This window comes from Pteropus alecto, unplaced genomic scaffold (genome assembly GCF_000325575.1).
Source record: "Pteropus alecto unplaced genomic scaffold, ASM32557v1 scaffold3, whole genome shotgun sequence".
NCBI lineage: Eukaryota > Metazoa > Chordata > Mammalia > Chiroptera > Pteropodidae > Pteropus > Pteropus alecto.
Window position 1 is genome coordinate 22,612,486 of NW_006442484.1, and position 71,826 is coordinate 22,684,311.

General features: G+C 33.5%; 1 pseudogene; it reads left to right on the top strand.

Moving 5' to 3' along the window:
* Positions 1–9,533: 9,533 nt before the first annotated feature.
* LOC112470247 lies at positions 9,534–36,342 on the top strand (annotated as a pseudogene).
* The last annotated feature ends 35,484 nt before the right edge of the window (positions 36,343–71,826 follow it).

Consider the following 71,826-nt stretch of genomic DNA (forward strand, 5'->3'; position numbering starts at 1 on the left):
GAAGGAAGGAAGGAAGGAAGGAAGGAAGGAAGGAAGGAAGGAAGGAAGGAAGGAAAACAAAAGGAAGAAACATATTGGACTCAAATGAATGAAGTTACAATATAGGGGATCATTTCTTGCCTTGCTGTAAATCAGTGGTAGAAATCTGTCTGATTAGAAACATTTCAATGGAAAATAAAGCAGCAGGTTTCTGGAAATAAATCCATAATACCTGTTGCTCGGTGGGTAACGTAGTAACTGTGTTGGGTGAGGATATTAGAAGGTGTACGTGTGTCTGCAAGAAGTTGGGTAATTCTTTCCAATTCTTACAGACAGATTGGCTTCACTACATTTTTGCGGTTTGAATAATTTTTTCAAGGTAAGACTCCACCACAGTCTAATATCTTTTTTGGCAGTCAGCGATGCATATCTTTTCAATAGCTTTGGAGTCAGCCTTGTTGTTGTATTTTATAAGTTGTATTAACGTGAAGGACACGAATTGGGGGGAACTAGGAAATATATTTTGTAATATTTCACAGGATCTTCTGGAAGCCTAAGAAGGTTAATAAAATATTCGTGTAAAACTTGTCTCCCTGACTCCAAACTTCCTATTTTGATCTCAGTTAGTTAAACCATAGATTCTGAACTAAGCCTGAGGTTTATCATTTTACTTTCAGCTTTTAAGATTTGCGTAGTAGAAGCTCTGATTCGAACAACAAAAGAATAGAATGTAAGCTTATTTAAAGAAAATGTGCTCTGGGTTTATTTCTTTGTTTGTTTGCTAGATTTATATGGCACCTTTAACCTAAGGTCTAGGGGACTTTCTTAGGTCAGCTCCTTCCCCACCTTTTTAAAATTGATCACTTGAGATGTAATCTGTGAATCACCCCAGTGACTCCCTCTATGCTCCCACTGGCATCACACACTGGCTGCTCATGTCAGAACTGCAGAAAACTACAGCATGTCAGATATATGCAGCGGCAGCTCTCCACAGAGAGACATTCGTCAATGTCTTATTGCAACTGATGCCCTCTTTGGGAAAATTTTTGTTGTAAAATTGTGGCCATGAGAGTAATAATAAAAAACAAACAAACAAAAAAAACTGCACATATACAAAAGGTGCAGTTGGTTGTTACTCTTGCCCCTTTTTATTCTCATCGAAGAATACATATCTTAACAGAAAAATGTACATTGTTTTACTTCCCTAATGCTAGTGCTAATAGACAAACAAATCTTCAAGGAGACAGCTGAATTGGTGGTGGAAATCAAGTGAGAAGAGACATATCAGGGGTCTGGGAAGAGGAGAGTAATGGTAAAGCCAGCACAGGTCTACTTCTCAGGGCAAAGCTACTTTTCTGATGAGTAAGCTCTTCTCCAAAGCTACTCAGTTTAAAAAGGGGAAGGATGATGAAAACTGCTTTGGTTAATTGTCAGTTCACACCTTTCTTTAATGAGTTTCCTAGAAGTTTATGGTTAAGTTACCCTGGTGACTCAGGTAGGGTTTCCGTCAACTCCAGCTGAGGCTGTCAGAATAGGAAAATGGGGGTCCATTTTCTGATTAATGAAAATAATAATTATGTACAGATGAAAGCAAAGAGAGAAAGCAAAGAGCTTCCATGTTACTTTAAACAAAGAAGAGTTAAGGCCTTATCTTAACTATGCATTGGCACCGCAATGCGAAATGGTCATGCAAAATTAATTTTTAATGTGTTCAATTTATATTAAAAATTTCTGCAAGTGTGTGAATTTTTTTTCCAAGGCTGGAGTGCTACTTCATTTACAATATTCCCTGAAGGTGTTTTTTTTTTAAAGAGACTCTTAAACTGAAGCCATTTTAAGGGTTTTATGAGACATTATGTGAGCTTTCATATGCAAGTTAGTCGTTAAGTACCAGATATTATATTCTGTAATATGCTTAAGTGATATTAGAGGCTGTATATAGCCTGCAGTAATGGCTATTGCTGCTTTTTTAATTTATCAAGAAAATGTTGCTTAAATAAGGAGCAAATCAATGCTGGGTTGTACAAAACATAAATGTAAGGAAGTAACAGTATTTTTTATATACTTGCATCTTCCAACTTCACTGAAAGGGAAAAATACAACCCACTTTAAGGGCTTATATTGGCAGAAATTGTCAAAAAAATAAAATAAAATAGCGTATTTAGAAAGAGAGAGCTCCTAAGAATACACAGAATGACATTGAACAATGGATACTCACTGCTACTCAGTGCTTCATGATAGATATAAAGACAAATTTTATACCCTTGATAATTGTTTTTTGTATGCTTTCTGGCATTCAGAGAAAGTAAAATCCCTTACTGGATTTAAACCAGTTAAGCTTTTGACTATTCTGCCTACAAAGGGAAATATTTGTATTAAGCTGGATTCATTGGTCAAGCTTTGAAAAGCATGGATAAAGGCCCCACGTGGTGAGTGAAATTGACTTAAAAAAATTAAAGACAGATTCCTGTGCAAGGCTCCTCCCACTCTGTAACCTAACCACCATCACCAGTGTCTATTTCAGAATGTCGATAATTCTGTGTATGTTTAAACAGTCTTTTAATATGGTTCTAAAATGATTTTTTTTTAATTTGGCAGAAATAAGTCATGACCAGTTACAGACAAGCTGTGTATTGTATCCAGGGGTTTATCATTATGGAACTAGGAGTTAGAACTAAAAATAAATCATGTCTTAGTAAAAACATATCTAAAATTAGTGAATAATCCAAAGCAAAATGAAGATGCCCTCAATTTGGCAGTATAAAATTTATTTTATGCTTTCATTTTCATATCAAAAGCAAATAATTCCTTAGTTAAGATTATTCCCTTGAACATTTTTCACCATTACATATATTATCAACATATACTTCCACATATATATTTAACTTTCATAAATAGTATCTTAAATATCATCAGTGTGCTGTGGAAGTTTCACACATGGAATTCACATTATGCACAATGCAAAAATAGAAAGTTCAGTTGAGTTTTCCTTGACAGTGTTTTGGGAGACAACAAAATAATAACCCAATGTACGAAACAGCTTTCAGAGGATATTATAGACTAAGCACATATTTAGTCCTCCATATCTAAAATATAAGTTAGTGATTGTTTATTTATTAATTTTTGTTTTTATTCCACGAATATTACCAAGCCCAACTATACTCCTGGAATAAAGCTTCGAGGTTCAGAGATCTCTTAAATTGCCTTCAAAATCACCAACAAAAAATTATATTATATTCACTATATTTTTAATGGTCTGTGCACTTTTGGTTTCTTAATTCTTAAAAAAAATGATAACAAAAATCTTTTACATGTGGGATAACTATCAGATAATCAATATTTATTTTTATTAGAACACTATATAGTTGATGCTTCCCAGAGTACTCGATCTTGGGATGAATCTTATTATATTTACTAACTATCCTCATTGTCACTTTTATTTTTAATGTCAACATGGGCAAACAGAGTATTCAAGGTGTAGGATCTTTCTATATATTCGCAAGTTTTTTGGTCCCCCAGTCCTAGTAAACCCAAAGCTGTGTATTTAAAAGGAAGACAATATTCCAGCTTAGCTCCCCGCCTTCCTTGGCCCAGCTGCAGATCTCTCTTTTTCGTTCTCCACTTTGAATTGCGATTAAATACATTTAAAATCAAAATCATCTTTTCCATTTGCCTTGCCTCTCCCAGCTGCTGATTCCCACCCAATCCGTCTTTGGAGTCAGAATTAATACGAATATTTAAAATCAAAATCATCTTCTGTTTCCTGGCCGTAGCCTAGCAGCTGCAGATTTCTACTCCCGGTACTGTTTTCAGGCTGCAGTTCACCAAAATGTTTTTTAGAAAAAATAATATTAAGTTGGTTTTTCCTTCCCAAACTGCTAGTGCTTTCATGGCCCTCATTTTAACCTGTTATACACACACACACACACACACACATACAGACCGTGAATGTGATTTTGCCAGAAGTTAAGTGTGTTGAATTGTTGGTGTGTGTCAGGGTGTAAGCTTGCTTTATATTAATTAATATTGGTATTAGATGGCATGTGGGGGCTGTCTGTGCCATTTATTCTTATGGAAACTATTCAAACATGTATGTACATACTCTATATTTTTGACCAATACAGGCAAATAAAACTGAATAGAGCTCACTCTATCAGATCTTAAAATAAACGTTCAGAAGAAATAAGGAGAAATAAGCAAATAAAGTTTTTTGGCAGAGAGTTTATTTATTTAGCAACAGCAATGCAGTTGCTTACACTTTCTACAAATGTTTTATCTCTTTTTCTGTAGCACCTGTCCCTGAGTGAATAGAACCACATCTGTCTCATCTTGGCATAACAAGTACACATCTACATCTGTGAATGATGATTCCATTTTTAAAGGAAACAGTGTATACTTTTGCATTCCTGTAGTCTGGAAAAAAAAATATTGCACAATGGATTTTGTGTCTTGCAGGAAGGCTTCTAAATAGTGAATAAAAAGTTTGGAACTGGTACAAAAATATTGAATTTGCAATTTGGGAAAGCTATAAATTTTACCTATATCTGTATATGCATATCGTATATGTAAATTTATACATTATTCAATTACATAAAATATCAGATAGAGAATTCACTTAGTAGAAGTATAATTTAGAAAAAAAAAATGTTTCAGTAAACACTTCAGTATTTTACAAGAGTAATGGTTTTCTTGTTGCTTCAAAATATTTTCTAAAAGAAAAAGATTAATTTTACATAAGAAAGAATTGGGAGTCTTAATCAATACCAATTAGAGTCACTGACTGTGATAATGTAGGGCATTTTGTATTTTGCACACTTCAATTTTAATACAAATAACCAATCTCCATGTAGAATCCTCTGATAATTAATGAAAGAGTTGAGGGCATGTAGGGGATCCTAGGAGTAGTAACTTCAAAAAGATCCAAAGCAGAAGCTGCAGTTTAGAAGATAAACAATTTTCTTTCCCCCAGAAGACACTTAATTGCTGTGGCCTTTGTTTGAAACCACAAATGTAGCCATTACCCTCTCTCTGTTTTTGACTGTTTTCTCTACAAACATTCCAATCTCCTAGTTCTAGTTCATTTTACTCCATTCTTCTACTATCTTGTTGCAATTTACCATCATCTCTTTTCCGGATTTTGCAAAAACCTCCAAACCCATCTCCCAGCCTCAAGAGTTCTCTCCAGTCTCTGTTCCCACTGCACCAGAAAGAGCATTTCTGAACTCATCTCTAATCTCAGATTTCCCTATTTAAAATCTTTCAGTGGTGCTCTATTGCCCTCAAGGGAAAGCCCAAACCCCAGCCCTCATCTTGTTAAGAAGGGCTTCGAGAATGATCTTTATGAGGCTAGAGCAATCTCAACTATTTCTATCTGCCTCTGTCTCTCCCCATTCCTACTACCTGCAGCCTTCGTGAATTATTTTCAGTTCTTCAAACTCTCCCATGTTCTCCTCTCTCCTCCTCCCTTCTTCTATTCACCTTTGAGCTTTTTCATGTGTTATTTCTTGTACCTGCAACAATTTCTTCTTTTTCCTTTTCCCTGCCAGCCCTCCACATGACTTTATTGCGCAGCAGCAAATGAGAATGGGTGGAGCTATGTAACAGGTGTGAAGTCAGTGGGTCCAGGAATCATGAACTCAAAGAACTTCTCCTTCTCCTCCCCCCTCCTCCTTCTCCTCCTCCTCCCATCCCCCCGTCCTTCTTCTTCTTTTTGTCTATTTACTTTGTGCAGAACACTGACTTAAGCCCTGCGAGGAGATTTTTGAAATGCTTCTGATCTGCCATTACCTCACATTCATTTTTTTTTCCACAAAGAAAATAGCCAGGTTTTTTATAATGGTGATGTAAGATGTGAGGATATCATAAACAATACTTTAGGTGATTCTGTAATCTCCTTTGTTACGATTTCCCAGAGTTTCACAGGTCTTGTATTTCTGAATCTCAGCTTTATTCCTCCTGCTTCTCTGGAAGTCTTTATTTTTTCTTGATCACTCCATGGTGAGAAGCACGAACAGCTGCTCTCCACTGCTGTGTCTGTTCACGTCGCTAAAGCGTCCTGTATCTCACCTATCTTTCAAACAGCATTAGGTTCTTGAAGGAAAAACTGTGTATGCGACCCGAACTGGGTTTTGTTTTTATTTCAAGGACACTGCTTGTCCCAGGGTGGTTGCTGCACCTTATATTACCATCTCCTAAGTTCTCTCGAGAATGCTCCAACTACTCTCATGTCTCCCATACTTCGCTTTGTACCTTGAGTTGAAACTACCTCAGTGTGGCTGCAGTGCTGCCCATTGGCACACACCTTCCTAAGTACTTTTTTTTTTCATCCGAAGGCGAGAAAAGCAAGCTGCATAATTTACCAGCACTTCCTGGGTGGCCACACCTTCCTTTTTTCTCCTCTCTGGCCTAACCCGGCTGCCATCTGTTCTCTTAAGCACCCAGGCCCTCCTGTGCTTGACAATACACTGTAGTGTTACATGCAGAAAAATGAGCTGTTATAGAAATCTGAAATTCTTTTTCCATCTATAGTGTGTCCAAGTTCCTGTGTTTTGTTGGTTTGTATATGTTTACTTGTAAGTTTCCTTTTGCTTAATTTTAAAAAGCAACTGGGGGGTTATAAAATGTGTATTATTTATTGATATTACTCTGGACCATTAGATACACATATAGGCAGGCAGTTTATAAAAACATATTAGACACCCAAGAGAATAAAAGTTGTTACAGTCTAGTGAGGAAATTATATATGTAGAAAATTTTTCAAAATATGTTACTCCATCAGTTTTACTGGTCAATTGAGTCTGAATTTAGATGTTTTAAAAACACACATTAAAAAGAACATAGATAAGAAAGCTCTTATCTGTTGGATATGTTCTTTTCCCCCTAATTTTAAACATACCTATGATTTACAAATTCCTCAGATTTTTCAGCTGATCCCTGCTGTAATGTTTGGAGTTAACATTACTATCTAGGAAAAAAAAAAAAAAAAGCCTTAAAATGCCTAATAATGAACAATGACTGTTTACAAGTTGCAGTAGAGTCTTTGGGTTAATTCTATAATAGTTAACATAATTTTATGTCTGAGAGGAGAAGTCTTAGTGCCAATAAGCACTACATCTACATATACCATAGTAGTAATTTTTACCTCAAATACATTGATTTCAATTACTTTAATTCGAAATTACTATATATATATATATGTGTGTGTGTATATATATATATGCGCGCGTGCGCATGCGTGCGTGTGCACGTGTACGCAGAAAATGAACTGAGCTATCAAATTTTACTTAAAAATCTTATGTTTAATAAATATTTTATTTTTTTTTCTTTTTGACAATTTGAATAAGCAATAAAAATTTAGAATGATTGACATTCAAGTTCTGGATTCGGGAATATAAAAAAGAAATAATCTTAGGCCCACTCTATTTTTTGTTTTTCAGTGATGCTAAGTTGCACTTTTGAAACTTTGATTTATATTTACTTCAGTTGTCTCTAACTTAGGGAAGGAATACGATGAGGAATAGAAAAAATTAAAACCTGAACTAGATTGATAAAAGCTGGAAATATCGTGTTCTAAAAAGAAAATAAAGTAAAATATTTCTATTCACTTGTGATTATGAAATAGTCTTCAACTGCCATTATATATGTCAGTAAGATAGGTGGAAATAACATACATCTGTTAATATATCCATGAGGCTTTTATAAACTAGTTGACATTACGGTGGCATTTCTAATTGTAGTTAAGTATATAGGGTTTACTAGAAATGCTCTATAATCTCCTGTTTACATTTATTCTCAGATTTAACTGTAACCAATTTATTCTTGCTAGTGACTACATGGTTAACCAAAGTCCTCTGCCACTTAATAGGTATATAACTCGGCTTATTTACTTAACTTCTCTAAATCTCAATTTCTTCCTCTGTAAATGGAAATGACACAATTTCTATTTTGATCAAATCAGGAGTCAGCAAACTATAGCCTGCAGCCCAAATCTGATTTGCAACGTATTTGGGGGAAGGCCAGGATGGTGTTTTTATTTGTGATGGGTTGTAAAAAACAAAACAATACAAGACAACAAAAGCAAAGAAGGCTATGTAACACAGATTCTATGTGACCTGCAAAGCCTAAAATATTCATTATCTGGCTTATACAGATAAGTTTTCCAACTCTTCAATTATTTTAAAGTTATTTTAAAGATTAAATGAAATAATGAACAAAAAGAGCTTGGCAGGATGCTAGATATGCAGAAGGGGTTTAAAAAATGTTACTTGTTATTGTTTCTCATAACACCAGTAAAAAAAATACTAAGATTCTTAACAGGTCCACCAATTGGACAAGACCCATTTTATCTGTGTCATATAATTCTCTGTCTTATTGTAAACGCCATCTTGTGCTAAACAAAACTAAAGTCATTCTTTATTGGGAGGATGTAATAGATTCTACTTTTTAAAGAACACTTAACAGTGTGCATTTTTGACTTATTTTTATTAGCTAATTGATTAATATTTTTATCTTTTACTGCAACTCAGACATGAGAAGCTGTATCTTGGGAGAAAAGTCTGGAGATAGGTTCAAAGGTCACTGGAAAGGAAATCATTTTTTTTTCTTTGTGTGTGTATTATTTTTATTTCTCTTGCAAAAGAAATAATGTTAGTCACTTGATTTCTCCTTTTCTGAAGAGAGGCTTCCTTTTGGAAAAATTGATGTTTTCCCAAGGGAGGGAGAGTTGGAAGGGAAGATATAAAAGGGAAATAAGTTTATTGTTTTGTTTTGTTTTACCTTCAGAGAATGCAAGGCATTTAATCTCATGCTTTCTGAATGCCCTGTGAATCTTACCTAAGCCCACCACAAACAAAGGTTAATACAGGTAAACATCTCTCCATTCCTTAAGCATTAGATTAAAACACATTAAAAAAAATAAGCCTTTGCCAGTAATTCTGTTAGTGGAATGCTATGGATCCCAGCCTGTGGTGCTTGGGAGTGCCATCATGAGGGGACCTCATCAGCTGAGGAACAGAGCAACAAATACGCTCAGAGCAGTCTTGTTTGGACTCAAGCTGGAGTCCAGCTAAATACGTGAGAAAAAAAATTAGGATCTCCTCTACCAAAATAAATAAATAAATAAAATAGGAAAACCAGTAGGAGTTCAAGTTAAAAGGAACAACCTTATAAACAGATCTGATACGATCAGGCAGTATTCATAAGGGCCATGGCTGGGTGGAAATGAAATAGTCCATAAATCCCCCATTAAATTCCTGTATAGATAGGATGTCAGCATTATTCTTATAAGGGCTTTTCTTATTTCTCTGAATCTTGATAGCCACGTCACAGGATTCTAGAGCCCTCACTTAAAAGAATGATTACAAACCTATGAACATGTTGGACCCATTCTTAATATTAAAAGGCACCCATTGGGCTCCCTATTAAAGCACAAATGCATAAAAATTTCATTACACACAGAAGGAAATAAAAACGATGATGGATTGTCTAAGTTTTTAACAAGATGGAAAAAATCATTTCCTCTTCTCATGATATGGGTGTTGCGGCCAGTTCTGGAAATGTACCTTGGCCAGTCTCTTCGAAGTGAAGTTGAAGAGAAACAAGATGATTTTGGAGGAAGCCACACAGGGAGAGATCAAGTCCCAAAAGAAGTGAAGCAGACAGAAGAAGAAGGCAGTCTTGGGAGCTCATTTGGAGTGCCCACCAGAAGGACTGAAGGAAGGACCTGTGTTAAAAGCCCTGCTAGAGGAGGTGAGTCCCATTTGTGGAACCTGACTTTGAAGTGAAAAACTGAAATTCGTCAAATTGCTGCTGAATATATCTCATTCAACTGTGCTGTAGATATGAGTTTCCTAAATTTAAGAACAAAGGCATGTTTCTGATGATTCAGGACTTTTCTGTATTGTACTGTACTATGTATCAGAATTTCATTACTTTTTGAGGCTGAATAATATTTCATTGTATGTATGTATCACATTTTGTTTATCTAGTCATTTGTCCAAGAACATATAGGTTGTTTCTACCTTTTCGTTGTTGTGAAAATGCTGCTATGAATATTGGTATACAGACATCTGTTCTAATATCTGCTTTCAATTATTTTGAATATATACTAAAAAGTGGATTTGCTTGTTCATATGGTAATTCTATGTTTAATTTTTTCTGAGGACCTGCCATACTGTTTTCCCTAGGGGCTGCATCATTTTGTATTTCCACCAGCAATGATTATACATACTTCCATCCATCAAGATCAAGTGGACTTTATTTTAGGAACACAAGGTTGGTTTAAGGGACAAAAATCAAGCAAGTCATTTCACCAAATCAATTTACAGAAAAAAACAAACAAACAAAAATAAAAACTTACAACCTTCTCAATAGATGCAGAAAAATTATTTGACCAAATTCAATACTCATTCATAAAAAAAAAAAAAAAAACCCACAAAGTTCAGGACACTAAGAATAGAAACATCTTTAATCTGATAAAAAAAAAAATCTCTATAATAATCAACATCTTTTTATTGATAAAATACTAAATGATTTTCTGCTAAGATTAAGAACAATGCAATGATCTTACTTTAACTATTTTTATTCAGCATTTTATTACAGATCCTAACAAGGATAGTAAGGTAAGAAAATGATGGAAAGTATGATGATTACAAGGGAAAAGTGAAAACTCTTTCTTTGCAGATAATATGATTGTGTTGTAGAAAATCCTAAGGAGTCTATAAAATACTACTAGAAATAATAAATGGTTTTAGCAATGATACAAACCACTAAAATAAATTAATTGTATTTTTATAATAGGTATAATTGAAACTTGTAACAGATATTTGGAAAACAAAACATAATTTGTATTAATAATTATTTTTAAAAACCCTTAGAAGTAGTTAACCAAAAACATAAAAAAACTTCTAAACCAAAATCTCCAAAATATTGCTGAGTTAAATTTAAAAAGACCTAAAAATGGAGAGGTATACTGTGTTCTTTTTGGAAAATTAGATGTTGTTTAGATGTCATTTTTCCCCAAATGATTTGTGCACTTACTATAATCCCAATCAAAATCACAGCAGGCTGTTTTATAGAAATTAATAAGAAGATTCTAAATTTTACAAATAACTTCTCTAGATTATTTGAAACAATCTTGAAAAAGAACAAAATTGTAAATTTCATATTATCTGATTTTAAGAATTCTTTTAAATCCAAGCTAATCAAGATTGGGTGGAATTTGCATAAGGAAGAACATAGAAGTCAAATGAACAAAATAGTCTAGAAATAAATATGCTCATAAGTGATCAATTGATTTTAAACAAAAATGCCAAAGCAGTTCAATGGGGAAAGGAAATTCTTTTCCAACAAATGTTCTATACCAGCTGCATAAACACATGTAATAAAATTAAACTTAACCCTATAATACAAACAAAAATTAGAAAGGAATGTAGACCTAAAACTAAAATCTAAAGCAATAAACTTTGAAAAAGAATATGGGAAAATACCTTTATGACCTTGTGGTATGAAAATATTTCTTGGCAAGGAAGCAAAAAGCATAAAGTATAAAGAAAATTAAATTAAAAAAATAGACTTGACCAGTAGTTTTTAAAAAGTGTCTGTAAAGAGATACTGTTACAAAAATAAAAAGGCAAGCCACAAATTAGAGGCAACATTTATAATATATAAATCTGAGAAAATATTTGCATCCAGAATACATAAAACATTTCTATAAATCATTAGTAAAAAGTTAACTAGCCAATACAAACAGGCAAACGAATTGAACAGCTGCTTATGAAAAGGTATTGCAAGCCACTGAGCTCATTGAACAGTTCTCCACTTAGGGACTTATGAAGAGCTAAATTAAAGACTGACAACACTAAATGTTTGTGAGGATACAGAGCAACTTTAATACATTACTGATGTATTAAGTTTAATACATTACTGATGGGGGTACAAAACAGTACGCAAAACAGAAGTTTAATACATTACTGATGGGGGTACAAAACAGTACGCTCGTTTTTAAAGGCTATTTAGCTCTTTCTTACAAAGTTAAACACACTCCATCAACCCATTTCCCAGAGATTTCACTCAAGTACTTAAAAGGGAAAAAGATATATGCCCACAGATAGCAGGGTGCCATGATGTTCATTGTATATTATTCAGAGTAGCCTCGAACTGAAAAATTCTAAATATCCTTAAGAAAATAGAAGATAAGTTTAAGTTTTTTATATATATAATTTCATTGAGGTCACTATTTTATTTTATTTTATTATTTTATTTTATTTATTTTATTTTATTTTTAGTTGTAAGAAATAAAAATACCATTTATTAACATCGTGGTGTTTTTCTTCATACTTTTTCAGTGCAAACATGAATACTCAAATAAATAATTGAAAATAAATTTATCACACTTGAATGCTATTTTGTAACTTTGTATCACACAATAGACTTTTAAAATGTAATCATAATGCCCTGTGGATTTTGTTTTCTTTCCTTTGTCATAGGTATTTCCTTAGTATGCTTTTCTTTCTTTCTTTTTCTTTCTTTCTCTTTCTTTTCTTTCTCTCTTTTCTTTCTTTCTCTTTCTTTTCTTTCTCTCTTTTCTTTCTTTCTCTTTCTTTTCTTTCTCTCTTTTCTTTCTTTCTCTTTCTTTTCTTTCTCTCTTTTCTTTCTTTCTCTTTCTTTTCTTTCTCTCTTTTCTTTCTTTCTCTTTCTTTTCTTTCTCTCTTTTCTTTCTTTCTCTTTCTTTTCTTTCTCTCTTTTCTTTCTTTCTCTTTCTTTTCTTTCTCTCTTTTCTTTCTTTCTCTTTCTTTTCTTTCTCTCTTTTCTTTCTTTCTCTTTCTTTTCTTTCTCTCTTTTCTTTCTTTCTCTTTCTTTTCTTTCTCTCTTTTCTTTCTTTCTCTTTCTTTTCTTTCTCTCTTTTCTTTCTTTCTCTTTCTTTTCTTTCTCTCTTTTCTTTCTTTCTCTTTCTTTTCTTTCTCTCTTTTCTTTCTTTCTCTTTCTTTTCTTTCTCTCTTTTCTTTCTTTCTCTTTCTTTTCTTTCTCTCTTTTCTTTCTTTCTCTTTCTTTTCTTTCTCTCTTTTCTTTCTTTCTCTTTCTTTTCTTTCTCTCTTTTCTTTCTTTCTCTTTCTTTTCTTTCTCTCTTTTCTTTCTTTCTCTTTCTTTTCTTTCTCTCTTTTCTTTCTTTCTCTTTCTTTTCTTTCTCTCTTTTCTTTCTTTCTTTCTTTCTTTCTTTCTTTCTTTTTCTTCCTTTTTCCTTCCTTCCTTCCTTCCTTCCTTTCTTTCTTTCTTTTCTTTCTTTCTTCCTTACTCTATTGAAGAAATGGTTTAAATTTTCCCCCATCTATCTCCCCCCTCACACCCTCCCCTCTGGTAACCACTAGTTTATTGTCCATGTCCATGAGTCTCTGCTTGTTTGTCCTGTTCATTTGTTGCCTTTAGGTTTATATCCCACACATAAGTGATATCATGTGATTTTCATCTTTTTCTGTCTGGCTTATTTAGCTTATTTTGATTATTTAGCTTAATTTGATTATTTCAAGGTCCATCCATGTTGCAAATGGCAGTATTTCATCTCTTCTTATGGTTGAGTAATATTCCATTGTATATATGTACCACAGCTTCTTTAGCCAAATATCTGTTGTAGGACACTTCGGTTGCTACTATGTCCTGACCATTGTAAATAATGCTGCTATGAACATCAGTGTGCAAATATCTTTTCGGATATGAGTTTTCAAGTCTTTAAGGTAAATACCTGGTAGAGAGATTGCTAGATAATATGGTAGATCAATTCTTAGTTTTTTGAGAAAACTTCATACTGTTTTCTATACTGGCTGTACCAATTTGCAGTCTCACCAGCAGTGTATGAGGGGTCCTTTTTCTCGGTTTCCTCTCCAACATTTGTTATTACGTATCCTATTGATTATAGCTATTCTAACAGGGGTGAGATGGTATCTCATTGTGGGTTTGATTTGCATTTTCCTAATAGCTAGTGATGTTACGCATCTTTTCAAATATTTGTTGACCATTTGTATGTCCTCTAGGGAGAAGTGTCTGTTTAAGTCCTCTGCCGATTTTTTGATTGGATCGTTTATAATTTTCTTGTTATTGAGTTGTATGAGTTCTTTGTATATTTTGGATATTAGGCTCTTATTGGAGGCTTTGCTTGCAAATATATTTTCCCATTCGGGTGGTTGTCTCTTTACCTTGTTGATGGTTTCTTTTGCTATACAGAAGCTTCTTAGTTCGATGTAGTCCCATTCATTTATTTTTGCTTTTCCTTCCCTTGTTTTTGAGGTCAAATTCATAAAATACTCATTAAGTCCAAAGTCCTTGAATTTAGTTCCTATGTTTTCTTCTTTGCATTTTATTGTTTCAGGTCTTATATTCAGGTCCTTAATCCATTTCAAATTAATTTTGGTGTGTGGTGATAGACAACAGTATAGTTTCATTCTTTTGCAGGTGGCTTTCTAGTTTTCCCAGCACCATTTATTGAAGACGCTTTCCATTCTCTACTGTATGTTTTTGACTTTTTTGTCAAAAATTATTTGCCCATGTCAATATGGGTTTACTTCTGGATTCTCAATTCTGTTCCACTGGTCTGTGTGTCTGTTTTGCTGCCAATATCATGCTGTTTTGATTACTGTTGCTTTGTAGTATAATTTGAAGTCAGGCAGAGTTATCTTTCTCTTGCTTAATTGCACTTACTAGGACCTCCAATGCTATATTGAATAATAGTGGCGAGAGTGGGCAGCCTTGTCTTCTTCCTGATCTTAAAGAAAAAATTTTTAGTTTTTCACCATTAAATGCCCCTGGGATGAAGCCCACTTGATCGTGGTATATAATCTTTTTAATATGTTGCTGTGTTCGGTTCACTAGTATCTTATTTAGGATTTTTGCATCTGTGTTCTTGAGAGATATTGGTCTGTAGTTTTCTTTTTTGTGTGTTATCTTTACCAGGTTTTGGTATCGGGATAATATTTGCCTCACAAAAAGAGTTAAGAAGTATTGCCTCCTTTTTGATTTTTCAGAAGAGTTTGAGGAGAATAGGTATTAAATCTTTGAGTGTTTGGTAGAATTCACTGGTGAAGCCATCTGGTCTTGGATTTTTACTTTTTGGTAGGTTTTTGATGATTGTTTCAATTTCCATACTGCTTATTGGTCTATTTAGATTTTCCAGTTCTTTTTGATTCAGTCTAGGAAGATTGTATTTTTCTAAGTACTGATCCATTTCTCTAGCTTCTTAAATTTGGTGTTGTATATTTTTTCATAGTATTCTTGTATGATCCTTTGTATATCTGCGATATCAGTCATAATTTCCCCTCTTTCATCCCTGATTTTGTTTATTTGTGTTCTTTCTCTTTTTCCTTAGTGAATCTAGCCAGGAGTTTGTCAATTTTATTAACCTTCTCAAAGAACCAGCTCTTTGTTGCATTTATTTTTTCTATCTTTTTTTTTTCAATTTCATTTATTTCTGCTCTAATTTTGATTATTTCTTTCCTTCTGCTGACTTTAGGCCTCATTTTTTCTTCCTTTTCTAGTTTTTTTGTTTGTTTGTTTTAAAGATGAAGCATTAAGTTGTTTATTTGGGCTTGTTTTTGTTTTTAGAAGTAGACTTGTAGTGATGTGAACTTTTCTTTTATGACCACTTTTGCCATGTCCCAAAAGTTTTGATGTATTGTACTATCATTAATATTCATTTCTATGTATTTCTTGATCTCACTTTTTATTTATTCTCTGACCTCATTATTCTTCAGTAGTATGTTGTTTAATCTCCATGTATTTGTGATTCTTTCTGCTTTCTTTTTGCAGTTGATCTCTAGTTTCAAAGCATTATGATCAGAGAATATGGTTTGAATATGATTTCAACCCTCTTGTATTTCTTGAGCTAGCTCTGTGTCCCAGTATGTAGTCGATTTTTGAGAATGTTCCATGTGCCCTAGAGAAGAATGTATAAGCAGCTGTTTTGGGATGGAAGGCTCTGAAACTTTCAACTACGTCCAGTCGATCTAATGTGTCATTTAGGGATATTATTTCCTTACTGATTTTCTGTTTGGATGATCTGTCCATATCTGATAGTGGGTATTTGGGTCCCCTACTATGATAGTGTTTTGGTATGTTTCTCCCTTTAGTTCTGTTAGTAATTGCTTTACACATTTCGGGGCTCTATGATTGGGAGTATAGATATTATTAAGTGTTATATCTTCTCGGTGCATGATTCCTTTTGTTGTTATGAAGTGTCCCTCAGTAGCTTTCTTTACCTTTTTTATTTTGAAGTCTATTTTGTCCAATATTAGTACTTCCACTTTTCTCTGAATGCCATTTGCTTGAAATATCATTTTCTATCCTTTCACTTTGAGTCTATATTTGTCTTTGTAATTGAGATGTGTCTCCTGGAGGCAGCGCATGGTTGGGTTTTGTTTTTCGATCCATTCAGCAACTCTGTGCCTTTTTATTGGTGAGTTCAGTCTATTTACATTTAGGGTGATTATTGAAATATGAGATCTTCTTACAGCCATTTTATCTTTCGCTTTCTGGTATCTCAGTGTTTCCATTGCTTCCTTGTCCCTGTGTTTCTGTTTTCTTTATTTTGGTTTGCTTTTGTGGGTTTTCCCTCTGGTCCTTCTTATTTTATGTTATATAATTCGGTTCCGAATCTTCGATGTGTGGTTACCATTACAAATATGTAAAGGAATATATATATGTGTATATATATATATGTATTTTCATTTATATTTGAATATTTGATTCCATTCCTTTCCTGCTTGTAAGGTTTCTGCTGAGAAGTCTGACAATAATATAATGGGTTTTCCTTTATAGGTTACCATCTTCTTTTCCCTGGCTGCCCTGAGAGTTTTGTCTTTGTCATTGATTTTTGTTAATTTTCATACAATGTTCTTGAATTCCAAGCTCCAGTTCATTCTTTAGATTTGTAAAATTCTTGTCAACTATTTGTCTGAAATGCTTTCTAATCCCTGCTCCTTTTCCTCCCCTTTGAGAATTCCTATTATTCTTATGTTTTCTCTCCTGATGGTATCAGCTAGTTCTTGTATTTCTCTTTCATTACTTTTCATTCTTTGGTTTCTCTCTTCTTTCTGATTCATTTCTAGATTTTTGTCTTCGATATCACTGATCTTTTCCTCGATTTGGTCAACTCTATTTCCCAAGCTTGTTATTTCATTTTTCAACTCTTGCAGTATGTGTGTGTGCGTGTACGTGTGCGTGCGTGTGTGTGTGTTTAATCTCCAGAAAGTCTAGTCAGTTTTTTTGAGGGTTTCAGTCTTCTTGCTAAAAAAAGGATTCTGCTCATCTAGTTGTTTTTTCAGTTCTTGAAATTGTTTATATGATTTTTTTTTTAGATCTCATTGAGTTTTTTCAGAAGTACCATCCTGAATTCTCTGTCATTTAAGTCACATATTTCTATGTTTGTAAGCTTATTTTCTGGAGATTTTTCTCTTTTTTTCTGAGATGTCTTGTCACCATGGTTGTTTTATGGTGTTTAATGGACTATTTCTTTGCATGGGTATTAATGGAAGTGTATTCTGCCTTTTTTTTTTTTTTTTCCAGAAAGAAGATTTATTATATAATGGTCCCTACCCTGTTGCAAAGAAGGTGTTTTTCGTTGGTGGTTTCCAGTTGGTAGTGCCTAAGCCTCTTGGATCCCTGCTTTATATAAAGCCTTAATAATGCCTTTATATAATGCCTTTATTTTCTTGTAGATATTTAATCACACTTGCTACCCTTAGTTTCAGCCCCTATCAGTGTTAGCAACAGCTTCTGTAGTGTTTGCTCAGATTCCCCTGGAACTCCACGGTGTTTGGTCTCAGAGGGTATTCAGGGAGCACCCTCTGAGTTGAGGGTTGAGGGCTGCAGCTCAGCCTTGGTTTTGCAACTGTGGCCAGTAAAAACCAATGTTGTTTTCCTGCTGTCCACTTTTCTGCTTTCTGCCCTGATGAATGGGCACTGCTCTCAGTTGTGTGGAACTCACAGCAGTGACAAGCAGGGCTGTTCAGGGAACTCGCCGCTCCCCCTACAAGGATCTCTGGCAGCTGCAAGAGGCAGGTTCTTTATTTCTCCTAGTCCTCCGCCCAACACCCAGAGTTCTCACTTGCAGCAGCTCTTATGTGCGTATCCTATGCTCAGATGTGCTGGTGTGCAATTTGGGTGTTTTTTATTCAGTTTTAGATGTTCAGGTTATCGTTGTTTCAAAGGGAGAGATCTGGGGACTTCTCTCACTCCACCATGTTTCTGATGTCACTCAAAGTTTTGATATATTTATGTGATGAAATACTACTCAGTGTTATAAAATAATAAAACACTGGATAATGAAAAAAGGCACTGAAGAATTTTAAAAAAATAAATGAATCTAGTGAAAGAAAACAGACATAAAAGAGTATATACTATATGATACAATTTATAAAAGTTTTAAATATAGGAAAAATAGTCTATATTGATTAAAATCAGTGCTATAGCTGCCTATGACTGCTGGGGAATGACTATAGGAGAGCAAAAAGGATCTATCTGAAATGATAAATATTCTGCATATTGGTAAATGGGCATATGTATTAGTTAAAAATCTTTGAATTGTGTACTTGAGATGTGCACATTGAATTGTACATAAAATTTACCTTAATTTAAAAAAAATCTTATCAAAGCTTTGCTAATAAATAAGAATAACATGAGCACCTGTTTTAGTCACATTGACTTTTCTACCATTCTCTAAATACCATACCCTTGCATAGTTCCTTACTGTCCTCTTCTTCTCCTCAAGTCTAAATGTCCTTTCACAATTTTTTTCCTTCCCTCTTCTGTATTCCAGCTCACTAACATGGCAATTTCTACTTACTCATTGATTGATTTATTGATAACTCTCTTCAGTTCTCCTCTTTCTTCATCTTCAGACCTTTTCTCATACCTCTGATTCCTATTAAGGTGTGAATAGCAAGTAGTATTTTAAACTGCTGACTTTCGGTCAAATCTTTATTTTTTATAAGTATAAATCGTCAGAGCTCAGCGTCAATGAAGTAGCTTAAAATATTTTGTGTCATAAAAGTCATAAACTTAGAATTTTGTCTTTTACTTTTTCAATCATTTATTTAACTAACACTGAGTTTTTAGAGTTTTATGGATCTAGAGATATACTGAAGAGCCTTTAATCTGGGAGGAAGTGGGCAGACTTTAATCAAAAAAGGTCATACAAATGTACATAAACGAAATGGCAAATGTTTCTGAAGGGGAGGCAAATCTTCGAGGATTCTTTATTCTTTTTTTCTATCTCATACATTTTACCCTCTATTCTACCATTGAAGCTCTGAAAAATCGTTCTGGTATGTCTCATCAATTCTGCGACCTTGCCTATTTATCTTGCACATGTCCTCTTGTTTTTCACTTTTCTGACAGTGACCCCTTATTTGCCTCTGTGATTCCAATTGTATCCATCTCCTTTCTTGCCACTTTTCCTTTCTCTTTTACTCTTCATCTTCTCACTGATTCTCTCCCAATTTCTAGCGAGCATAACTGTGGGTGGTTGGACTAAATCATGCCCTTTCATGTTTCTGTACCTTAGCATAAACTATTTCCTTCTTGTGGAATGCCTATTCCTAGGCATTCACTCTATCAAGATCCATGTAGTTAATTAACTTCTTTGGGAAGCCTTAGTCTGCTCTCTCCTGTGCTCCCTTCCCTTTGATGACTTCTGCTTATTAGTACATGTGTCATTAGCCTTTTTACCTGCTAGATTGTAAACTCTTTGAAAAATACATCCTCATAAGCTATATATTCTAATTTCTATCCCAGTACATAACCTATTGAAAACATTTGATAAGTATTTGTTGACTGTTTCATGACAAATATTTAAAACTGTAATCAAACAGTTTTTGTTTGAAATGTGTAAGTGTATGTGTGTGTTTGCTTCATTTCATTTCGTTTTATTTTTAGTCTTATTCCTTTCTTTACATACAAGTACACACATGAAAAACCATTGATAAATATTATTGTGAGAAGGTGCCAAAAGAAGTAACCTATATGGTGTCTTCTTTGGAGTTGAACATTTTGTCTTTTATCTCATGAAATAGATCTGAAACAATGGTCTTCATTGTAAGAAACTAATAAAGTCAAAACTGGCTTTAACATCAGTAACCATATTCGTAAAAAAAAGACTAAAAAATAACTAGTTAATATTTTTTAAGAAGATAACTTTCTTTTACTCAGTTTACTTGTATGCAATTCACTGGCCCGCTTTTAACATGATGAGGATAATAGGTAGGTTTCAGTTAGTATCAAAATTAAAGTTTAAAGTCTGCCTCTAAATTATGAGTTTTTTGCTTGTGAGATATTTCCTAACTGGGACTGCTTCCAGAAGCACTTCACTGCAGCTTCATAGAATTTTCTCAACTGTTTTATTTGTTCCTTCTCCACACCTCTTCCCTAGTGCATAGAGGCACATCTGTCTGTTTTCTGCCTTATCAAGCATGCATCTACATCTGCGAGGAAAACTCCACTTCCTTGGCTAAAAACCTGTATCTGATTGTGGTAATAAAGCTCTACTTCCTCAGTTCAAAACATAGATCAGACAAGACCAATTACTTCAAATGACTCATAGTAACAGGCAAAGCAATAGTAGTCTTTTCAAAGCCTTTGAACTTCTATTGCTTCAAAGGTGTACTAAAATGTAGTTATGAGGCGATTGTCTAAAATTACCAAATTACCAGTTTCCCAAGCTTTGACATTTGTTATTTTGCATAACTAGACAAAGGAAATCAGTGAGATTACCTATGAGGAGAAAAAGAGACACTAAAAAAGCGGGGGGATAGGGGGGCGGGGCGCATATTAAAAAGCAACTATGACATAGGTAAGGCTGGTGGGTTTGATGCTTCTTAAGGAAAGGACAGAAAGGACATCAATTAACTATTACTAAGAGTTTGGATACAAAGTTAAACAAGTGGATTTTTAAAATTTTTATTCTTGCCCTGAACAGAATAAAAATATATTACTCTGAGAATGATCAGCGAGTAGGATTTTTCTTAAAGGAAACCACTGTCCTGAAGTACTGTCTGAAACTTTGAATTCTGGCAAGAATTTTCTGATGTTCGCTTGTGTGTCTGAAATGTCAAGAGTGGTGAACACTAGTCAAAATCCATAATGCCTGCCAGTTGTTTGGGGACTTGTGTGAAATGAATTAGTGATCATACCTGTTCCCATTCTTTCTCCAGGAACAAATTTAATCTTTCTTCAAGGGAAATTTTTCTGTACGTTTATTGCCTTCCTGCCATGCCTTTTCAATAGCATAAAAGGTTTCTAAATTTATCTCTTGTAAACATATTTTAAAATGTCTACTTTCTTTATAAAACTTCTTCCTAAGCATGGTAGTTTATACAGAAAGGGGCAACAGAGTATAAAGGTCGTGGGCAAGTTTTCTAGAACCAGATGCCTTGGTTCAAATCCTGGCTCTCTGTCTATGCAATCAACCTGGTTACTCTGAGCAGGTTACTTACTCTTAGTTTCTGAATGTATAAAACGGGGATAATATAATGTTATCTACTTCAATAGGTTGCTGTGAACATTGAATACATTAATATTTATAAAGCGTTTTAACCAGTACCTGGCACATGGTAAGCATTACACGTGTTTTGTAAAATGTTTAAGAGATGAAGTTATATATATTTAATTTACTTTTTAGAACTTAATTAAATTAATAGCACACTGATTTTGTTATTAAAAAGTGGGAAAATCTGATGAGGAATAATTTTGAAGCCCACTGCCTGAGTCTAAGGAAAAGTAGTTTGTAGTTGGAACTACCCGGTTTCTTCTGTAATCTGTACCACAGTGAACCACTAAAGTTTTATCTAGCTGGAAGTCTAGCGATCTTTACTGAAATAGTGAACTGAGCCTTGCCTCCAAATACCTTTGCTAATTTTCTTCGACTGTCATCCCTGTTAAAACAAGAAGCAAAAAATTCCCAATCATTGAAAATATACCCTTTCTTATAAATGAGCAATTTTATGAAGTGATATTATTCACACTTAATAAATATCTAGCAGTCAAGCATGATGCTAAACAATTCTTAGAAATTTAGGTCAACAGAGGCACTTCAGATTATTTAATTTAAGTCTCTCGTTTACAAAGGAAGAAAGAGACTTCAATGAAACAGACATATATAGGTTTCCAAGATCATAGTCAATTAGCAATGGATTTGGGCTATACCGTTAGAAAGCATACCTTTCTGAGTTAAGAAATCCTGAGTTCAGTTTCCAACACTTCCATGTCTATACCACTGAACACATCTAACTCTCAGGTTCCTCAACATTAAAAATGATAACGTGATAGTATTTGTAAGTGAGATAATAATTGTAAAGCAGTTAGCACATTGGCTAGCATGCAGCTAACTCTCAATAAAAGGAAACTTTTTTTTTTTTTTATTGTTAGTCTTATATCCTCCTGTGTGTCTCTATCACAAAGCCAAATACCAGATGTTAAAGGAAATACTGGTGTCCTCTACGTGATTATTCTCAGATAATACCCTATGCAATTTGCTCACCTTCATAGTCTGTTCAACATGTGTTTTGCAAATGCACTGTTGGCACCTTGATTTGTCAGGCCAAAAAAAAAAAAAAAAAACCAACAAACAAAAAAAACTGAACTGAGTCAAACTTTCATATTCATATTTAAATATAGCACAAATCCTGTAAATAAACCTACAGAGTCAAGTTTTATCTTGTCTACTTTGTGTTATCCAGTTCTCGTACAGGAAATGGAGTGTATTTAATATTGATGACTCTGTATGTGTCATTTAATCGTCTCTATTGATTAGATTTCATCAGAGTGTGGGGCTTGGACAGAGCTTTGATTAGACTGTAAGGATTCTTTGCCGTTTTCTTTTACCCGACACCATATCAATGTACCTTCTGGTGTGATATCACTTTCACAATCAATATCTGAAAAAAGCCCTGCACACAGGCCTCCAGGAAGGGAAGGCACTGCCTCTAAGTCTCCTTATGCACATAGATTAAAACTCTTCAATTGAAAAAGGTTATTATTGCATGTTTTAGAGCAGGATAGAGGAGAAAAAAGAACTGAAGGAGTCTCCATAGATTTCTTGTGTAATTTGCGCATCATTTTTTATTTAAAAGTGTCAAATTCTCCCTTTTAATGTTGGTTGACATTTGAGAATGGATCATTTTTATCAGTGAAATTTTACAGTTTCAATCTAGTGCTTTTTTCCCCCTAGATGTAATAATAGTCTATAAATATATTATTTGGGCAAATTGATATCTTAGACAGACTATTCTTGTCTAAATTCATTTTGCATGGATTTTACTGCTGTGAAACGTCCACTGGGCCTCCCGGACTAATCTTCTACTGAGGCAAAGTTTATTTTTCTATTTGCCAAAGTTGTTCCTCCACAAATTCACAGAGCTCAGGCCTCAGGTTTAAATAACACAAACTAAGTAGCGTTAAGCAGCAAATATGTATCTTTATACTAGGTTCATGGAGTTTGTGGTGTTGTCTTAATGCTGACTGGAAAAGAGGCTGAGATGAAATGCTTATTTATCTCTCTTCTGAAACATGAAATTTTCTCAAAGGTCAGTTGCTGGGATCTTGGTGGTCAGGGCTTAATGAAACGCCTGGAAGTATCTGAGGCAATTTCAATAATTTCAGACTATTTTAAGGATCAAAACCCTAGGGTTTGGAAATAATATATTCTATCATGTAAAATATAAATTCCCAATAAAGCAAGTTACCTGGGCATCAAGACACCCAGTGTTATATCCTGCGAGGCAAGTTTTGTGCCATAGAGTAGTAAGGGTGAATGAATAGGCAAAAATCATGAACTCCATTCTTCACTATCGCTTTCCTCTTTCTTACAGTTTCTTACTTTCTATAACTTTAACATCTCCTCCTGCAGTTTCTTTTATCCTTGTCTTGTGTTATTCTTTTTGTTATATATTATTTTAGAACAGAGCTTGACAAGCTAAGGACAATGATCCACCTCTGGCTGCTTGTTGTGTAAATAAAGTTTTATTGAAACACAGACACACTCACGTGTTTAAGTCTTGTCTGTGGCTACTGTCCCATCACAATCCACAGAGATGGATTGTTGCAACAAGAACCATCTAGCCAGCAAAGTCTAAAACATTTGCTATCTGGCCCTTTGTGGAAAAGATTTGTAGACCCCTGTATCAGAACGACAAGTTTCCACTGTGAAAGGATAAGTTTTATGTGGGCTAAGTCAGAGGGAAATTCAATTCCTCCCTCCAATACCATCCTGTTCTCTGATAATAATTGTATTTTATGTATCCCATTTCTAAAGTATTGGATTGTCATTTCTATTTACATTTTCATATAATGTTCTCAATATCAGGAAATATTAAGTTGCTGAAAACATAGCTCTGTACATTTTTCTAGTGCATATTTCCTGACAACATCATAAATTATTCTTTTAAAAATATTTGTCCTGACTCCCACACCTCCTCCTGCCACGAAATGGTTAAAGTATATTGCTGCTTCTGAAGAGATAATGTATATATCTATATTTCTATATCTATATCTGTATCTATATCTATATCTATCTATATGTATATCTATAGATGTTTTTAATTTCAATTTTTTATAATCATGTGTACAAATATGTTTTTGAAAACATTATAAAATTAATTTTTTCCAAAGAGTTGGTTCCAGATCCTGATCATTGCACTAAATGTAGACTTTTTATATGTTTAGGAAGATAGGATATCATGTAAAAATCTGTTTGTAACACAATAATTTCTACATAAATATATATTCAAATTTTTACACATTTATAATTAATGGACCACAGGTATGGAAATTATAACTCAAGTTAACTAAAGCAAAGATTCTGAGGGATGACTTTTCCCAAACTGTTTTAGAACTTAATAGAAGCAACCATAATTTGTTAAATATTTAGTATCAAGTATTTTAGGTGTAACATTTCAGTTACTATCCCTGCAACTCTGTGAAGAGGGTTGGAGTTGAAGAGACAATGACTCAGAATTCATTCAACTAGTGAGTTATAAGCAGGTATGTAGAATCTGTAGCTCAAGGTCCTTTGACATCATCAGGTGCTTCTTCTAACTGAAGACAGATCCCTGGGTTGAGGATACCAATTTCGCTAGGGATTGGGGACAGAGAGACTCGTACTTTCTCAGAACAGCCCCAGCAGCTTTGATTATTCCATTGAAAATCGAATACAAATTGGGTAAACAGTCATTATTCTGCGTGCCTTAAATCTATCAAGGTGTGGAACCTTGAGAGAAAGGTGTCTACTGCAATTCATGAAAGAATTGAGTGGAAAGAATTACTCCAAGTTTAGCTTTTATTTGCAGAATCTGAGCACGGATTAAGCGTGCTCACTTTCCTATGGCCCATGTTTGAAGTCATCACTGGAGATGCTGCTGCTGTAATATGTAAAGAGATTCAATGACTCTGAGTCATCGAAGCTGCTTCTTACAGGGATCTGGGCTTAAAAAAAAAAAGGGACATATCTTCTTGATCTGTCCTTCTAACATGAGGTATGTTTGTGGTTAAGAAGTTTTGCTAAAACTTCTTTCTGACCAGGTCACTTCCCCGCTCACCAACTTTCCAAAAACAAGGAATAAATTTAAGATGTTTAGTACCTTCAGGCAAGCATCTCCTTGGCATATTTCACAACTTTTCTTGCTTCTAAAAGGGGAGAAGGAAGTTGCCTGAAAGTTAAGATTTTGAAGTGTAATGGCAGAGGTTGTTACCTAAAAGCTAAAAGTAGCCAGCAGTTGTCAGTCATTTTTTTTTTTTTTAAGAAACCTGTCTGAATAGGCCATTCTTTTAGGCGGATGATGCAAAATAATCTCATCTTCACATATATCGGCATGATAATAACAGAGGCTAGGCAGAATTACTTCTCTGCGGGTTATATTCCTTTCTGGAGTATATTTTTTCTCTACATTTAAGCAGTCTTTTCTATAAATCAACGAGATAGTGAAGATGTATTTGTGTGTGGATTTGTATCTGCGAATCCATGTGTCAGTGTGTGTGTCTGTGTGTTTGTGGTTCTGTGTCTATGTTCTAGTTAACCAGATCCTGCAGGTGTCGAGAACCTAAAGACAGAGTACAGCAGAAAGGGTATGAGAAAAGAGCCTCAATCCAGGATGGAGGTGGGACTTAGAAAAGGGTTTGGTTGGAGTCAAGAGCTTGTTCTAGCCTGGAGTGAGGAGGTCTCATGGGTGGTGTAATATAAGATGAACAAATCTAAAATGTCTTATTTTTAGGAGAAGAGCCAGTTTCAGGTTTTGTGATTCCTGAAACTTATACAATTTGGAGGGCCCTCTTTTAGAGAAAAAAAAAAAATTAGAAAACTATAAACATGAAATTAGGTACAGAGTCTTGGAAGAGAACTTAAAATCTTAGGTTTCTGTAGCTTTATAGTGAATCTGCTTCTGGTTTGACACTTACATTGTAACCTAATTTTCCTCTTGGGACCAAATGTTCTCATGAGTAGATGAAAAGTGTCCCATAGGGCCTGTCAGACCTCCTGGGAAGAGGTAAAACTGAAGTTGTGCCCTAGATTGTTTGAGGGAGGAAGTTTGTCTTTTCTCAGGTCTCTGGAGGCTGGACCAGAGACCAAGGTTTAAATACACTAGAACTCTCTGGTCATGAAGATGGGCTGAGTTTTGCCACCTGGAGAAAGACTGGGATCTAAGCAGGTTAGTGCCAGGTAAGGACCCCTGAGTACCGATCCATCCTGCAGCTCTGAGTATGGCTACCAGAGGAAGTAGTGGTGACTCAGTGCTAATCTCTACTGTCATCTCTGAATCTGGAGAAAAGTTGGCATGAATGGCAGATTAATTCTGCTCCTCTATGAAGAATCCAGGGGAGAGCCTTCTCTGTACTTAGGGTATGTGGTAAAGGGAGCACAGTACATTCCCTAGGTGTGAGTGGGACAGTAGCATCCTCATTGGCCTATGGGCAGCAGATGCAGGAACAGGATACTTCGGCCAAAGTACATGAGGGATTTAATCCTGAGTGGAAAGGAGATGGCATCTTGTATAAAATAACTGGTGAGCATTTTGAGAGAGAAATAAGTTTCTGTTTGGACATACTTAGTCTCAAAGTCACTCTAATACATGTCCTTATCAAAGGCATCATAACTTTTTAGGACCAGGTGGGTGTAACCTGATATACATACAGTCAAAACAAATGAACACTAAATATACATCCTCACATTTCTCATCACTGAGCTTTTGTTCCCAAGTTCCTTTCTTCTTCCTCACTATCTGCTCTTCCTCATCTATCTGCCTTTGATAACATTTGATAAAAATGATCGTTCTATGAGGTCCAGCTCAACTGACCATAAAATCTGTAAACCTTCCTTGATTCCCCCAATCACAAATAGTCTTTCTTCTTGAAACACTTTGTCTTAATGTCTCTTTATGTCTCTTTACACTGTCACCTAGAAGTATGGTTACTTTTGTGCATATCTGGACTAGCCTCTTTTGTCTATAAGGATTGGAAAGTCACTCAGGTTATCTTAAATCTTTCGAGTTTATGTTTGCTTATTAGTATTTGTATAACAGTGAAACTGCATACCAAAATCCAGAGGAAACAAGGAACAGACCTAGAACTGAGCTTCCCAGATGGAGACAAAGTTGGAAACTGAAGGAACTTAGGCAGCTGTAGGTATGGCAGTCATCCTCACTGACTGGCTGAGCCTAGCATCACATAAACTCTGCAGAAAGGAATCATGACACAACTCATTCATCTTTATATGGGAACAAGCTAGTACTGCAAACACAGTGAGGAGAGGGCGGGTATTAATTATATGGTACACAAATAGGATGAAGGTTGCCTGGATTGTTTCTTGGAGGAGGATGTCATTCTAATAGCATACTGACTAAACTTGGTTACCCATATATTAATAATTACACTTTTCTCATCAGCATCTCTTCTCCTCAGAGACGAAATCCTTTCATTGAAAACGTCATTATGTACTATGACAAGGCTTAGTTTCCAGACTCTCATACTCTAATCTCCATCTTACTCTTTATGTGTCCGTCTCTCAGAGCAAGATCCTTGGCACATAGTAGGTTCTTAATAAGTATTGAATTATAAGTGGCTAGAAACCAGCTGTGACATCCTTCTGCATACACATTATATATAAATTACCAGGGTTTGGGGACTTTTTTCCCTTTAGTTTGTATTTTCACTAAGAGAAGGAGAGGAGTCATTATTCTTTGATGCATGATGCTGTTCATTTCTTATATAGGTAAATTGCCCATCCAGAAAAAACAGTACATAATTGTACTGGAAATATGATTCTGTGGTTTATGAGAGCTATTTTATTATCTGACTAAATTAATTTATGTAGAAGAAATTAAAAGATAAAAAATATATCTTCAAATATTAAATAAATGCCTTAAATTGAATCAAATTCTTGGAGAAGACATGAAAGCTCAGCATCTGGGTTCAGGATGGGGATGAGGAAAGGCTGGTTTGCTGAAGAAAAACAGGGAGTATGTAGTATGTTGTGAAGAATAATCCTGAATTGGCATGAGCCAGAAAGGTAGGATTTGTTTGCTTCTTTGAACATTAGTTCATATCCTTCACATTCATTATCCTGTAGACCATTAAGCTATTTTATGGGCAAAGGAGAAGTTCAAGTGCAGCACAAGTTGCCAAAAGGATTATGAAGTTCATTTTGATTGATCAATAATTAACTGTACCTTGTGAAATTACAGGCTTGACTAACTGTGGAACGTATTGTAGTGAACAGCCCAAGCTGCCAGAAAGAACAGAGAACAGAGAAGACAGAAGAAAAGCAATGGAAACCGAAACATCTGTCCCTTTTATGCTGCAAGAGCTGGTAACCAAGATCTCGCCGTGTCTTTCTCTATCTAAAGTACAAATAGCATAAAGCAGGGATTGGATTGATATGAGACACTACAGAAGACTTTTGCTCATAATTATTTCTAGCACTTTTTTGAAGCTCAGGGATAAAACATTTCCAATTATTCATCAAGCTGTTGGAACTCATAGGCCTCTATAATAGGGATTTAGCAGAATAACAAATAGCACACAAGGATACAGATGAAAGGAAGAAATGTGAAGCCATTATTACCATAAAAAAGCAAATGACTATTTGATGGAATTAGAACAATACAGGGAGTCAGAGACAGATGAAACAAATAATGCTAATTGATAAATACATGGCTGTTTAGCATTAATTTGAATTATATCATGGCTGTGAAATGAATAATACCTTTCATTTACCTTTTGAAAGATTACTGTTCTGGACTTCATATTGTCTCAGTAGTTCTTGGAAAAGCTGACCACTTTCTTTAGATCACTGATAGTTTCAATTTTTAAAACATTCTAAAAATTTTTTTTAAAGTAATAAAGGGAAATTCCTTTTACTAATATCTGACAGCCCTTGTCTATCCCGAATTATGACTATTTGTATTTCTCATTTACAGCTTGAGTGTACCTACTTCTCACTAGGTTTTGAGCATTGTTCAGCACAGACAAATGTTAAAATATAAAACAAATCTTAAACGAAGCTTAGAACTGACTGTACCATTTGCAGTTCTGTAATTCCTTTACATACATTTCCTCCTTTGTCAATACAGAGAAAAGTTAAATTATCAATAGATAACAGTAATTTTAGCACAAATATGTTTTAAAAATTGCCTTTGGTAAATTTTTAGATTCTGGGTGGTCTCAAAGTGGAAGGAAGGGATGATGAAATCACTCTCTAATGACATGTAGCTGAACCTTCCTTTCAACAGTACACTTCAGACCAGGGACTAAATTGCCTTTCCAAAAATATTGTTTTTAATGTTTTAGTTACCTCTGATTAGATGACGGATTTGTATTTATTTTCTAATAACAAAATATTTGAAAAAAATATATACCCCCAAAATCCAAATTTAATGGCAAGATGGTATCTCTAAGAATTTTATTGTCCCAAATTGCAAAAACTCACCCACTGGTTGTTCTACACAGGGATGAGGTGAAGATTCAATGGCCCATTTCATCATGAACTCTGCTTACCCCAGGGTGAACTTCGGAGAGCAGAGAGCTATTCAAAGACTAGGCAGATAAGGTCTTTGAGGTTTTGTATAGTTTTTTTTTATTTTTGTTTTCTAAACTCCGTGTTATATATAACTCAGTTTTTTAGTTTGAGACAGAAATAGTATTTGCTGGAGTAGTCAAGCATATAAGACTCATGATGGCACACAGCATAATAAAATAAATCAGTTTTGCTACCTAGTAATGTGCTTTAAAAGACTTAGAAAGTTAATTTGCAGTTTAGGAAGGAGAAAGTTTATAAATTAAAATATATCTATCACCGATATGATATTAATAAATATTAACTCTACAAATCTTCATAATTGTAGTTCTAAATGCAAGAACTCTTTCTGGTCAGTCTGTGGAAGGAAAAAAGTAAAAAGGGTGAGATAGTATAGGACCCTGGAAAAACTAAGACTTTTAGAATACCAGATAGGTCAAGAAATACATATCTATGAAATAAGATTTCAACTTTTTTTTGAAGAGAGAAAGCAGTACACATTGGGAGGGGACAGGTGGAGGATAAAAAGGTATCTAGTCATTCTATGACTAGAATTTGAAGTTACCCCTGTGACTGCAAATAATTTTTAAAAATGAACATTTCCCTGTTTTCCTGTTACACTAAATAGATCTGTAGAATGTTACTTTAAAAATGAAATAAAGCTTGTGTTCATAGTGACAGCCAATAACACTACAGAATAATAATCAATTGCTATTTGTAGCAGCAGGACTAGCAGTGGGGGCAGATCAGTGCAAATTACTGTCACTGTGTGCTGTCATGTATGTAGCCAGCTTGTAGAACCCAAGACAAATGATGCCCTATTCAATGGCACGAGACAGTACTTAGTCATACCTGCACAACAGCAAAAGAATGCTGGCTGGCATCAAATATAACAGGAAAGTGGATATAAATCTAGAATACTGATGGGTAAGAAAAATAAATTAATCCAGCTAAGAGTGCTGCTCCCAAGATTCAAAGTTAAATGCTTGTACTTTTTTTCTATGAGCTAGAAATTGGTGAATTATAACTGTCTAGGGATCTACAAAAAGGTTTGATGTTTTTTTAGTGAACACCAGAGAAGTCTGTGCTGTACTTTATTCGAACATTGCAGAGAGATGACTCTAAAACCAGATATTGAGTATGAATCACTCATTATGGCCAACTTGAATGACAAATTCAAATGATCATTTATTTCACATACAAACAAGAAACAACCAAGAGGGAGAACACCATGTTTGTCAATACCATAGATCATTGTACTAATTTTTAAAAATATTTTTAATGGTATATTTAATTCAGAGAAAGAAAGGAAGTCTCTGGTCTATCTTTGGGAAATTCTTAAATCTTTTAGTAAATCGAGCAAGTAATTTTGATGCTAGAACTACAGACTTTCTACCTTAGTCTCTGATAAATCAGGCCATTGGTTTTTCTCTTGAGAGATAGGTAATACAGATAGTAATTGGAGAGAGAGGAGCAAGTACATTCAAATCCATAAAAGAAACCAGGTTGAGCAAATGACAATATCCTGATCCTTCCATTTCTAACACTCCACAATTATTACTTAAGCTGGCAGAGAGGTATATTACTCATTCAGGAGAAAAATGTTTCAAATGTTACCTTGAGCAGGATCAGAAACAACTGCATAATTTACTGCACGATAGTTAAATTAATCTGTGGTATCCTTGTCCAAAAATAATTAAGAATTTCAAGACCACAACAGCAAACCATTAAAACAAGTGTGAGGTTCTCTAAATGGATGATCTCTTATGACTACTAAGATTATACACCCATGAAGTCAGCCCTCAATGTGATAGTTCATCTTCCTATGCTTCAGCCTTGCCACACACTAGCCTGGTTTGGTTTATGTTACTTAATCAACCCTCAACAAATTGATTTTTAAGACAAGTATTGCAGACTGATAGCCTGAAGGCTGAAGTTTGCGTGGAGTCATATTTTGTTCACCTGAGAGGTGAATGATATGGGTCAAGACTGAGTGACATCTGATTCCTCTGGATGGGACTTCCTCAGTCAGTCCCTGTTATTTCTTATGCTTTTACAATGAGCCATTTTTACCTCTTATTTTACCTGCCTCATCTCTGTTAACATCAATAAAATGGTAATAAAGATCTCTAGCCAGCATTTCCTGCTCTTAATTGCTGTGCAGATATAGTATTAAAAGCACCATGCTGATAAAGCTATGTGGATCTTAAGAAAATATTAGTTCAGGCACAAATAAGTTGATAGTGTTGATGAAATCCATATTCTGTAAACTATGCTTCCAAGAACAATTTGCATTAATTCAGTACCTGTTTTAAGAAAAACCTGTTAGGAAGAAATGCCACTCTCTACTCTGTTTACTTCACTGATCTAAATGGAAAAACCTCAAAAATTCACTTATCAGTATGCTGAGCTACTTACAATTCTGAAATCACATTAAAAGCAAATAACAAACACCAAAAGGGAGGAGGTGAGGGTGGGAAGAAACACTTAAGTACAATTAGAGGAAATTGAAATGACCCTCAGAAGCAAACTGTGACGAATTGAAAATAGTAACTCTTTTCACAAGTAAAATGACTTTATCAAATAGAAATGTGACAATTCACTTGATTGTTAAACATGCCAGTGGTAAATTATAGTTTTCCAAAAGGAACCAAATGACCTAAAAAACAATGCCCCTTAGATTAAAAAAAAAAAAAAAGCACTTTTGCCAAATATGACAATGCTTTGAGTTCAATATAGTGATTTTCTTATTGATAGTCCATGTTATTTAATGGCTTAAAAATATAACTGCCTTATAACTCCATCATGGACAGAATCCAACTACAAAACCAATGTGCAATTTTATTGGTTTCAACTTGCTAGATTATTTTAAAGGTAGAAAGTCTATGCCAACTTAATTGTAATTAGTTAGACTTCACTTCTGGGCTAAACTCACACGTAAGAAGATGAACAAATCCTAGAACATTTTTTGTAAGTCACCATATTTGACTACTTCTTCAACTTTCCAACTAATGAAATGTAGAACTTAATATAAATGTTTGGTCTCTGCTGTATTTTACTGGTAAAAGCTGTTTGCCTTCTTTGAAGCATTTGGAAAAAAGAATGCACATAGCAATAACCCTTGAGTCAAACTTATGCCACAGTCAGCCACCTTTTCTGAAATGTCAGGTCTATATAACTTCATATTATAGGTTTTTGTTTTTGTTTTTTTATCAGTTCTGCCTCTATAACCCAAACTGTAATTTCATTCAAAGAAATATTTGCCACCTAAACCAGCATGGATTAGAACTATCTTTAGGAGATTACCTTTAGAGTATTATTGGTGTTTACCTGGCAGAGAACAGATAAAGCTACTGCTACCATTAATCTAATTTTCCTGAAGCCATTATTATAAACAACTCTTTTTAATGATAAAAGCTATGTAAGGACTTTAGCTCTTTCTGTTTAAAATATTCACTGCACAGCTGAAACATTAAACTAGATCTGTTAGATGTGATTTTTTTTTTTTTTAAAGTTAAGGAGGAGAATGTTTCCCAGAGAGAAATCTATCTCATGAGAGTGTAATTCACTTGGCCCAGGGAGACTATAAATCTAGCACCACTAGCCCATATTTCTGGATTATTTTCTCTTCATGAAGTAATCAAGGTATTATCTACTCTCCTTTCTTGATTGTCGTTTTTCTACATTGATATTCTTTTACAACTGGTGAATTTTATGTCATGTTTTCTATAATATCTACCCATCTCTTGAGTAAGAAATATGGCTTATGGAAACATGAATAAAACTTGGGCTCAACAACAATGGATTGGCACCAAACAGAAACATGCTTTGCACACATTCTATCTTTATGTAGAACCATCTGGAACAAAATGGGTCATGGATGATGATGCTGACTGTGCAACTCTGTGGTTGACTAACCTGCACAAATACATGTGTCTGATAAGTGTCAGGGCAAAGATTTACACCTATTTTCAAAGGCACCAGCTCTTTCCATTGTGCCATGCTGTCTTTCTTCAGGCTCTGTGGGTAACAAGCTTCTGTGACTTAAAAGCTTTACTAATAAATGACCCAGATGATTTCTTTGAGGATTTTTGTTTAGCTCGTGTTGGAGGCAAAGTTTATAGAACCGGGAATTCAAAATAAAAATGACTGCCCTTTTCTCTCATGACTCTAAAACAAAATTAAAACTGGAATCTTTTTTGAATTTAGATTCTCAAGAAAGAAGCAAATACCATATAAACAAGTTGATAGCAGGGATTATTTTGAAGTATTTTTTTTCATGGTATCAAAGACTCTATTTAGATTGCACGTAATTGCTTAAAATTGAAATTTAGTAGAATCTTCTGAATCATAAGATAAATATCAACCTTTATTTTTTATATTTTTAGCGTTAAAAGTATTTTAGTATTAAATTTAAATCTTTAAAAAACAGTTATTTATTCAACAAACATGTGCGAAGGGATAGTATACATACAACAATGAATGTATAAAGGGATAGTGTACATATGATGACAGATGTCCTCTCCTCAATTTGCTTTTAATGATTAATAAAGTACCTATGTAATTTTTCTTAGTTAACTAAAATACTAATTATGCAGTTCTCTTCCTAAAACCATGGTTACATGGTAGTATAGAGCATTAAATATAACACATGGGGAGGAAAAAAAGACTCACATTCAAGTATATTAAATAATAGGTAAAAATATCAATCTCACAATTATTTCATATATTAGTTTCTTTGTGTGTGTGTACTTTAAAGAAGTAAAATGCAATCTCAGTGTTATAACAACTTTGTCAGTTAACTAATTTTGCAATCTGTAATTTCATCACAAATTTTCCAAGTACTATAAACACTATTTTTGATGCCCTTTCTACATTTTCTGCAAACTCCCATGATAAATAAAGAGCAGTGTATTCAACTCCATCATTCATTGGTAATCCTGTTCCTTATAAATAGACAGAAAAGGAATCCTAACAAAGCTCATTTATTTTATGTAGCATGTACATGATAAAGTACATATTGAAATTTACATTAAACTAAAAACTCACATTGAATGTTTGCTTGCAATGCTGACAGTATGCTCACAACTCTTGGTTCCAAAAAACATTGTGAAGAATATTAATGATCTGAATTGTAAGAAATGCAATAGCATTAAATAAAGGTAGTGAAAACTCTCTGGTTCTAATTTGTAACCCCTCTCTTTTTTATTTTCTATACCATTTCCTTTTCTTACATTGGATTTTATCATATGGATAGGTATAGCCTTATGGGGAAATGTGAGAGTGATTAAATAGAAGAACATAAAACAAAGTGAATGGATCTGAAAGTCAATACTTAACTAAATAAAATGTGCTTAACTTGCATTTTTACTACGAAAAAAATAAAACTAAGTGGAAACCATTTTATTAATAGTATACTATTTAAAAGCCTAAATATTAAAAATTGATAAAAGAGAAAAGATTGTCAAAAATTGTACTGCACTATCTTGTCTTACGAGATGGTGGTAAGAAATAACTGAAAAACCAGACAGCAAGAGGGTAAAACCTCAAGCAAAGAAAGGCTGATGCCAGTGACAAGGTTCAGAATAACCTTAGGGCTCAAATGCCCAAGAAAGGAAAGCCTACCACATCTGAAATCCTATTAGAGGAATTGGCAAGTATTCCAGATCGATGGAAAGCCATATGCAAGAGGAGAGATTTAGCAGTTAAAACCAGGATTGTAAAGAAAAAGGAGATGGTTTTGCTACTGTCACAAGCCAGTTACTGATGACAAGAGTAGTGGTACTCAAGTGTTTAAATTTGTCAATATGCCTAGTTATTATCCTACTGAAGATGTATCTCAAAAGTCATTGAGCCACTACAAAAAACTCCTTTGTCAGTATGTGAGAAAACTAAGAATGTTACTTCCAGGACCATTCTGTTCATCCCCACTGGTCACCATAGAGGTGAATGTGATTTTCTTGAAGTAGCTGAAGAAGTTGTTACTTGCGATTGGACCTCTGGTCTTCAATTTAGTTTCTCTTTGTTGAACACAAAATAAATTTGTCATTGCCATCTTCAACAAAATTGATGTGAAAATCCCCAAACATCTCATTCATGCCTACTTCAAGAAGAAGCTGCAAAAACCCAGCCATCAAGAAGATAAAACCTTTGACACAGAGAAAGTGAAATACCAGGTTACACAGCAGTGCAAGATCCATCAGAAAGAGCTGGACTCTCAACTTACACCCAAAATTAAAGCTGGTCCTTATCTCTATGGCTGTGTTTCATGTTCTCTCTCACAAATGGAGATCATCTCTCGAATCAGTGCTCTTATTTTCTAACAAATAACTCTAAAATGACTAAAAGTTTAAAAATATTGTATTGCTTTAAAAGCCATTCATATCAGCATATGTTTTCAATTTAATTCTTTCATCTCCAGATTTTGGTACAGAGAGCAAGTTTACATTTGTCCTAAATAAAATTTTCCCAATCGCCAAGTTTTAAAAATATTTCTTTTAAAGTTAAATAACATTTTTTTTTGTCATTGACAAGTTTGATCCCATATGCAAATTGTAACAGGTAATGAAGGATTGTTCCTTGTAAAATAACTATTAAATACAAATTACAGTATTATTTTCCCCAGAGATAAAAAAGTGAGTTTTTTAAAAATACAATACTACCTAAAGTCATGATACTATTGACATATGGAGTTTTCAACAAACCCGAATTTTATCTTTTACTTATCATATACAAGATAATATGAATGTAATAGTTAACAATTTTAAAAGATATTAATTCCATTTATAGAAATAAGAATTGATACTAATAGAGTATATATTCCATATATAAGGAGATTTATATTATTTTATTTAATAAATAAATTATTAAATTTTAAAATTTAATTATTAAATTTTTCTTGGTTTGGAGAAAAATCTTGATTCTACAGAACATATATATAATGCTTGAAAATAAGAGTAATGCCTGGCTAATGGAGGACTCAGAGGGAGAAAGGACTGCCTGATATTTAGGAAATTATTGAAACTACCACTAGAAAAGTAATTATTAGTGTTTCAGTTAAAAAAAATTAACAATCCTGTATAAAACTTACAGGAAAATTGACAACCAACTATCCAACCACTAGAGAAGTGATTCATTTCTCAAAGACATTCATTGAGATTTTTTGAAGCACTTAGGATTCATCAAAATGTAGCATTTGTAATATGGGAAAATAGCCTTCAATAATAACCCTTCCCTTTAAAATGGTGGCAATTGCCAAGGGCTTAATATAATTTGGCAAAAAGTGCCTTGTGTACTTCAATCAAGAGCTGATTTAATCTTATTACAAAAACTATAATGGTTTTATTGAGCTCCTATCTAGTCTGTATTGGTCTAGTCATGTTGATGGGAAATTACTTCCCCTTTTTGTTCTTTTAACTTAAGATGTTTTGGAAAAGGAAATTAAACTTAAAGTTATCAAGATAATGTTAGAGTTGATTCCAACAACAAGAAAACTTTGAAGTTAAAATAGATTAGTTGGGGAATTTCAATGAGGCCTCCATAGAGTGCTTAGATGTTTCATGCCAGTTATAATGGGGGCAACCTTTTCCCAAAGATAGGAAAATAGTATTTGTTTCATATTATCTTTGACATCACCAGCAAGCTCTCCTTCTGTACACAATAGCGTAATTCATATACTCCACTCTTTTGCATAGGGTGGTCATACATACTTATTTGTGAGGTCGACAATCTAAAAATCAGTAACTTTGTTAAAATGAAAAAAATGCATTAGTTAAAAGTTATGTATGATGCATACATAGTTGAAAACTTTTGGAGATGCAGTGAAAAGTAAACTGTAGAAGTTGAATGTCAAGGGAGGGTGAGATTTGATATTTCCCTAAGAGGTTATTTCTTTCTTATCCCTTTGTGCAATAACAGGGACTTGAAGAATTACTGATTAATAGAAAAAATCCTGGTGAATTTAGACGCCTTTGCACACAATTTTTCAGTCCCCAAGTTTCGCTCACTAAGCTTCCAACTTCAGTCACAAAACTGGCTTTGTCTCTGGAACAAATCTGGCTCATAGATGTAAAAATACGGTGTGTCAACATCAAATAGATCTTATTTTTGTTCGGAATATTTAAATTACATAACTAGGCTATGACATCCTTGAAATTACATCTATGTCTTTATAGTTCACTTTTTAGAAACTCAGCACTTGTCACATAAGAGTATCCTCTGCCATATTTCCTCTGTGACAGGAATCTTCCTCATTTAGTTGCAAGTCTTTTAGTGTTTAGAGAGATGTTTTGAATCTTACTTTCTGTGATTGGATTACTGTTACTCATTCTTGGATCTACTGATCCTGACAAGGTCCCTGCTTAGAATTTTGCCTATTTCTTGATTTTGCCTGATTCCTTTATCATTGAATCACCCAGACACAATTAACCACACAAAATGTATTTATTGACTGCTCAATAAGCTCCAAGAACTGTGCTAAATTTAGGGATACAGTAGTGAAAAAAAAAATCCAAACAAAACAAAATAGAATGTTTTATTTGTATCCGTGGGGCTTACAAACTAGTGAGGAATGCTGGCATTAAACGTGGGTCAGAATAGTGATGGATGTTGCAAAAAACCAGGACTAAGGGGTATGGAAATGTAGGTCCAGATATCTAGCCTGGTCTGGTTGGTCCAGGAATGACTTCTGGTGAAAGGATGTTTGAAAAGAGACCAGAAATAGAAATTAGCCAAGTGAACATGAGCAGAACATATAAGCAAAAAGGAACACATATATGAAGATCTAGCAGCATAAAAGAATAGTGGATTAGAGAAAATAAAAATTATGATGGCTGGACTATAAATGGGATTGTACCTCTCTGAATTTTTTCTTATTGCTTAGGACTTTCCATGATTATCTGCCCTTCCTTATTACCCGTCATATTCACTCCACTGTTTCCTATTACATGGTGTTGATCTGAATATAGGTACTTTTGAAGATAATCAGTAGAGGAACAGAGACCAAAGGCAGAGGGTGTTCAGATCAGGATTAGAGCATGCTATGGAATAGATTAGGTGTGCTGTAGAATACATCGTATGGAAGATTTGGCCATAGACACGAGGGATGGAATGGAGAATGATGAAGGATTAAGAGAACCTACCATTAGTGAAGTCAAGCCCTGTTCAGCTGAAGTAATTAGAGAAGTGAATAGACAAAAAACCTGTTGCCCATCATACCTTCATTTGGAATAGAATGTTCACATTTGAGTTTAAGATTTGTTCCTAAATTTATTCTCAACATGTCAAGTAAAAAAAAAAAAAAAAAAGTTAAGAATGTCATTAACTTTTCAATCACATAACATTGGAAATTTTTGATTGTGATGTTTAGATTAATATTTATGTTATATACACTATAGGTGAAAACAATTTGACTCTTTTCACTAGTCTTCCTTGTTTAGAATCAGACACAAGTAAGTGAACACTGTCACTCTGTACTTATGCACTAAAGTTCTCCAAATCACTTAGAGAAGTAGGTGTGGGAGGCAAATGTGAAACTGCTGTTTTAAGTCCTCTCCAGGATTACCCAGGGTGGGACAGGATGCTTCCTGGAGAAGATGGGAGCTGCAAGCAATGGTGTGATTGCAATTGTTAATGTGGACAAAAAGAGTTGGTGCATGCTAGAAGAGGGGTAACCTTGAAGGGATGGCAAGGAGAGGTTTTCGGCAGCTTCTAAAATGTCCTCGCTGATCCTTGCCTTCTGCTCAGCATGCCCTTTTGTAATAAACCCCCTTTGAGTGTGGATATATCTAGTGACTCACTTCTAACACAAAAAGTGTAAAAATGTTGGGATGTTTCTTGTAAGACTAAACATGCAACTAGCCAGCAATTGTACCAATGGATATTTATTTCAGAGATGTCAGAATTTATGACCTGACTAAAACTTGTTCACAAATGTTAATAGCAGCTCTATTCATAATAGTAAAAAAGTGGTATCGGCCCAGATGTCCTTCAACAAGTAGACGATTAGACAAACAGTGTCACGTACCTACCATGGAATACAAGTCAGCAATAAAGAGGAACAAAACATTGATACACACAACTTGGATGAAATTTCAGAGAATGTTGAGTAAAAAAAAAAAAAAAAAAAAAAATATCCCAAAAGGCTACATACTGTATAGTTTCATTTTATTTTCAAAAAGACAAAAGTGTAGAGCTAGAGAACATATTAGTGGGTGTCAGGGGTCAGAGGCAGAGCAGGAGGGAGACAAAGAATTGGATATGATTATAAAGGGACAACATGAGAGATAATTGTGTTGATGAAACTTCAGTATGTTGACTGTGGTGGTAGATACACAAAATTATATTCCCCTCCCTGTTTTCTAAAATGCTTTTTCTACCTTTGGGCCCTTTCCACCAAAATCTCTCTCTGTCTCTCTCTGTCTCTCTCTGTCTCTCTCTGTCTCTGTCTCTCTCTCCCCACCCCCACCCCCAATCTCCCTCTTTTGCCTTCTTTTTCCTGGATTTACCTTGATTTTTTTTTTTCTAATGATAATCAATTTAACTTCTCCAATTTTCTTTCAGCGCTCAGAACTGGGCACCACAGAATATTACTAGAAGGCAGAAACTAGCAAGCTGTTGTGAAGATGTAATTATTTTGGTCTCCAGGACCACCTTTTAAAATTGCGCAGTTTTTGTGTACCAGAAAAATCTTTAAGCAGAGGGAGAAAATGAAGGATGAAATCCAGACTACACAATGCTCCACCTGCCAGACCATTGGGCAGGGCAGCCCCTGACTCAAGAAAAGTAATGAATGTATTTGCTTTTAAAGGTGCCTTCTGAGGGCTGAGTTGTGCTTATAATGCAGTCTCTCTGCTGCCCAGAAGTGACCCTCTTTCTAAATAACACCAACGGCATTCTATTCTCTCTGAGGCTCTGCTTTGTCACTGTCAAGTTAGGATTATTATTTATAATATCCATAAAATATGCATTAACACAGAAAACCTTCAAACAAAAGGGAAGAGTTTGGAAATTAAGGTGTATAATTTTTAGTAATAGGAAGTGGAAGAGAACATTTGTACTCTGTTTGGTAAAAAATAGCCATCATTTTTTTTTTTTAGTTGGCAAATTTCCTTCATTTGTAATATTCTTGTATTCATCATCTACGATTTTTGTAGCCTATTGAATGGCGGCCAACATGATTGGGCTTCAGTGAAAACATGAAATTAAGCCTTAATAAAAGATATTTTTAAAGCTAATTTGGCACCTCAGTTTTATCAAAGCCTCATGAGTTTAGAGTTCTCAGCTGAATAATGCATCCTCACAATTACTCAGTTGAACAAAATTCAAATGCAAGCGACAAAAACACACAGTCTAAGCATATATGTGGAATGCCATCTCTGAAAAGTGTTAACGAATTTGGAAAAAAGCTGATCTTTGAATTATCCAGAAACTGAACATCTCTCAGTCACTCATTTATTCATTCATTTATTCATTCACCACATGGCCTCTGACTGTCTTAGGATATCTGGTGTTTTGAGGTTCTTGAGTCTGCATACTTTATGGAGGAATCTAGCGTCTTCTGCACTGGGCCTGCAGGGCAGATGACAGCCATTCTCTAGGAAGCAGGGCCTTATTTTTACAAAAGGTGCATCTTATGTTGCTCTGTAACATGGTTCTTTTGTGGAGTTGAAACTTTCCCTCTGTGGCCTCATCAGAAGGGACTGTAAAGGTTTCTAGGCAATGATTTAATTTGGTATGACTATGTAATGATTAAAGTGGCTTCATGTCAGCTTTCTTTGAGCTTAAAACATGGCACAGTTTTCCTTCTTCTAAATAGTCTCTGTGTAATCATTTAATTTCTTGAACTTCTAAATCTTGGGCAATTGCACTTTCATATCATCTCTGCTATGTTTTGATAAATGTGTCATAAAAACATCAGATATTTAAAAGATCATTCTAATCTCTGATGTATATTGTTTGATATATTTGACTTGTAAAATAGACAATGAGAAGAAGTATTTTACTATATTTAAGTAGAGCTTTTTATTAAATCTAAATATAAATGGGAAAAGGGGTACTCACTGAGAGTAAAATGTTTCTCAAACAGAAAATATAATAAAGCTCTTTCAAAATATGTGGTTTTATCCTTCTAAACTAAAGAAACATATTCTTTCTTATAAACTTCTAGCTTTTCAAAGTAAAATAACGTAGTAGACAAAAAAATAAATTTGTGCACATAGAGATTTCAAGATTATTATGGATATTTATTTGTAAATATATGCAAAGATTCTTTTTTTTCTATATTTTCTCCTTGTTGGCCAATCGCAAACTGATCACTTACAATTGTACTTGAGTGCTTAGTGACCAGAAAATTTACAAATGCTGCTGCCGCCAGAGAAACTGAAAGTGCACAAGCAGATTGAAGGAAATACTACAGGCAAAAATTAGCCATCATTAGTTACCCCTGCTAATATTGCAGAAAATTAGAATGTTTGCCTCACTGAGAATTGGAAAACATTTCTGAAATATATTTAGGACCAGTGAAAAGACTTTTATATATACATAAATATAATCATTTTATGATATTGTGGTATTATATTTTGCAACTATATTTTAAAATTAATTTGTACTCAATAGATCTAAGGCTTTTTTAATTTCATACTTTTATTTGCATTTTATGACCATATACTTAAAATTTTATCAAGGCACACATTTTAGGACATGAATGGTATAATTTATTGCTAGTTCTGGTTCTGCTAGTTCTTTGCTGATACAATTGTCATATTGATTCTCTATGCTGTCACGAAATTTTGTCACAATTAAGATCTTTCTTTTGAACATATCCTTACTAAGTCATCAATAAACCTTTACAAAATCAGTGTTTTCTTGGTAGGTTGACTAAACTTAGAATTACAATTTAAGATTCAGCAGAAAAATATATTTATTGAATACATACTATGTTCAACAGCATTATTTTATTTCTTATGAAGAACTCAGGAATAAATAATGAGAGAGGCATATATATCAATAATCAAAATACCAAGCAGAATGTTTTAAATATTTTAATGGAGGTAAATACATTATAATACATTCATAAATACATAATATATTAAATACATTAAGAAAACAATTATTTTACATTAATATATTTCCTTTGTCTTTGTAAATTTTATTTTTTTGCCATGTAATGACCTACCTCTGCCTCTTACTCCACATTTGAGAATGAGAGAGAGAGAGAGAGAGAGAGGCAGTGAGTAAGTGAGGGAGAGCATTGTGAGGCAAAATAAATGTTCATAAATACATAATATATTAAATACATTAAGAAAACAATTATTTTACATTAATATATTTCCTTTGTCTTTGTAAATTTTATTTTTTTGCCATGTAATGACCTACCTCTGCCTCTTACTCCACATTTGAGAATGAGAGAGAGAGAGAGAGAGAGAGGCAGTGAGTAAGTGAGGGAGAGCATTGTGAGGCAAAATAAATGTCTTAAAAAAATATATATATCTAATACATACACATACATGTATATGTATATATGTATATTTGTCATTGTATTGCCTTGTTTTTTATTTTTTGTTTTTATTCTAAAATAAACTAAGCAAATAATTTAAATATGTTGTAAAAATAATGTAGAAGATAATGACAGTAGAATATAATGTATTGATAAAATCAGAATAAAAATAACTCATAAAAATGAGACACTTTATTGATTTACAAGGAATAGGCTTTGGGGAAGACCACAGCTGATCCCTCCTATGTATTTTTTTTTCTCTTTTCATGCCACTAATGACTATACACTTTTCTTGATATTTTCAGTTTTTATGCTTACAGATGACCTTACTGTCAATATCTCTGTCAAGTACATTTCCTCAACACCTGTTATAAAATGCTACAGGCTTCCATGCACATGTGACACCATATTGGAATGATCCAGTTCATTTGATATAATGCAAATAGGTAGAGTACATGTTGCCTAACATATTTAAGCAACATTATATTTTGATCAAGGGAGACTTTAGGAAGATTTTGGATGGCATACCATATAAAGATTATTTCAGCATGCTTTCTATTGAAACCAATTGACCAAAAAGATACTATTGAAAAATATGCCTTTTTTGGTAAAAGATAATGCTCAGACTTATGATAAGATGTGTAATTAAATCAGCATTTTCATATAACCATCACATATATATCTATAAATATAAGTGAGTAGGCATATTATTTTTAAAGCATATAGATATTTATTTCACTCTAAATATTTTCTGAAGAGATTTAGATTCATAAGTTTCCTTAAAAAATAAAATGAGCAAAAGAAAGATATTCTGTTGGAAGTTTTAATCTTTGAAACATGTCCTATATACAGAGAAACCATGAAGCATTTTGCACCACTATTATGGAGCTGATAAACAGTTCTATCAGCCATTGATTTCTCACACTGTTAGTGTGGAACAAAGTCAGCATAATATAAATTAGAAAGAAATTTTAAATTAAATTACTGCATTCATTAAATAAAAATATTTTATGTGCCTACTACGTGCAATGTCTTCATGTTTGGCCTTGTTGATTTATAACTAAGACCCAATTCCTATCTTCAAAGAAGTTTTATTACACACAAACAAACACAGAAACACACACACAGACATACACACCATCCAGCAAAGATTTTCTCCTAGTTTGGGTGTAAGGTGGCAACCTGAAGGGCACAGTTATTTGAGGAGGGAAAAGTTAAAAACAAAACAACACTGCAAAAGTCTTTTTTCCTTACCTTTTTTGGACTATAACTGCATATGCCTTTTTCTTAACAGCAAAGCGAGGCCAGAAGGCATTTATGATGCTCAGGTGTATAGGAATAAGTACAAAAGGCAGATAGCACATCAGGGGCGGGCACTGAGAACCAGAATGTCAGTTATAAGAATGTCTATTTCATTGTTAAGTAATACTTAGCACAGTATTACTTTTAGATAGACACCGATGCTAATGTTCACCATCCTTAATAAGTACTATATGACAAACATGCTTCACCGTAAATGTTATATGTTTCTTGACTGTAAAGCCATTTGCTATGTAGGTAACTAGATTTATTTTATTTTATTCATCTTCCTGGAATAGCATGTCTTTTACTTTGTATTGCTAAAATGTAAGCCTCCATTTTGTAATATGTTATTTTAAATTGTTTATTGAAAAAAATTTATCTACTGCATAGAGTTTTATAAAGATTTTCACCTGCATAACTTATTGCTTAAATTGTAGGTTTCTGATGCCAAGAACTTATTATTTTTTATTTGCAAAAGTCAACCCAAGGAGATGGTTAATACATTTTTCTTATTTAATTATTTTCTAATAAATACATCTTGCCATCAGGTAATTATCATGAAAAGAAAAAAAAAAAATAGCATCTAATGGAAATATACAGTTCCACTGTAATACGACATGCTCCCCAGGCATGGTTAGTCTTAGTTCTTTATTTAGCCTTTGAGACTTAACAAAAATGCAGGCATGACTATAATACACATCAAATAACAAACTGAGTAGGAAGGAACATAAATAATATTGGTTTCTTAAGCTGCTATCATTGTTTATACACAGGGCTTACACTTGATTAGGTAGCACGGGATAATGCAAATGGCATAACAAATCTCTATTAATTGGGAAAGTTTTCTCAAAGGATGTAGATTTTAAATCCCCCTCTAAAGGAGTTGAGGAAGAATGTTGAAGAGGCTCTTCCAGGTATGGTAGTTTATTTCCATAAAGAAGGATAAAATAGGTATTTTAGGTATTCGGGAGAGTTTAAAGGGGGACCCTGGAGCCTATAAGCAAGGTGACTGTGTGTATGCTGTGACCGAGGTGGATTCAGTTAGGATTTGGGAAACTAGGTGGGTGAGTGCTATGATGATAGCTTTATTTAAGAGTCAATATGAGATGAAAAGTCAAGTGAGATGATGGAAAAATAGGCAAGAGATGGGGTAGCAATCATGGGGTCTTCCACTTTTTATACTGGAAGAATCTTATTGCTCCTTCTTACAGGTCAGACGAGTCATAATGTTTTTAATTTTTACTAAATCTTGTGTTTAAGGCAATTATTGAGGCTTTTTAAAAGATAAATAAATGTAGACTTATTTAAGTCAAAGATTCAGAAATATGTTATGAGGAATAGAACTGAATCCAGATTTTCTGATATTCGATCAAATGCTCTTTTGGAGAGAAAATAACAATGCTTGTTAATGAAGCAGCTGGGTAAGATGACTTTTCTAAGGTTGGCAATTCATTTGTTGTATAACGTGATTATCAGCCAGAGAATCCCTTGCTGTCTTTTAGTCTTCTTGATACTTCAAATTTTTCTATCAAGAAATCTGATTAGAAGAAAGGTAATATATCTTAATTATCCTCTGGAAGAAAAACTTGAGGCAATATTCAAATTTGTCATTTTATGAACTTGTTTTTGACTTGGTTTAAGGTCTATTGCAAATGTGCATCTTGTATGCATTTTTCACCAAGGAAAGCCTCCTAAACAGTACAATAACAATGCAACTATGTTAAGCATTGATGTCAATAGGAAGTGTGCTGAGTGAAAACAGTCAAATCAGACTCAAGCTCTTGAGAACAGAGACAATAGTTGGATATTTTGCTCATGAAAGACAGAAAAATATCAATGATTTCAGAGTCCTAAATATATCACTATTTCAAGTAAATTAATAAGGTATGCCTTGAGTTGTAGTTAAATATATGGTCACTTGAGACTGTCTATATGCAGCTCCATGGGGTGTAAAAGAGGAGATACTGTCGTTAAACATATACTAACCAACAGTTCTTACTCAGAGCACTTTTGCTTTAATTTTTGTTCATGATTTTATTATCAGAAAAACTGATACTATGCTTTTAGACCCATTTATTCAAGAGAATGATTTTCTTACTGATTAGGAGGGTTGCATAGAGATTTGTTGTTGTCTATTCTGAGTGTGAGCTCTGCCAGCCTTGAAATATTTGGTGTAGCGAGAACAGTACATAGTTTATGAGCTCATTCTAATGGTATGCAGTTCCATTCCTCATTTTCCATTGATAGTTAAACCATTAAAGAAACAGTTCACAAGCACCAAATTAAAAGAAGCTGACTTGAATCTACACTGCATACAAACCATTTTGGTTTCCAACTACAATCCATTCAAATGGCTAAGAATCAAGTTTAATTTGATAATTGGTAGAGAAAGTGCATATTTAGGGCTATCTCCCATTACTTAGACCTTTAGTTCAGTAAATATCATCTGCACATTCTGGCAGACATTATCTGCAACGATGCCCAAATGAGAAAAATCCCCCTAGTCAGTCACACATTTACTAAATGATATTATGGCAATTGCAGGGTTCTTAGCATGAATTCACCTCAAGAAGTCCAAAATAAGGCTGACTTTTTGTGCTGAAAAATAAAAAAACGAACTGATTATTCAGTATGGAATGACCGAAAATATTGCAAAAGCATTTCTTGCAAATCTAGAATTTAATAGGGTATATTGTTCATTATAAAAGATCGTTGTTCCGACTAATTTTTCCAAAGTTGTGTAAGCTTGAAGATATTCATGTTCACAATCACAGCCCTTCTGTTGTCTACCATGAGATTAATTCTATGCTACTCTTCTGGAACTTTGTTTTTTATCGTGATGTAATTAGTTAATAATCTATATTTCAGTTCATTGGATCTCCAAACCCATGTTTTGCTGATTATAGAAGAAATATTTAGTAAAAATAGAAGATACATAAATAGAAACAAAGCTGAACAAAAGACAAAAAAGATAACATAAATGATAGAATTTTTTAAATTTGGAACATTTTTTAAAGATAGTTCTGTAATGACTCAGAGATGCTTGCATGTCCTTATGCAAAAGCAAAGCTGTTTATTTCATACCAAAGTATGAGCTATAGATGATTTTTCAAGTTATTTTTTTTCTCCTAGACATTTAGCAAACCTGGTCACAATAAGCATTGGGGAAGAGTATTTTTCTTATTGGTGATTTAGATTAGATCCGAGGAAACAAAGGGTAATTTATAACTTTAATTTACTAAAAGCATGTGAATTGAATATGCCAGGATTCAATAATGATACTGTGATGCTTAACTCCAGCTGTATCTGTCTTTGTGAATGGTGATTAAAAAAGGCAAATTTGCTTACATCTTTCCTTGCTGACACTGAGGTCATTGCTTTATGGGTTTGCTTTCATTTGCTCATCCATAGTAATTTCTATTTTTGGCTACTCTTGCAAAAACTCAGATGCCGTGGATCAAAATATTCTTATCATGCAATTGTAGAACAAGGCAAAACTACTATACATGAAAAGAAGAAGAAGAAGAGGAATATGGTTGGTTTCATCATAAAACATAGCCAATAACATTATGATATTTAATACAGAAAAAACATTTCACACACTGTTCTTTGTTGCGACATAGAAATGCCTTCATAATGGTCATTTCTTGAGTCGAGATCTTTATAAAAGAAATAATTTATTGCCTTACCTGTAACTGAAATAATGACTAAATCATTAAAAAAAAGTCTAGTAGCTCCTTCAGAGTAAATCTTCCACAACTTGCTGTAGTGCTAATCGTAAGCATGTTGTACAGTAAGTTAGCCCGAAGCAAAGTTAAGCAAGCAGATTAGGACTGTAATATAGTATCAAGACTCATAAATCAAGTGTGCTTGCAGATTTCCTTTCACTTACTGCTCCTTCTTACAGTTCAGACAAGTCATAATTACACATCAGTAGGCATTGTGAACAGAGGAATGAGCTACAACATAACGCACAATAAACCCTGTCATATAAAAGCAAACTGGATAAAATAACAGAAGCAATACTCCATTTTACAACATCACACTAAAGAATTACACCATGCCATTGCGTATTATTCTGATCAATCATGAATCCATCCACAATTGACAGCTCAGTGGGCAAAAATTTACCACTGAAGAATAGTTTCCAGTTTTATTATTTTCTTGTTTGATTATATACATTAAGCACAAGACGGTGCATGATTCTGAAAAGCCACAGGTACATAATATAACATTGCCCTGCACACATCGCAATTAAATAAATTCTGCTAATGCTCTTTTAAAGCTTTCTTTTATTAGACATGCTTAAAATAATTCATACTGGATGAATTGTAAGTGGTTCTTTATTCATGTTTTATTAGTATTATAATTTTGAGTAATTATTCAGGTATTCTTGTTACCTTAGACCAAAGAGATGTTGACTCTGAAGTCTTTCCCGTTATTTTCAGGCTTAGATGATATTACCACTAAGCTCAGAGGACTCTCCTTTATCACTAGGTTTGAGCCGAACATTGAAAATGGGATTTAATGAAACATGAGCAAATATTGGTTGTTTCAATTCTAATAAAACATTTAAAAGAACTAATAAATGTAAGGTAATTGTTGAATGCTAATCTGAAATTGCTACCACCAGTTTTATTTTATAGTTGGAACTCGGCAGGTGTTGGGGGGATATATTTTTCACATTATTCATCAAATATAATTTTGAGAGGCACCAAGGTGTTTTTACCTACTTTGCATTCATAAAAATTTAATTATGGTTAATATATTAATGATATTGGAAATATAAAGAAAATAATTTTAGAGCCAGCGAGTAAATTATATGCCACACTGGAATTTCCTTCCAGATGTCACTGGGTCCACATTTTAACTATTACTCGTGTGTACATGAAGGAGATTCTATTGAGAAATGAGAAGTTCGTGCATTACTTTAACTACTGATTATTATTTTTTTCTCCATAGGATACTGTTTTATGGCTACTAGAATTTAGAGAGAAACGAGGGAATAGATGATTGGAGAGAGAATGGAAAAAACTGATTTAGGCATATTTTATGCAAATAACAGTGACCTTGGAACCAGAGAGCCTGAGTTGAGACTTAAATTACCTAGATATCACTTTCTCTTTAAGAGCCAGAGCCTATCTTCAGAACCTAACACTGTGTTTTGGGCATAGATTTCATTTTATTTTATATATATCTCCCTTATACCCTTCTGTCCCCTGAAGATTCCGTGCTAACCTCTCACATAGCAATTAACTTGATGCTTTATAATTGTCTGTTTGCTGGTCTTGTCTTTTTTGAGGTCAAGAACTAAGTCTCATTTAATATTCTATACCCATGATTAAAGGACAGAGTTGATTGGCACGGAGTTGAAGCTCAATATTTGTTTAGTCTTGGCTCAATAATATTTATTGATGGTGTATTATATGCCAGGCACTGCGATAAATGCTTTATAGACTAGATTTCATTTAATCTTCAGAAAAAAATGGGTATATATTTGACTACTATCATTCCAATTTTGTATATGTAGAAATGGTCACACAGCAAAGAAGTGAAGACCCAGGATTTTAACTCTAGTCTATCTCCAGGGATTCTGCTGATAATTATGCGCCACTCCTTATCATTTTGAGTTAGCCCCTCAATCTTTTATAATCTTAGTAAATTTAATTTCTCCATCCATGAAGAGGGTCCTATGGAAATGTTTGGGGTCCAAGTTAGATTCTGGGCCAAGTCTCACACTGGTTGGGGTGAAATCTCAAGGGAACCTGTGTAGAATACATCTTAATAGAGGGACTTGACATGGACAGACCCGTTGGAGCCTTTTCCAGATAGAATTTGCTTGCATCTTTCTTTCCTGATGCTGAGAACATTGCTTTATGAGTTTACTTTCATTTAATAATCATCTCGTGTTTGTTTGTTTCTTCTTGTTTGTTTTTGTTCAGAACTTCTGAAGATCATAGATAGCTATCCAAGAGGCCAATTAACTATTTCTTTCTTATAAAGGGATGGCTGCTCTTTGAATTCCATAGTTGAAGACTGTAGTGATTTTTGATAGGCTTAGGCCAGAATAATTCTCTACATTATTAGATTGCTTTATTGAAAACATGGACATTATTGTGCCTTTCCTACCCAAAATAATATTTAACTGAGCTTGGATAAACTAGTCCATTTAGGCTCCATCAGTCAATTAAGTGGAGATAACGGTGAGAAATTGATAACTTGGCACTGTCCTCAAATTAAAACCTTTGGTTGATCAAGTAGTTAACAGCTTATTTCTTGGTTTGTTATTGCTGAAATGTGAACCTAGGGAATGAGGGAATTTTATGAAAACACAGAGCAGACTTAAAGTCAAAAATGGCAGAAGTCTTCAAATTCTGAATAGGAATTATTTAAGTATAATTAAAAATGTTATATAGCCCTAATATTTCATTTTAACAAACAATTTCCACTTTTTCCCTATTTTGAAGCTTTTATGTCAGCTTCTAATAAATACACCCAAGGAAATGATAATTTGATATATAGGGGTTTTCCTTTGATTAGTTATGTTAATGAATTTAACAAAAAGTGAGCAGAAAATGGTAATTAAAGGAGGAACAGGAAGAATCTATTAGATCTTATTATTTTCAAATGGGAAAACAACACCTAAATAATCAAGAAGGTTCCATCTATCTGCATACACATGTCACCGGTTAATTTATTAGAAATTATACTTAATACGAAGTTCGGCAGCTTAAATTCTGAACTGTTTGGCTCTTCTTCATTAAAGTGTGAATCAAGTCAAAAATTTATGAATTAGTTACTTAAAATTGACAACAGATCAGGCATTTCCCAGTGAGGAAACAGAGAATATCTAAAAACTCTCAAATGCAGAAAATGAATAAAAAGAAATTAGCAACTCTAAGCTGAGATATGGCAAAGGGTAATTTTGTCTTTAATTTGAAATGTTGCTAACATCAGGGAGAATTAGTATGAAAAGTCTTATATGAGACATCTGTTAACTTGATCAGCCAAACTAGGAAAAAAAAAAAAATCTTTAAAATTTCTAAATAGTCATCACTTTTCAATGGGTATCTATGTGGACAGCAAAACTATATGAAATACAGATACATTTGAACTTCAACTATATGAAACAGATATTTTGGCAATAGAAAATATCTGTTGGAATATATAGATATTGAAATAATGAGTAATTCATAGTTGATTTGCAGTTTGGAGATTATATAAGTATATGCAGCCGTATGGTTAAAAAGGCTTTTTCTTTCTCATTTATTTTCTTAGAAAGTGTTATTATCTAGCTCATTTAAATAGCAACTATGCAGATTTTTCATGCTTTATAAATGTTTCACCAAAGCATTCTCCACCAATCAATTAATTCCTCCTCCCCTCCCCATTGTCAGCAGATGAGTATCTTGTGAGAATGTCTCTCTCTGTTTCTCTCTCTTTTTTTTTTTAAGTTGGTTTGTATAGAACTCTTGCTCCATTTCCTGTAGAAGTCTTTAGGGAAAGGGAAAAATAATAGATCATATGAAAGGAATTGTTTTCTCCCCCGGGAAAGTTAACTCTTCCTTTTTTCTACCTCCTCTCTTTTTCATAGCTAAAATCTGGTAAAGAAAAAATATAGGTTAACAGTTTTGGTGTAAAAATTTGGCTCAATACGAATTACTTAGTATATACTAAAAATATTTAGCAGGCATTTAAATTTATTTTTATCTCAAACTTCCTCCAACTTTTATTTATATAAATATCTGTAGGTACAAAATGCCAGAATTAAATCTCTGAGAATGCACAATGCAACATACAGATGATGTATTATAGAATTGTACACTTAAAACCTATATAATATTGTTAAACAATGTTAACCCCTAAAATTAATAAAATTAAAAAAATAAATCTTTGAAATGTAGAATCAAAATTTTAGAAGGAATACTTGAGAATCATCAATGTATATATCATATTTAAAGCCATGAATCTGAACGAGGCCTTCAAAGGAGGGAGTACAGGGTCAAAAAGAGAATAGTCCTATGACATTCAGCATTATGAGGTTGGGAGAGGAAGAGAATGTAGTAAGAGAGTCTGGGAAGAAGCAAACAGTGAGGTGGAAAGAAAATCAAGAAAGTGTCGCACCCTGGAAGCTGAGCGAGCAAAGTACTATCAGATCAAGCATGATAGAAACTGAGAACTAGAAAATAGCAGTATGGAGATAATAGATAACCTTGACAAAGCAGTGTTTATGGTGTTTTAAATTTAACACCTTATTCAAGTGGGCTTGGGAGAAAATGAAAATAGAGGAATTGGTGACAGCACTTATGAGGACATAATCTGAAAAGGGGAGCAGAGTGTTGGAGTAGTAATTGGAAAAGAAAGTAGGGTTTAATGAGAGATTAAGATAGATAAATAATAGCATGTCTATATAATGATAGAAATATGTGGAGAGGGAAAAACTGATGTATGTAGGAGAGAACTGATGGTATGATATTTTGGGGTAAGAGAAGATTGAGCCTAGTAAACAAATGGAGGGGTCGGCTTTAGATAGGAACACAGAGTTGTCTATGTCGGTTTATACCTGTATCACTCTATCTACACATGAACGTCTATAACACATATATATTATTTTGATGGAGCTATATGGTTTCAGTTTTCGTTAGGTGGGTATATGTGGCATTAGGAGTTTGTGAAAAATCTCTTCTCGTTGCTTCATTTCTCAGTGGAGTGGGAAGCCTGGTAACCAGGTGAATGTAGGGTTGTTGGGAAGATGTTGGAGTTTGGGGTAAAGAAAGAATATAATAATCTTGGAGAGTGGGATGAGAAAAGCACAGCATGTCTGATATTGTTTCATGATGATGAATTTAAGGCAAGGACAAGAAGCAGGTTGTGTGTTTTCCTCCAGACGAAGGCAGGAAGAGTCCAATTGACTCACTATTGTGGTTCACCAGAGTACAATAAAACAGGGCGAGAGACAAGGGAGTTGAGATTGTAAGCAAGGGAATAATTACTCTGATTGGCTTTGAAAATCAAGCCGATAAGGACTGGTGTGATCTCTTCGCAACATCTTCCTAAGTAGTATCCTTAGCTGTCTGCTCCTTTCCAATCTGTCCTTCAGCTTGAACCTCATTTCTCTATGCCCTAGTCCATTCCCATCATTACCCAATTATAGCATATTTTTTAAAACATATTCTTTTGGCATGTTCTCTTTGTTGTAAAGATCTTTTTCTCATGCTTCTACCTTCTATTTATCCTAGAAAACCTAAATAGAATTCACTGTTTTGTAAAACTTTTCTCTTTCTCTCAAGGCACAGATAATTTTTTTGCCTTTATTCCCATTGCACCTGGTTAATATTTTTTTTAGGACACTAACTTTACATTGTAATCAACTATTGACAAGCCTGGATCCTTAGAGATGGTAATTTTTAAAGCTATGAAATAGGCGTTATTCATATTTTTTATTCCTGTGACTCCAATTATTTTTAACTTATCATCAGTAGGAATTTGTATAAGTGGATACATGAACAAACAAATGAACTGAAATGGGACCATATGGTGGTGACCACTGTTTTTACCTCTTTAGTATAAAGTAGAAGAATTTGAATTTAATATCATAGATATGGGACTTAATCCAAAAAAAACCACATACATATATATAAAACATAAGGTAAAAAGTATGACAGCTCTATTTTGGGAAGATCATGCCATTGTATCCAGGAGGAATACAATGGGGAGAGTGTCGATTCTAAAGGTAACTAAGAGAGACCTATGTAGATCTATAGTTAATGGAGAACTCTATCTCCATCAACATTTTTGCAAGTATAAACAAACCCAGCATCCTTGCAGCTATTACTACCATAAGCTGCTGCTATCCCCCACTTTATTGCAATCTGTGAATTTTTTCAAGGTTGTTTTTAACATCCAGATACTTTGCCCTTGAGCACATATGTGGTTGATTGTATGTTCACCCAGCAACATTCACGGATTCTTTTCCTACAGTCCCTTCCATCCACTGTTCCTCAGTTTCCTTTCAGAAAAGTGGTGGTGATGATTTTTGTTCTACCTACAATAGTTGGAGAAAATAAATATTGTCACGGATATGAATGTCTTTGAAAGTGCTAGATAAATACAAGGTATTATTAATTGTCTGAAATAAGAACAAAAATCTGAATTATTAGTTGTGTTGTGAGACTTAGAAAGTTAGGCATGCATTGGCTTTATTTCCTTTGTAAATGATTGCTAATTTAACAGGAAAAGTAAATATTTATGTCCTGTCTTTTACTTTAGTCCAAAAACTGCACCCAGAGGGGAAATGCATAACTTTAAGATATTGAATAACTGGAAAATCTGGTAACAGTACTAATGATTGGAATGTTCCCACGATACTAGTCATGTTTTTTATTTTTATTTATTTATTTTTTATGGTTTATGAACCAGTGAGCTAACAATAAACTGAAAGCTTTTCTCAAATAAGGGAGAGTTTAAGCTTTGAAAGAAATTAGGTTACAACATATGATGAAATAACCTTCTCAAAACTATACCAGTAAGAAAGCTAAGGAAGGGAGGTGCAGGGAGGGTAAAAAGATGTTTTCAAAAGCTGAAGAACTGATAGGAAAAGAGGTTGAGAACAATGTGCTAAATCACCCAAACAAATTCAATCAGTACTCTAGGCCTGCAAAATCTTAAAGAAAGTATAGTAATCTGAAAGGCACCCAGTTTGCTTGTGTGATCCTGTCACTAGAGTCATCCTTAGATGCTATGTGTGGTAATTGCCAGCTAAACTTTTGTGTGCTAGATGAAAGAGCTGTGACCAACTATAATTTTGAATCTATAGTCTAGTTGTTTGGGGACTTCTCACTATAGCTGGCTGACATGTATTTGAATGAAGTCCATGATTGTGTGTCTGAAATGTTGCATTTTCAATCTAAAGCTTTTTAATTAGTCTTTGATATGGCTATACATCTGAAAATGGTAAGAGGCAAAGCAAGAAAGAAGAAATGATGCTTTCTTTTCTGAACTAAATAAAACATTTAATATGGATTGAAGAGACACATATAGCAAGTAAAATATTTAAGGGGGTTGTTTCTCATTAGAAATTATGTTTAGAGTCATAGAAAAATTTAAAATTTAAATCAGAGACACGTGGCATTTAAAATACATTTATTTTCCTGCATGAAATCTTCAGATAATTTGATGTTATTTGATGTAAGGAGAGGAAAACCTGTAAGCAGAAGGAGTTTCAATTACAAATATGTTGAACTTCTGTTAAACCCTAAACTCTATCTAGAAATGAGATTGCCTCCAAACAAAATTTACTAAATGACTGTATATCAGGTATGGCCACAGAAATGGCACATTTGTTAAACTACAGTATCTTAAAAAATATTAAATTGATTATAAACATTTAAAAATTGAGAGATTTCATCTTTTAAAAAAAAATCTAAATTTCCAGAAAAAAAAATCATAACATCTGACAATAGTGAAGACATATCATTGCTTGGCAGCAAGTAAGTGGGTTTCATAAGCAGCTGTCCTTTCAATGAGGTATCTATTCTCTTGATCCCTGAGATCTTCCTCACCCTCTCTTGGTCTTGTAAGATGTTGACTTCACTCATTTAAATTTCCTGACTGGCATCTGTCAGCATCTAAGTTTGAAACTTTGCTGTTAATAGGGTCTTGACCACCTTTGACAAAATTTGACTTGAAATCTCATGTTGTCATGTTAAAAGTTCTGTCATATAATGAGGGCTCATGAAGCTGCAGAGATTAGAGCAAAATTTTATGTATCAATTATAATTGGCACCCTCATCAAAAGAGTGACTTAAAATTTTAATCATATTAATAGAGTTAATCCTTCAGCAAAAATGAGGAGGTTCACTCAGATTACTTAATGTAAAACTATTGGTACTGACAATAAGGACTAACAAAATCGAAGTTGAAATTAGACCAGCACTTGGCAGTAAAAAAAAGGGATCATTTCTACATAAAACATGAGAAGCTATTAGAAACAGTGAAATGTAAACAAAGAAAATATCTTAATAAAATACATTTTTAAAGGCACCTATATCAAAACCTAGACAGAATAATCTCAAACAAATAGCATAGATTTAGAGACTTGCACAATACCATTTCTAAATAAAATGAAGCGGATTTTTAGAAATATAAAATGATCTCATGTTATTTTTTCCCATTTGAACCAGATTTCTTGGATTAAATTGTTATTTAAGTTGAATTTGATAAAGATAAAATCCATAAATGCATGCAGAATATATTCATAACAATATTGCACCTTGCGGAAAAAGTAGATGAAGTAGATAATATGATATTTTTTATTGGACCAATAAATAAAAGGCAATTCTCAAGCCCCAAAGTCTCAAGTACATTTTCACTTTAAATGAACACACTCATGAAGCATTTTATTGCAACATTTTCTTGTGGGAATATATAGGTAAATGGCTGCAAGAATATGAAAGTGAGTTATAAACTGTAAAGCTCTATTTAAAAATTCTTTATATTCTTAGCATACAGCTGGACCCATTGTGACTTCTGTGTGCTATGATTAACATCTATCTTACAAAAATTAAAATGAATTACAAGAGAAAGAATTAGTAAATATTCCGTCAGATGAGGGAACTCATTGAACCTATACTATGACAAAATTACTAAATTAGCATCGATATTCATAAATATAATATGCTCATGATAGTAATTTGCATAATTATTATACAGTTATACTTTTAGTTATATAACTATATTTCTAATAGCTAACATTTATTGAGTGCTAACTGTGTTCCAGTAAGTACTTCACATGTATTAACTAATTTAATCCTTGACCAAGTCTAAGAGTTTGAAACCATTATTTGTATTTTGAAGAAGGGGAAATTGAGACAGGAGGTTTAAGTAACCTCTTTGAGTTCACACAGTTGGGAGCTGGCAGAAATTTGAACCTAACCAATCTGGCTCCTGAACCTGTGTTTGATTAGATGGAAAATCTCAACTCAAAGAACAATGACTTATGATCATAAAATCCATATTCTACCTATCTCAAAATGTGTGCCTTTGGCAAACACCTTAACTTGCTATTTCAGAGTTTGCTCTTGGAGATAATAAAAGCAAGTTCATAGGTTTGCGATCAATATTTAGTAAGTTAACATATAGAAAGCATGTCCAGTGTATATGGATCTAGGTGCTTGAGAATAGGGGTCAGCTTTTGTTACTATTATAGTTTATTAATAATGTTCACTTGATTATTACTAACAGTAGTAATTAGTTGGCACCCAGAGTTGTAATTTATGTGTAAAAAAATATTCACTTTTACAAGAAAAGTGGGGGATGTCAATGATCTTCTTAACTATAGGATCTTGTCTTTACTGCCAAAAGTAAAATACATTTTCATGATATCGTAGAGTCTAAATGAAATACAGGTAAACACATTTTTTTTTGTAGTAGAGGAAAATATGGTTAATAGTATTGCAGAATACAGATCTTTAAAATCTTGATTTCTATAGTAAAACACTATATTTTTAAAAACGTACATTTCATTTGAGTAATTCTTTTATAGTCTTTTTACAATCTTAAAAATTCAATTCATTTAAATTAATTTTCCCTAACAAATTGATAAACATTAATCATTATAAATTAAAAAATAAAATTTTACATATTATACATTATGACAATGGAGCACTGTCCTTACAGATTTGCCCCAGGCTGTGAAAGTAATCAAGGCATCAGTGTGTGGTTGGCTAGGCAGATTTTGAAGGGAAGGAAGGAGAGAAGGGGAAGAGGAGAGAGGGAGAGAGAGAAAGAGAGAGAGAGAGGGAGAGAGAGCCAGAGAGAGAGAGAAAGAGAGAGACTGGAAGAGAGATAAGAGGGAGAGAAAGAGACAGCTATAGCCCAATGGCATCCCGGTATTATCATGACAGAATGCACATTCAGATTTGCGGAATGCACCAAGTGATTAAGGACAAAGGGAACATGGAATATTTAAGTGAAAACCAGAGTGCCAGTGAATGGGGAAAGAGAGTTTCAAAATGTGTCATCAGGGAACAGATGTCTCAGACCAGGGGCTGCTCCTCTACTCAGTGGTAGATGGAATCCTCTCAACAGTGGATGGTATAGTAGGGGAAGTGGCAAAACATGAGTTAGATGAGTTTAAACCTAAATGAAGTGAAAACACTGACATGATTGAATTTACCAGAAACTAATTAGGTTAAATAATCTCTCATTAGGTTGTATAGGACCATGAAAGTTATATTCTTGACATATCTGATTCGTAATCCTTTGAAAAGTTCACCTATCATACTGTTACTAGAAATTCTGAGTAAATCAAGTGTGAAATAATTATATCTAAAGGTGAGAGTTTTGTACATGACACATGAAATTTACTTGGCAAAAAATATTGTTCCTATATACAAAGTAAAAAAAAAAAAAGCCCATTAATATTAGTTAACATAAATGTACAATATACGAAAAGATAGAACTAATTGAAGATGCAGTGATCATATGATGAAAACTATGCACTTTTATTGAGAGATTGAAAGTAATTAAATTAAAAAGAACTCTATGTTCTTGTATAGGAAGATCATGACATCAGGTCTCCCTAATTTAATGCAATTTTATTCAAATTCGAAATAATTTGTGTCAATTCAGAAAATATTCTAAACATTATTTGAAAAAAAACCAGGTAATAAAAACAAAAAAATTCTGAAAATTAAAGATAATGAGTGGATGAATCTCATTACAAACTATTGAAATGTACTAAATGATAACAATAATTATCGTAGTGAGAAACTGGTTCCACAGTAAATAAGGGATACCCATGAAATAGAGAAGAGAGCTGAGAAACAAAACCCATGGAATAGAGAAAAGAGCTCTGTGTGTGTGTGCGCGTGTGTGCGTGTGTGTGTATAATATCTATCTATGTCATAGATGGCAATATCATTTCAAATCAGTGGTATAAAGAGAGATTAATAGATAATGATGAGAGAATGATTCACTATCTGGAAAAATTGTGGATCTTTACTTTACTGCTGGCATCACAGTAATTTTGAGGTACACATGAGAATTAAACGTCAAAATTATTGTCTAAGAAAAGCAACAAAAACATCCTGATGTTTTTAAAAACTGTAATGTACAAAGATTATTCAATAGTATAATATCACAAATTAATAGATTGATACAATGACCTTATAAAATTTAATTGCCTTCCCATTGGCAAAACATAACACAAAACAAAAATCCCACCACAAAGTGAAATATTTGTTGCAATTTAATATATCTTAGGTAATCTCTTTAATATATAAAGAAGTCCTATAATCAAATAAAGACAAAATGAATAAAATAATAGAAAAAAAAAACAGGAGAAAGCATATGAAAGAAAGTTAAACTTTCTTAGTAACAACATAATGGTTTTGGGTTTGTCAAATTAACAATTTTTAATGATGTCATCTGTTTTGTTTTGGGATGAAAGTTTACTACATTGCCAGAAACACGGTAAATTAATACCAACTTTCTGTAGAATAATGTAGTAATGTATGTCATAAGGTAGAAAACAGTCATTGACCCAGTAATTCCATTATTTTAAGGAAATAATCAGACAGTTATAGAAATAATTTTCATTACAATGTTGTTTATGGTAATGAAAAACTCAGAAACAATGTAAATGTCCAATAATAGTTAAATAAATGGTAATAAAATTCATACAATAGAGTATCACTAAAAGTAATAGTTATCTTTTAACATATAAACATATATGTGTGAGATATATTACTTTTTAAGAACTTTCAAAAATTATATATACGCAGACACACAGAAACTACATATGCGCATATATATGCACTTGCATACATGTGTATACACATAAATACATATATCCACACATAAGACATTTAAAACTCACATAGACAAATAAATATGCATATTTATATATTAATTAATTTGTACATACAAATTAATTTATTTGTATATACACAAATACATGATTTATATAAATTTACATACATACTATACAAATATATAGACTTTTATTTGTCATATAGTCATATAATTTATATTGATTTGTGTATATGTGTGTATATATTCTCAAATGATATAGACTAGAGTTAACCATTATTATCTCTATATAGAAGAAATAATGATAATTTTTATATCTTTCTTGTGCTTATCTATAGCTTTAAACTTTTTTTATAATATGTATACTGCTATATGATTAATCAAAAATGCAAATAATTTGCCTATCATGAGTTAGTAACTAATATCTTTGTTCTTTGACACATGTAATCAATGCAATTCTGATTTGATTTTGTGCTTGAGTGAAAATAAAAGTTCATTCCTCATTTTAATCAACTGTTGCATTAATATCTGGCAATAGTTGGGTATGTTAAACTATTCAGTCAGTTATGATCCTGTGGAAGGTAAGCCTTTTTCCACAAGTGGCAAGTAGCTAAAAACTACCTACTGTAGCTAAGCTGTGATGCATTAGCCTTTTCAACAAGATAAGACTTGAAAACCAGGAAAGGAGAGTTTAAGACTGACACAAAGTACCAGTAATGAAGAGTAATAAGATTTCCGCCCCCCTCCCCCGCAAATTACAATGAGTAGTGCTCTCTGAATTTATCTTAAATTCTCGGTGAATATTCTCCATTAACAACATACCATCTTTCTTTGACTGCAGTGCATGTCATCCTTGCCTAGTGGGAACCTAATTTGCTTTAAATTGCCAAAGTGCTCATTATGGAATGCTTAGTAGCTAGAGTTTGTACATAATATTTGAAAATCAACCTTAATTTTTCTGCTAGAGATGAACACTTGGATTCCACGGTAAACATAATCAGAGATTTACAGAAACCTAGTGAACTCTGTTTATTATACTTGCCTAGAATAGCTACAGAAAAGGTCAGAGGTCCAACGTCTTCATGCAGAGACAGATCATGTTCTAGCTGGTTCTGAGGAGTTAAAAAACAGTAGGTGATGCTTTAATGAATGGCTTATCATGTGAAACACACTATGTGATAATAGCAGTGTTGGTAAGACAAGAAGGGAGCTTTTTTTCTCTTTTTTTTTGTAAGGGTTTAGTTAGTTTTTACGTTGCTATAATGCTTGCAGTTCAATAGTAGCAGACGAAATGGTTCACTGAAAAACTGTTAAATTCTACAGAGTCTTAACTTTTATTTTGTAAACTGGACTGGAATTTTTATTTTACTTTTACTATTTTGTTTTTATTTTATCAAAAGCAAACATTTTATGAATTTATGTACCTAGGTTGTAACACTTTTGATGTCTTGAATTATCATTTTTGTTTAGTCTCTTCTGTATGAGTTGGTTTTAAATAAAGAAAAAAGAATAGAAGCCTCAGGAGGCAGAAATTTTATTGTAAAAATGGTCTTAGAGTATGAGAGAACTTGCTGGAGTGACAACAAGGATGTGCAAAGGCATCTCTTTTTTGTGGGATGCCTTTTTCAAAATGCAGTGAACCAATGAGAAAATTTAACTTAGCAGATTCTCTTCACCTCAGCACACTCTCCTCTCATTCAGATAGCAAAACAAGAATTGCTTTCATGGCTAAAAAGAACAACTGAATACCAGTTCCTCTCAAACTTTAATGCACATATGAATAACATAGAGATTCTGATTAAATAGCTCTGCGATTCTGCAATTCTAACAAGCTCCCATGATGGCGATGCTCCTGGTCAGCAGATCAATCTTATGTAGCTAGGTGTGTGCAAGTGAACAGAAATTAATAATTGAAAAGATAACTTCATAGAATAGAATAGAATGCAATGAGAAGAAAGAAATCTTAATATAATTAGAATTTAGTGAATGATAATGGTGGATGTTTAAATCAATGAGACAAGAAGGATCTAGTCCGCCCATGTTGAGGAAACTGATTAGGTCTCTGAAGCAAAGAAAATTGCATTACTCTTTCACATCAATACCAAAGTCATTGCCAGGTGTATTGAGATATTTTTGTGCAAAATTCAATACTACAAAATAAATCAAATTATAAAACTATAAAATAAGTATAAATTAAGAATAAGGAGGTAATTTTAAGTTCAAAACAGACAGAACTCTAAAAAGGAAATTTTGATATATTTGACAATGTACATGCAAAGCTTTTTAATATTAAAATAATTAAAAGGTAAATAATAAGTTATGAAGATATTTGCAAAGCATAACGTTCTTAGCAAAAAATTAGTTTTAAAATTTTTTATCTTCTAATATAGTAATTGAATGTATTTTAGGAAAGTATTCAGAGATATGCATAGAAATATTTTCATACAGATATTAATCACAGAATAAATGATAGTGTTAAAGAATAGAAAAAAAAAACAGGAATGAGCTAAAAAATCTAGACTATAAAATACTATGAAAATATTCAGCTTAAAGGAGCATTTAATATTATAGAGAATTTCCATGATTTATTTTTAAGTGTGAAATTATCAAATTCTACTAAAAGTCTATATATAATACATGTAATATAATTATGTAGATGTGTGGATGATGGATGGATAGATAGATAGGAACATATATATACAAATGGAGGAAGAAAACATTTTTATAAAGACATATTTTAAGAAATATTTTTCTGTAGTTGTTGGGATTATAAAGTTTATTTTATTCTTTATACTCTTCTGTATATCCAAATTTCTGCAACAAAATTTATTACTTTATAATCACCAATGGTACTATAGCAATTTTTTTAATTAATAAGATCTATGAATCCAGAAAGAATGTGTTTTTCATGCCACAATAATTTTAGTCCTGACAAAACCTAGGTCAGAGAAGGCCCAAAGCATCCTATGTCCTCATAGCCTCTCCTCTGACCCTTAAATAATGCAAAAGAGACTCCAAGGGGAAAGGCAAAGTCCAGATTCTTCTTCAGGTTTTATTCATCAATCATAAACCACTATTAAGCATCTATGATATATATCTAGCACTTCATTAATAAACCTGTTTGTAAAAATATCCTAATGAGTTAGTTTGATGAACTGTATATACTTAGATAAGTTTTTCTTTTTTATAGTAAAAATGTTTTTCTCTTTTATAGCCATGTTTTCACTTTGAGATGTTTCTACTTTGCCTATCTAAAAATACAATTGTGTCAAAAAGAATAAGTAGCTTTGATTTAAAGAGGGTGCATCATGTAATAGCCACAGTGCATTCATTATATATAATAATTATAAATCCTTTGCAAAATAGATATTATTGTCTCCCATTTTACAAATTCGGCATTGAGATGTTTAAAATCATAGAAGAAAGAACTCTGTCTAGGGTTATAGCCAATATTCTTTCCTTTATTTTATATACATTTCTTCAGGATTTTTACTTAGTATCCAAAGAGAAGCAATAAAAAAAAAAATGATAAACCATTCTATACTATTGCATATCATGGATTTGCAAACAGGTCCTTGGTTTCTATAGCGTCCAGAGACATTCTGTCTCAATCTCTAAGCCTAAAGGTTCTCCGTCTGGACCATAAGTAGGGAACAGAGATTAATTGAGTTATTTCAAGTCTGTTTTATGGTTATGGATGTCCCCTGGGGAAAGTTCCCAATGCGATCTGTGAGCATCAGTCATTTATCAATTTTCTCACACATTTCAGAGAACAAGTATACAAATGGAAGCCAATTGTAGGAAGACAAATCCCTCCACGGTGTCCTAATTATTTAAAAAGAGGTTAAAGAGGCCATGGAAATATTTTTGTTGTTGTTTGTTTGTTTGTTTGTTTAATGGCCCAGTACTTCTGCTCCAGGTTATAAGGAAACAGGTATGTAGCAGTGGCTCAGATAACCTGAACAAAATTTCCCTCCTGCTTGTAGTGCTTTTTGCCAAACAGCAGAGAACTTATTTTTTAAATGCTACTTCAGAAAAGAAGCAGCATTTATTATTCAATTTAACATGGTCAAAAAGTCACCCTTGGAAAGTGGTATTAAAAGAGTTAAAATGGGTCCAACACGGCCTTCCTGAAACCTGAGACTGAGTAGTTTTGATTGGTTCCTTCAGCGCAGCCAGAACACCTGGGTACTCCTTCTTCCAGCCCTGGAATGCTGCGCCTGGCCTCTTCTGTCCTTCCACTTCAGCAAGAACATATTCTATTAGTCTAGGGTGCTCTTAGAGTTCTTATGTGCTTTACTTCTAGCAGCAAAACCAAAATCTGTCTAAATCTGCAGATCTTCCTGGTATTTTTGCTGACCTATCACTAACTTGCCTAAAATCTTAAACCCCTCTACCCTAGTCTCACAAACTTAGACCAAGGGAACATTTGACACACCAATTCGAGTACCTTGTACATTGAAAAGAAAAATTACCCTTTCTAAAACATTTTAATTTTGTAATTTTCATGCTTCAAAAAATATTAAAGTAGATAATTTTATTAAATTTTATTTATATTAATAACGATATGTTATATAGCAATATATAAGGGTATATTCATGAACATATACTAGTATAACACACATTATCATATATAATACAACATATGTCATATGTTAATTTATTAATTTGAATGATATTTAATCAATTTTATTAACAGTAAACTAATTTACATCATGACCAGAGTAGAATAGCAGGTATAATCCTAGAGGAATCTGTATAATGTGGTGGTTAAGACAGCCAGTTCTAGAGTTAGAAATATGATTTTTAAATTCTAACCTGTTATTTATTTGCAATGTGACTTATACAAGTTATTTAACTTTGCTCTTCTTTGTTTAACTTATTTATAAATGGTTATAATAATAGTACCTATCTCATAGCTGCATTAAAAGGATTAAATGAGAAATGATACAGTGCTTGGCATATAATAGTCTCTCAAATAATATTAGCTACTATTGTTAATATCTTAGTTTTCATGCATCATGTTAGATTTCTGTGGATACACACAAAAAATGAGATATGGACTTCTATTTAGAGGAACTTAAATTCTATCACAGGACACAAAACCATAAACAGATGCTTTCAACATCATATGGTAAGTGCTATACTAGAGCAGGAGTTGGGTTTAGGGAATCTTAGAGGATTCACACTGGGCCCTGCCTCAGTCCTGGGCATTGTCCCTAGAAGAGATGACACCTTATCTGAGACATAAAGGAAAACAGACATTAAGTAAGTAAAGAATTTTAGAACACAAGAAGGCATAAGAGGTAAATGTCCAGAACTTGGGAATTGGATGTGAGAGGTAAGAGAGTCTCAGATTTTGGATTGGTCAGTCATATGGTGATGGTGGTGATATTGCCAGGTGTAGAATTATTGGAGGAGATTTCTGATGGGAAAGATAAATCTATAAGTTTTGGACATGCTAATTTAGTTCAGTTTATGATACATCCAATTAAATATATTTATTGAGCATTTAGTTTCAAAATACCAGGCAGAAGTCAGTACTGAAACAGTAAATTTGACAATCTTCAGAATATATGCAGTAGTGAAACTACAAGAGCAGATTTCCCAGGTAAAAATGGATGAGAGTAAAATGCTGGGCAAAGGGCAGTTTTAAATATTAGATAGAGCAGAGTTTCCATCATCAGTACTACTGACATCTTATGCTGAATCATTTTTTTGTTGTTGTTGTGAGAGGCTGTTCTGTGCAGATCATCATATTTGACAGTATTCCTGACCTCTATACGGTTGACTCCAGTGGCACTCCTTGCTAGCTCTGGATGTAAACAAAATGTCTTCACACATTGATCTGTGAAACAGATCACCTCCAGTTTAAAACCACTGAAACCGAAGAGAAACAATGAAACAGACTTTCAGCATGATAGAAAAAGAACAAGTATTTAAACATTTCATAAAAATGAAAGGGGTCAATACTTTTAAAATAGGGATAATATTTATTCACTTGATTGGTTTTTAAAGGCAAAAGATTAAAACCTGGATACTGAAAATCATTCATTAGATATGGTGCTACAAATGTCTGTGATGATACTTGCCAGAGTAAATTCAGATTGAGATTAAAGCCAATTTATAAAAAGTTAACGACATACTTGAATTAAAAGAGAGAAATTAGAGGTAGCAAAAGTATTATAATATTTTATAAAGTTTAGCTGAGATGAAAAAGTAGAGCTGTAAGACTCCTGTCAGTGAGGACACAAGGAGAGAGTGCAATTCATTTTAGTAAAAGAGAGGATGGAAATATTGAGGCTAAAGAAAGTAAAAAGGAAAACTGATAGAACAAAGTTTGAAAAATTATCTGATCATATGATTAGGTGGAAAGGTTGACCTAGAGCACAGCTAGATATTTAAGCTTAGAGAAAAAGATGGTTTATGTATTAGTTATCTTTTGCTTCATAACGAATTTCCCCCAAATTTAATGGCTTGAAATAACAATATTGATTCATTCTCAATTTCTTTACGTTAAAATCTAGCTGCATCTTAGCTGGGTCCTCTGCTTCAGGTTTTCTCACAGGCTAGAGTCAAGGTGTGGACTGGGCTGCAGCCTTCCAGGATCTCCTAGGGAAAGGTGTACTCCTCACAATGTTGTTGGCAGTTTAGTCTCTTCTGAGTTCTTAGACTGGGGACCTCAATTTCCTGTCAGTTGGCCAAAGATTCTGCTTAGTTCCTTGCCCTGTAGGCCTCTCTAAAGGACATTTTACAATACGGCAATTTGTTTAAACAGAAAAAGAGAGAAACAGTGAGAGAGAAACCAAGAAAGAGGGAAACACAGAGAGACAGAGAGAAACAGAGAAAATTCTAAATTTTCTATAATCTAAGAAGTGACATACCATGAATCTTGCCATATTCTGTTCCTTAGAGACAAGGCAATTCATTCTGTCAACTCCATGCACCAGGGGAAAGGGTTAGACAAGGGCCTGAATACCATGAAGCAGGCATCGTTAGGAACCATTTCAGGAGTGGCCTCTCACAGAATGGACATATGGACATATTTGTAAGTGGGGGCTGTGTGCATAAAATTGAAGTAATTCACATATGATGGCCTCGAATTTATCAAATGTGTCACTCTGAGACTTATAGAGAAAGTATTGACTAGAAGGCTGAGGAAAAATATGAAGATTTGGAATATCTGCTCAGAAAAATAGAAAAAAATTTACCGGGACCAAGAACAAGTAAAGGGTTTAGTAAAAGCTGAAAGGTCAGCTAAGATCAAGATCGATGAATTTATTTGGGACCAATTTATAGAGTTTGAAGGTTTCCTGTAGCAGGACTCATCATCCAAATATGGGAAAAGGAAGATGTTGATTTTAGAACCCATCCATGTTTGGGATTTGTCCCATGGGCACTAAAGAAGAATAAATAGCAAGGACTTTGAGAGCTAGTGAGAGGGTCTTTCTAGTTTGGCACCCCAGAATCTAGATAATGAGTGGGAAGATCAACCAATGAAATGGCATAATCAAGGGACTTTAAGGCACTATTTAATAGAAGATCAATTATTGGAGAAGTGAAAGTGAGTGGGAACATGATATATATGGAGTTCGTGGACAAAGTGAACACAGGAATTCCAGAAATTTGATCTACAGTAAAATGGTACTGAAAATCAGTGGTGGGAGAAGGGCTAGAAAATGTGAGTGCATTGAATGAATCAGACTGATGGAAATGTAGTCTTAGAGTAGAGAGCATCTTAGGAAACTTGTTAAATGTAAATTCTTTTAGTAATTGAGAATCAATATGATAGACTAGAAATCACACAGACTGATGTATTCTTAAGATGTTGGTGAATAGGATCGATTTTATTTTTTTCATTAATAACTAAGAGTGTGGAAATCACTGTTCATTTCTGGGGCACAATTCTGGCTCCCCATCTTACACATGATTTTGGTAAGTCACATAACCTACTTTTCATTTTACTTGCCTGTATAGTGGGAATTATACTTACCTCATAGAATATGGTAATCAAGCCTGTAAATCACAGAGAACATGGTAAACCATCAAATCATAGTGAGATTCTTATTTATTTATTTATCTATTTATCTATCTATCTATTTATTAATTACTTATTTATTTTAAATAAAGTATAATTTTGAGTTAGGGTAAAAAATCCCAAGCATGTAGTTGAACAAAGCAATTTGGAAAATCTTTTTAAATTAAAAATGTTATATTACTAAACATAATATAGTCTTTCGTAATGCTACCAATTCTTTCTATCGGATATAGAAATAAACACTCTTGTTTCAAGTTTTCTAGTGAATGTTTACAGATCGTCTCTTCGCTCGTTCAGGTTGAAGTGCCCTTAGACTTGAATCAGCTAGCTGTGAAGACAGTAAGCCGAGAAAAACTGACTACTAAAAATGGGAGGGAGAAAAACTCCCAGGATTTTATTCTTGCAATCTGACAGCACACACCTTTATCTTTCAGTATCAAACCCATCTCAGAAAGATAAATTTACTGCCTTTGGTCAGCTTTGCTTTGAAAATAAAGTATTGTATTCTGTCCTGATTTTTTAAGGTTTTGATGTTTTATTCTGCACCAAGTTATGCAGATCAGTCCTTTTAAATACAAGCTTATTTGGAAGGGGGTGAAAATAATAAAACAAAATTACTTGAGTTATTTTTATCATTCTTTCTTCACTTATACTCATCCTACTCAATAAAAAAAAAATGATCGAAAAGAGTTAACATCAGTATATATAGCTAGTTATCTATAGTTTTCTATGGGGACACACCCAAAATAAAAAAAAATAAAAATAAAAAAGAAACAATCACACAGTCTAGCCTAGTTTTTAACTAATGAATTTCACTAGTAATGCATCAGAATTGGTAAATTTGTCCCATCTTTGTCATATGGATAAATAAGCTCATGTACAAAGAATATTCCTTGAATAACTGTATGTACATAGATATGTTACCCAAGCATATATTTCTTAGCTCATTTAGAAAGAATAGTGGGACCATATTAATTAGGCTAAAGTCTCAGCTGGTGTTAGAAAGGGACTACAAAATTACAATGGCTTTATAAATAGAATTTTGTTTCCCTTTATGTAGTAGAATCTATGTGAACAATACAGTTTGGCTACACATCTCTACTCCATGCTACTTTTCAAGGTTCATGATTTCTTGCCTTTTACTGTTTACCTATCTCTAGCTGTTGTCTTGATCTGCATGGCTCAAATCGGCATAAGCATGTTTATGGGAAGGGGAAAAAGATTGTAGAGGACACATAATCACTGTTTATAGGCCCAGACTTAGAAGTAACACACATTACTTCTCTTTACATTGTTACAATTTAATCTCGTGATTGCCAATAGCGGCAAAGGAGGCGGGCAAATACAATTTTTAGCTGAGCAGCTAGAGGCTATGTTTTTATTACTATGAAGGAAAAACAAGATATTTTGGTGAACAAATACTTCTCTGAGTAAAACAAATTAAATTAAGACAAATCAATATACCCAAATAGCAGTTCCAAATAAATGCAGAAATTTTCCTCTACAAGGCACATAGATAAATTTTCTGGGCTGTTCCATTATGCATAATGAAAAGCCTTGTTATCAGCAATATAAAGTCAAGAAATTTTTTTTTAATTTTTCTTTTTGAAAGAAATTACTGATCTTAGAGTCAAACGCTCTTATAGCATTTTATAAGGAGACTAATGGTAGAAGAAAAACAAACAAGCTTCATTATTATAACATATAGACACCATTGTAAGCATCAGAAATCATCCATTTACTCATATTTAATATGCAAGTGATCTCAGTTTGATCAATACTAAAGATAACTCTTACCAAACTCATCCATACTTTTAAACAAAGATATTTATTTGTTAAAAAAAAACATAAAATGGAAATTAAATTATACCTATTGCATAAATGGCTGGCTTGTAATTTTTCAATGTCAAAAACTTTATAATTTTAAGATAGGTTTAAGATTTATGGAAGGGAGATGCACAATCATAAAAGAATATTTTTCTCTCAATATTTCACATATGGAACATTATCCATGTTTTGTACTAAACTTGAGGGTATGAAACTGATTACTTAACAGAAGGAGTTAAGTAAAAAAGCCTGGGTTATTGGTTCCAGAGAAACCTAGATTCCAATCACCGCTTTCTAGCTGTGTGACTTTGGGTAAATTACAGGTAATTTAACCCAAGATAGGAGGTAACTTCTGATTCTCAGTCCCACAAAACTAAAGTGGGAATAAACATATTTATATTATAGTAATTCTGAATGAATTAAGTGTTGTGATTTAAGTAAAGTATATGGTAAGTATGCATTGAAACATAATTGCTTTAGTTATCTATTGATGTGTGCCAAACCACTCAAGAATTTAGCTGCATAAAACAACTGTTTTTATTATTCTCATGATTCTGTGGATCAGGAATCCAGGTAGGCACAGAGAGAACAGCTTGCCTCTGCTCCAAGATGCCTGAGGCCTCAGCTTGAATGATTTGAACAGATGAAGATAAATTTGATAACCTGACTGGGACCATATATATGCCCTCAGATCTGGCTTGTTTGCTTATTTCTTCATTTGTTCTCTACATGGTGTTGGCTGAGACTAAAGTATTCTACAATACTTTTTCACTTACATGTCTGGTGCTTGGGCCTGGAGGTCCAGAACAGACTTAGACTGGCTAGGCATATCTACATGTGTCCTTTCGATGTGGTTAGATTGGGCTTCCTCACAGCATGGTGATCTCAAACATTGTATAGAGCATCCAGCTTTCTCCAGAGTAAATATTCCAAGAGGCCAAGGTACACACTGAAGGCTTAAGACTTGGTCTCAGCAGATTTGCAGCATCATTTCTGCCACAGTCATTGGGTTAGCTCTGCTTCAATAGAGGGGGCACTTCTTGATGTGAGGAATGGAATACATATATAAGGAAAGGTAGAATTATTTGGGGTCTCTTTAGAGACTAGTTACTAAACAAGTAAAATTACATATGACAGTGTTTTGTTTTCTGCTGTTTTTAGGGAATATATATATTTATATATAATACATATTATAAAAATATAAAAATACATAAATATATATAAATACGTATATACAATGTACCATATATTCCCTAAAAGCAGCAGAAAACTATATATATAATATGCAATTTGTATATAATATAAATTATATATTTATACAAAATAAATATA